The sequence below is a fragment of the Vicugna pacos genome, chromosome 23 (genome assembly GCF_048564905.1).
Source record: "Vicugna pacos chromosome 23, VicPac4, whole genome shotgun sequence".
In the NCBI taxonomy this organism is placed as follows: Eukaryota; Metazoa; Chordata; class Mammalia; order Artiodactyla; family Camelidae; genus Vicugna; species Vicugna pacos.
Genome location: NC_133009.1, coordinates 9,637,694 through 9,708,782, shown reverse-complemented (window position 1 = coordinate 9,708,782; position 71,089 = coordinate 9,637,694). Strand labels below are relative to the sequence as shown.

At 45.3% G+C, this 71,089-nt stretch overlaps 1 protein-coding gene and 3 long non-coding RNA genes across 6 annotated transcripts; 2 read left to right on the top strand and 2 right to left on the bottom strand.

Annotated features, from left to right (window-relative positions):
• The first annotated feature begins 4,611 nt into the window (after positions 1-4,611).
• On the top strand, positions 4,612-5,779 carry LOC140688606 (uncharacterized). The gene is made up of 2 exons (XR_012063304.1): positions 4,612-4,775; positions 5,601-5,779. It is a non-coding gene; the product is annotated as an uncharacterized lncRNA (long non-coding RNA).
• A 24,604-nt stretch (positions 5,780-30,383) lies between these two features.
• LOC140688726 (uncharacterized) lies at positions 30,384-33,505 on the bottom strand. 2 transcript variants are annotated; one of them, XR_012063479.1, is made up of 5 exons: positions 33,450-33,505; positions 32,353-32,515; positions 31,532-31,548; positions 31,023-31,129; positions 30,384-30,695 (listed from the first exon to the last, which is right to left on the bottom strand). It is a non-coding gene; the product is annotated as an uncharacterized lncRNA (long non-coding RNA). The 2 variants fall into 2 exon arrangements; XR_012063480.1 differs by lacking the exon at positions 31,532-31,548.
• Positions 33,506-39,573: 6,068 nt separating this feature from the next.
• LOC116285225 (uncharacterized) lies at positions 39,574-42,650 on the bottom strand. The gene is made up of 3 exons (XR_004194868.2): positions 42,528-42,650; positions 41,782-41,923; positions 39,574-39,768 (listed from the first exon to the last, which is right to left on the bottom strand). It is a non-coding gene; the product is annotated as an uncharacterized lncRNA (long non-coding RNA).
• Positions 42,651-43,317: 667 nt separating this feature from the next.
• Positions 43,318-64,683, top strand: CD34 (CD34 molecule). Of its 2 annotated transcripts, none has more exons than XM_006198719.4 (8): positions 43,318-43,683; positions 52,200-52,388; positions 52,998-53,251; positions 54,284-54,364; positions 61,653-61,803; positions 62,052-62,104; positions 62,435-62,599; positions 63,169-63,498. In XM_006198719.4, exons 1-8 carry the CDS (start codon positions 43,605-43,607, stop codon positions 63,181-63,183), a joined length of 987 nt encoding a protein of 328 aa, XP_006198781.1. In that variant the 5' UTR covers positions 43,318-43,604; the 3' UTR covers positions 63,184-63,498. The 2 variants fall into 2 exon arrangements, with proteins under 2 accessions (XP_006198781.1, XP_006198780.1); XM_006198718.4 differs by having other exon boundaries at positions 43,320-43,683; positions 63,313-64,683.
• Positions 64,684-71,089: the final 6,406 nt, after the last annotated feature.

The window sequence follows — 71,089 nt, the reverse complement described above, 5'->3', positions numbered from 1 at the left end:
TCATACCCAATAGAACAACTAAAATATTAAAAAGAAGACAATGTCAAGCACCAGTGATGATGTGGAGCTGCCAGAACTCTCACACATGGCTGATGGGGGTGCAAGATAGTACAACCTCCTTGGAAAAGAGTTTTGCAGTTTCTTAAAAAGTTAAACATACAACAGCCATTCAACTGTTAGGCATCTACCCAAGAGAAATGAAAACACGTGTTCACATAAAAGCTTACATACAAATGTTTACAGCAACTTTATTTGTAATAGCCCAAGACTGTAAACAACCTAAATGTCTATCAACAGTTGAATGGATAAGCAAATTGTTGTCCCTCCATACAATAGAATACTACTCAGCAATGAAAAAGAAAAGAATGAACTATTGGCACCTGCATGAATCTCAGACACATTCTGCTGAGTAAAAGGAATCAGAGATACATAAAAAAGCACATAGTCTTTATTTCCATGTCTATGAAGTTGGAGAGCAGGCAAATTAATCTGTGGTGCTAGTGTGTTCAGTGCACACACATGCCAGGCATATCATCACACAGGTCTGTGCAGGGCCATTGTAGCCATGTGTGTGTGCATGCGTGTGCATGCAAACCTACATGCCCTGGCTGAGTGGACCCATGCATTGGGTTCCACGTTCAAGTCTTCGGTTCATATCAAACATGGGAGCCTCTGTCTGTAATAACAGTCTGGCTTTCTCCCCACTCTGTCCTGGGACTCCTCACCTGCCCACAGGCCCCTGCGCTCACAAACAAAAGGAAGGGTTTTTAGTGACTTTCCACTCGTAAAATGAGTTATTTCCTGACTCGCAGATTTCCTCCTCTAATTAGACGCTGATCTCCTCCATCAGCTTATGGAAGAGGGAAGACAAAGGGCCGGGACTCAGGGAGACTCAGGGCATGTGCGCGTGTACGCGTACACACACACACACACACACACACACACACACACACACACAGGGAGCGGATGGGGTGTGGTTCTCACAGTGTGGTGGGGACCCTGGGGTTCTTCCCAACTGAGATAAACATCTGCAGACTCCCTGGAGCACCTCACCCGCCTCACACCATCATGGTCTTCTATTCTAGACCTGCATAAATGTTTTCAGCCACAAACACTAAGATTAATATCTTTAAATATCCTTTAAAGATAAAAATACCAATAATAATTCATCCCCCCCCATCAAATTACTCTAAGGCTTCTGCTGGTTTCTCCACTGGCAAGTGAGAACAGATGGGGTGAGGGAGGAAATTACCCAGTTCTCCTGCCTGCCTCCCCCCGAGAAATGGGGGTTCAGTAGGAAGCTGCGGCAGCCACTCCGCCTGGTCTAGAAGTAACTGGGCAGGGGGCCGAGGCAACAGAGTCCCTCTGCCTCTTTTCAGCGAAATGCAGTTTATGAAAGTGAGAAGAAAGTTCGAGACCACGCTCCAACCTCTTCATTTTAAGGAAGGCTGAGGCCTGGGAAGGAATTTGGCGCTGCCTAAGCTCAGGGATCCACTGTCTTCTGCCTCCTAGAATTCTTCCCGTCACCTCCTGCCTCCCCCACTCCATCTCACTGGGCTTTGGGGATGGGGGTGCTGGAGAGGGAGGGTGGAGGGAAGGATCCCCCATCCAGGGAAGATACAGAAAAGGACCACAGGAGAGCATCTCGTGAAACGGAGAAATCCCCTCTCCAGATGATGAAGTCTCCACAGCCCAGACTTCCCATCCAGAAGCCCACCACCTGCCCCGCCCCCTCTGCTGACCTGCTTAACCCAGGACACTGTCGCTCTTATGCTTTGATTTTGCCAACACCGGCAGCCTTTTGTTCTATTATTCACTGCAGAGTGGATGCTGGGTTGCCTCTCCTCATTACAGGCTGGGCTGGGCTGCCCACTGCCTCCCCAAGGCCACTGGATCATGTCATGTCCATCAATAAATCAGTAACAGAGACTGGCTTTGAGATGGCTTTTGGGGAAGAGGTTTGCACCATTTGAGAACCAGCATTTTCTCTGCTTTTTAAGAAATAAGAAGCATTCACCAACCGCAATGGATCTTGTTTGGATCCAGATGTAGCTGTGAAAATCTGTGAAGGACACTTGGGTTAAGCATGAACACAGACTGGATGGGATATTAAGGGGCCGACCATGAGCTGATATAGTTATTGAGGTTCTTGAACCACCATGATGGGATGTGGGGTGGGGGTGGGGGTCATTATATATTTTCTACTTCTGAAAAAAACTGGATAAGCTTCCTTTTGGGAAGAGAGTGGGAGAGGTTAAAATTAGCAGAAGAATGACAGAAGTGCAGGTAAAGATGCTAAGAGGCATATCTCATCTGCCCAGTTGACTGGGAAGCTTTTCAAGGCAGGCCCTGCTCTTAGGTGTGTGTTCCCTAGAGCAGCCAGCACACAGTGAGGCGTCACTAGTATTTACTCAACAAGTGAATGCATGAGTGAGCTCCTCCCAAATCTCAAACCCATTCCCTCCAAAGACAGAAAAGAGGCACAGAGCACTTCTAACCACACGGCATTAGGGGATAAACTTCTTTGCTTGTCCACAGTCTCTATGCTTACATACCCAAGGCTATAAGATCTATGCAGGCATTTCCTTTTGTTTACAGCTGTATCCCCAACACATAGTAGGTCCTCAACCAGTGTGTGCAATAAATGAATGAACTGGGGGTCAGGAGACCTGGGATCTAATTCCAGCTCCGCCGCCAGCTTGCCAGTCACTTCCCCTCTCTGGGTCTCAATTTGCTCCTCTGCGTGACGAGGGCTTTGTGCTAGATCCCCCGGGAGGTCACCCAGGCTAGACACTCCTTGAAGAACACAGAACATCGGTGTCACCAGAGTCACGCTGTGACCCATATTCTGTCCCTGGCAGCATCCTCCACAGGAAATCTTTACAGGACACCTCATCACCAGGTGCTCTGATAACCTATGGAGAAGCAGGCGTGATGGGGTTATACAGTAAAACACAGGCATGTGCAGCCAGGATGAATGTTCAGAGACCAGAGAAAGAAAATGCTCAAGAATGGGATGCCTGCCTTCTGCAAGAATGGCAAAACCTTCGTGACTTCATATTTTCATTCCGGAAGTTACTCTCCTCCCATCAAAATTCAGGCACTAAAAGCCCCTCCGGTGGCACTGGATGGTGTCCACCAAGGAGATAAAGTTGGGAGCTGGGACAGCGGAAAACACAGGGGAAGCCCTAAAGAAGCCATTTGCCAGCATGTAGCCGTAGAAATACAGGTGTAATTGAGCAGGGGGAGAGGCCAGTGACGCTTTTTATGACTAATCTTTAAATCTCCAAGGAGAGAAAACACATTCCAAAGTGACTGCAGGAAACAAGAACAGGGTGGGACCACAGAAGATCCAGCACAACTCAGAATCAGGGATTAGGGAAGGGCTCTGCATGCCCAGCTAGCAAGGGTGAATTTAAAGAGAGCTGTATGCAGTGTGGTTCCCTAGGTGGACGAGCGCACACAGTTCTCAGTCTCTGTGAGGGTTCGCTCTCTCCAGCTAAACTTTCTGCTGTTGGGTGCCCTTCAGACATTGCTATGACTGAGTGAGTCCCCAGCGACCCCTCCGTCCTCACCCACCCCTTGCAGAAAATCTGCCTCTCTGGAGTTGTTACTGGTCCATATATATTATGTATGTATTATGTCTTTGTGGTGTGGGCGAAGAGGTGGGTGGGATCCTCCAGTTTACAGAACCAGGAGGTGGAATTTGCGGGTTGGCAGGGTTATTCTTACTTCTAAGCCTTGACCTCCCTGCCGCCGCCTCCTCCCCTGAGCAGCAGCGCTGTTTTGCCAGCGGTGCCTTGCTCAAGGTCAGGGCGCAGCCAAGGCCAGGAGGAGGGGGCGGCGGTTCCCGGCACTGCTGTCACCTGACATTTACTTTACAGGCTGTTGACTCCCAAACAATACAATACATGCCGATTTGCAAGGTACCTTCCGTCTAGTTTTCCAGTAATCCATTTCCACCAAACAAACAACGCAGGTTCCCCAGGCCCTGCGCGGACCTGGAAAAACACAGCGCTTGGCTGGGCTCCCGGACTCGGGTTTGCCGGTCCTCTCCCGGCCAGCGCCGGCCTCCGCTGGATGGAAGGGGCCATGCCATGGCGCCCAAGTTCCTCGAGAGGGCAGCCGCGAGCCGCAGAACCTCCGACCGCACCCGTCTTCCCGGGGTGGGCCCGGCGTGCGCCTGCGCAGACCCGAGGCCGCCGCGGGCCCCGCGCCCCGCCCTCGCTTCCGGCGGCCTCGGAGGTGGGGGCTGCCGTGGGCCGCCCGCCCGCCGGGAGCGGGGGTTCTGCTGTCCCGGGAGGAAACAGTGGGCGGATTTCAGCCCTCCGAGCCGGACGGCCTTCCTCCGAGGCCCCGGAGACGCGATAAGAGGCAGAGCGCTGCCTTCGCGTCGGGGGTGTGGGGAGAACTCCCGGCCGGCTGGGAGGCAGCGCCACCGCCGCGCCGCGAGTCCCTGGCGGGTACCGCCGGCCGCCGCTGCCGCCTCCCCGGCCGGCCTCTGGCAGCCCCGCCGCCCCGCCGCCGTCCATCGGCCTCCACTCGGAGCAAAGAGCGCTTCCATCTCTTATTTTCAGAAGTCACTCCGTCCTGGAGGCCCGGGGCGTGCGGAAGAGCCCCAGGGCCAGGCCTGTGGGTCGAATGCTCTTACAGCTTAAAGAGTTTCAAGGCCAGAGCTGGAAACGCCTTCAGGGGTCAGCCAGGCGTGAATGAGAAAACGGGAAGTACATTGTCCAAGGCCACGAAGTTTGCTAGTGAGGAACACATCAAACCATGTCAGTCCCCTACTTGGGACCCTGTAATCACTCCCCTAGACCTTGGGAGAAAGTTGGTGCTCCTTAAAAAGGCCATAAGGCCCTACAGCATCATCTGCCCCTGCTTAGTCCCCCCACATACCCCTCCCTTCTCCATCTCTTGTCTTTGCCTGATCACCTCCGTGAGCTCAGCCTCCGGCTGCCCGTCTCTGCAGTCTAACTCATTTTATAGTTCTTAGTCCACACATAATTTTCTCTAGAAACCTTTCCAGTTTTACCTGCACTCCTCACCCAGAACCCCTATGCAACAGAGTGTTCCAGGCACCGCATGCAGAATCTCCCTGCTTGTTCACCCCGGAGTCCCCTTTCCCCCCTACTCCATGAAAGTTCCCACCAGCATCTAAGCCAGTCCTGGACCCAGGACAGGGACTCCATATACATGTGACGTATTAATGAGTGGGTCAGAGCCAGCCATCTAGGCCCCAGTACCTTTCACCATATTGCCCACTGGCCCTTTTACTCTTGTAACTAAAATCAGACTTATGACATGAAAGGGCCTGTGCCATACGGCAAAGGTAGGCGAACCAAGCCTCAGAATGAGAGCCAGTTCTTCAAAGAACGTTACGTTCCTTACTTCTGCAGCCATGGGAGTAATTTCCAACTGGCGTTTTCCCTGTCCCTGTACTCTAAGGGGTCACTTCTGACTTGTTATCCTTGTGATTTCACTCAGAAAAGTGACCTCACAAAACAGACTTCAAACCATGTTTTGAGAAATCTGAGTGCCCAAGGGGCCCCATGAGCTCTCTTCAATTGGAGCAGCACCACTTTTTTTTCCCCCCTTTTCAGGTATTTCTTGTGGAAAAGAAAAGGAGCCAAGGCTTCTATTAATGCTTTAAGAATGTTTAGAAGTCTTCAGCGCCAGAGGATTGCAGAGTAGAGCAGCTGAGGAGCTGTGAACAATTGTTAACAGCTGATCATTTCAAAGGACTGGAGCCTACTTCCCAGTGAAGCGCATGTGACAAGTTGCCAACCTCCTGAGCCTGTCTTCTTTCCTTTTATGTGGTGTCTGCTTGTTATTCGTCATTATTTCTTCTTCCCTAATAGCAGGGAACCTGATGTTTAATGGATACAGTAAGGAAATGAGAGGTATTTTTCTCAAAATTTGTTACATTTATTGAAAAAGGTTATGTTGCTTCTTCATTGCAGAAGAGAGTTGAATATTTTACATTTCCCTTTTTTAAAAAATTGTTGTTTGAGGCCCTATATACTTTTTTCTTTTTCTTCTGCAAGTAGCCGGGCTCCAAAGATGTTCAGGTCCTTGTCCCTGGAACCTGTGAATAAGCTACCTTGTAGGGCTAGAGGAACTTTACTGGTGTGATTATGTTAAGAATCTTAACCAGATTATCCTGGATTATCCATATGAGCCCAATGTAATCAGAAGGGTCCTTATGAGACAGGAGGGAAGAGGGCAGAGCAAAACCATTAAAAGAACACAACTTCATTAAACACAGCAGTTAGCACCAAGATGAAGGAAGGTTCAACTCCCATCGACCTTGAGCTTCAATATGCGCTCATTGTAATACAATAGCCGCTAAATGGCACTCCCACAGGCGCCATGACAGTTCTGAGGCTGACCATAAAAGGTCAAAAAGTGGGTGAGGGCCCAGTTCCTGGGAATCCCAGCCCCTTCCCCAAGGCAGTTGGAATAATCTTCCCGCTTGTTAGGTATGAAGTTACCAAGACCTTAAAAACTAACAACCCCCCAGCCCCATGGCCTCTCTGGCTTTCTGAGACAGTCTGCACCCTGTCTATGGAATACCATCTATGAATAAATCTACCTTCACTCTACTATGGCTCACTCCTGCCCCTCAGCTGGAGGGGCACGTCCCAGGGGCTCGTCGGAGACCTGGGACACAGCCATCCTTGCACGGCCCACTTTTCCTGCATCACTTACAAGTAGGCAGTAAAAGTGTCAGAGTCAGGGAAGGAGATATGTTGGTGGAAGCAGAGGGTGGGTGTGAAGGCAGTGCAGGAAAGACCCAACAGCACACGGATGGCTTTGAAGATGGAGGACCAGAGCATAGGCACGGAATTCAGGTGGCCTCCAAAAGGTAGAAAAAGGTGAGGAAATGGAGTCTCCATTAGAGTCTCCGGAAAGAACATAATGCTTGATTTTAAAACCTTGATTTTAGCCCAATGAGACCAATTTTGGACTTCTGGCCTTCAGAACCATGAGAAAAGTTTGTGTTATTTTAAGCCACTAAATTTGTGGTAATTTATTACAGCAGCAAAAGGAAACTAATGCCACCTCCCCCAGGGGAAAAAATACCCACCGCGGACCCACCTTAATGGAAAGAAGGGGATTAATTAGAAACAGGAGACAACTGGACTCGAGGAGAGAGGTTCCTGCAGTTGAAGGAGGAATGTGAGGGGCCACCCAGATGTACGTGCATTCTGTGTGATTCCAAAAGAGTGTAAGCTGGTACCGCGAAGATATGTCTGTGCAGCACTCGCAGGCACTGACTTATGTTTTAACTGTTTGTACAGCCATTTTTATTTCCCCTGCTAGCCTGGAAGTTTCCCAGATGGTGTTCATCTTTATGATCCCATTGTATCCAGTGCCTTGTATGAATTTGTGAGGCATTTCACACTTGCCAAAAGCCCTGATGTGGCCATTATCCATTATGAGTCTTACCACAACTCTCGCGGTGTCAGGCAAGACCGGTAGTATTTTTTGTTTTCCTAAAGATTCGCACCCAAATTTCTCTGACACCCGGGCTCTGCTCTCCCCAGTATCCCATCCATTTTATCTGCAAAGTGAAGGCTAGGCCACAAATGAGAAGACTGAGACCCACCCGGCCTGCCAGGGGTCCTGAGACTGGGCTCTGGGGGAGGCCAGCTCTACTCTGTGGACCACCTTGGGCTTTTTCTTTCCTTTAAACACAGGAGAAAATCCTTTTGCCCAACTGGTGGTGGAGAAAAAAATTCCACAGCAGATAAAGCCATCCTGCTACTCAGAGACTTGGAGGATGTGGATGGAAAGTCGCCCTCTGGTTCTGGCTGCAGGCACAGGAGGCAGGCAAGGCTGCCTGTCAGAAGTCCCCACGCTGAGCCCCTGACACTTCCCCTGACACTGTCCTAAGGAAGTGTTGCTGTGGAGGTAGCAGGAGGAATGGTCATGCTTCCAGTCTGGACTTGAGGAACTCGCCTGAGGACAGGTCAGAAGAGAATGGTATTTATGACTGTTTTCCATTTAAAAGGTTCCCTGTATCCCATCAACATTCACATTTAGAAGCAGCACAGCCTCTGGCATTAGAGACAGTCTCAAGTCAGAGGTCCCCACTTACCAGTGGTGTGACCTTGGCAAGACATCTTACCTGGATGCCATCCCATGTCATCTGCAGAACATAGATAACACCTACCCTGCATATCGTTGGGAAGATAAAAATAGTATGTGTAAAATACCTGGAAATAAAAAAAGCACTCAAAGATAACTATATTATTTATAGTCAAGAAGACAGAGAGAGGGAGTGGATTTCTCAAGGTTGGACAGCTGGTAAATAAATGGTGGACCCAAGACCCCATCCTCAGCCCAAGTCTTCAGTTTCTTATCCAAAGGCCCTTCACTTCCCAGAACCTTCTGCAGCCAGGCGCCGGCCATCCAAGGCAAAGCTTCCTCACCGGGCTCACCCAGAGAAAACCAGGGGCTGCATCTGAGCGCAGCCCCGTCCCAGAAACCGCAGGAAGCCGCGCGCCACACAGCTGCACACATCTGGACCCCACTCGGCTGGAGCCCCAAAACCTCTGGGCCGCCTGGGAAATGCCAGAGCGGCCTCGAGCATCGCCTCCGTCCTGCCGCTGCCCCCTCTCCCCCGGCTCCCGCCCAGGGCGCACAGGAACACTGAGCCGGCGGTCACAGTGGACCCCTGGCCGGGGCCTGGCACGGTCTCGGTGGGGTAGCTTCTTGCGCGTGTCCCTTTGGGGAGCCGGCCCTTCCAGCCGAGGCTTGCAGGGACCCCCGGGCGCGCACACTTCTGCAAACCGTTGAAGCCGAGCCCTCGCTTCTGCCCGCGTGGACGGTCGGCGCCGGGGCCGGGCTGGGGAGGAGGCCGCGCGAAGCCGCCCGGGGTGGCCGGGAAGCGCCGGGAGAGGGGCCTGGCGCGCGGCCCGCAGGGTTCAGGCGTGGCCGAGGCGGCCAGAGCGCGGCGGCCCGCGCCCCGGGCTGCGGCCAAGGCTGCCGCGGGGAGCTGGGTAACGTGGGGACGAGCCGGCGCAGCCCCCGGGGCTCCGCGGAGCCGCGCTGGACCGGCCCTCCCCGGGCGGCCTGCGCCGCGTCCCCGCGACACCGCAGGGCGGCAGACACGGGCTTCCTCCCCGGCCTCGTCACCTCGGGGCTCCCTGAGTAGACTGTGGAACGAACGAAAACGCGGCCCTGTTCTTCACTCTCTTGAGCAGTCCACCCGCGCACACGCAGGTCAGGCGCCCCTGGAGAACCACCGAGGGCCGAGTGCGCAACGGGGAGGAGGGGATGAAGTTCCAGAAAGTGAGCACCTGCTTTAGAAGGATGACAAGCTCGAGGAACCCAGAAACTCACCTGTGCTGAGCTCTCCCACCCCCGACCCCCGGGTGCTTTCCACAGCCCTGACTTACTTCCCCTTACTGTGATTAGTAAGACTGCAAATCACAAGGAGCTTTTGCATTTCCTCTTTATCCCTCTTTATCCTTGCAGCAACCTTGTGAAGCGGACAGGGCACTGGTACCTATCCGTTTCACAGATAAGAAAGCACCGGCTTGGGAAGGCCGAGGTTCTGTGCCTGTTTGCCCAGCTAGGCTCTAACAGAGGTCGAAAGCCCCTCTCCTTTTTCTCCCTTGGCATAGGGGCCAAGTTTCCAACCTCCAACATTTCTATGCAGGGATGACTCTATTTCTCAGACAATTAAGCCGTAGAGTCACTGCCACCTGGAGAGGTGGTGACAGCAAGTGACAAGGAAGCAGGTTCTCCTTATTGCAGAAGAAGTTCTGCGTGTGGCCTCCAGCTGGAAGGAAGTTCAGTAATCTGTGCCTTAGAGCAGCGATCCTGAAAGTCTTGTCCCCAGACTAGTAGCAGGAACATCGCCTGGGAGCTTGTTAGAAAAGCATATTATCCTGGACCTACTGACTCAGACACTCTGGAGGTGGAGTTCAGCAGTTTTGGCTTTAAGGAGCCCTCCAGTCGATTCTGTGATGCCCACTGTTCTAGAAAAGCCTGTCTATCGGCTAGATGCAGACCCTGCATCCAAAAGGCACGCTGCCTAGAGGCCCAAGAACGCAAGAAGTGAACTGGGAAGTCGAGTGGCAGTGTGATAGCTCCATTCCCCAGAATCTCTGTTAACTCTGTGTTTGTGTGTGTGTGTGTGTGTGTGTGTGTGTGTGTGTGTGTGTGTGTGTGAGTGAGTGTGTGTAAACCTTTGGAGCCCTATAAAATATTGGAAAGAAAGGAGACTTTTAGGTACAAAATTGCACAAAATTGCATTTACAAACCCACTCAACTCCCAATCACTCTCCAAGTGTACCTGCTCTGGACCAGTCCCTGAACTGGTTAAGAATGAGCTGGATGTTAGCTGACTCTTAGAGTTGAAACAGGTGCAACCAGGTCATTTCATGAAATGGAACATCATTGTTAGGTGCATGAGGTAATAAGTGGAGCAGACATTGCTGTGCCCTTCCCCTTGGCTAGCAGAAAGGTGGCACTGGCTGGGTAGGAGTATAGAGCCAGCCAGGGTTTCAGGGGAGGCTGCATTCCTCCCTGCTGGCCCCAGTGATTGACTTAGGAATGGCACCAGGCGTGATTCTGGCCAATGAGATATGGAGAGAGCTTGCTAGGGAGTTGATGAAGAATTTTCCTCCCTTCTTAAAAGGGACACAAGAAAAGTACATTCCCTTTTTTTGTATGTGGATGTCATTACCTGGAACTGCCACAGTCTTCCTAGACAAGGAAAGAAATTAGCCTAGAAGGGCAGCAGCGTATTGAGGTGACGGGGGAGAAAGTCAGGAGGCACCTGGGATCTTCATGTTGAGCCACTAAATTAGTTGGCTTTGGGTGTTGGCAGGGGTGGAGGGGTGGAGTGTGGGGGGAGAAGCCTTGAGATATTCTCATTAAATTAGATGAATTTGTTTTTTATTCAGACCATTTTTAGTTGGGTATTCTGTTACTTGCTGCCCAGATCATCCTGATACTGTTAATGTGATTAGAATCTTATTGGAATATACAAGAATATACAAGAAGAAAAAAAAGTCCAATAGGATGTCAAAGGGCGTTATCAGGAGGACATTCAGGACTTCTGGCAGCTCTAAGCATTGGATTGTCTTGTCTTCCACCTCTGTCTTGGGGTGACCAGTGCCCCTACTCGTGGGGCTCTGTTACTTTTCGGCTGTTGACCCCTTTTAGTGTCTGCTTTCCCTTTCTACGAACTGGCTGGGACTGTCCATAATTTTCAGTTCAAATTTCCAAGAATGAGGCCCCAGTTGGCCTACTTACCTACCATTGCTTCTGATAGGGAAGAGCTTTCCATGCCAGGCCACCCCATGGGCCACTGGTCAGTCTGTGGCTGTCCTTGAATTAGAATCCCACCCCTTATCTCATCAGCCGTGGAAAGGTGGATGGATGCAGAACATGGCCAGCCCCACCCAGCCTGAGGCCAAGGCCGTGGGCTGGGAAGGTTCCCTTAGAAGGAAACAATGCTATTGGCAGGTACTGGGACTGACTTGCCAGCACAGCCTTCATGGGGAACAATGAAATGACAGTGTGAGCCAACCGGGGTCAGAGCAAAGGAATCCACTCCTACCGCAATCGCTCTCCGCCATTGATCTGTTATACACTCAAGAGGAAGAGATGTCCGTCCAGAATGCCTTGCCCAGATGCCTAGATCTGCCCCCAAACACCCAGTCATACTGCTCAAAAAAACATCTCCACCCCAGATGCACCCGCCCATGCATCCACACAGGAAGCAGACACACTGCTGTTTTCCAATACGCACAACCACACATGACTTTTCCATATGGCGCTTAGTGGCAACTGTTGTCAGAGTTGTTTTGTTGCTTCGGTCGTCTGTGAGCCCCTTCGCAGCACAGCAGTGCGTTGGGATGTGGGAGCAGCAGTGGCACTGATGGAATGGGAGCAGAAGTGACTGCAGCAGAGTGTTTCCTGAATCCAAGCTTTAAAAATGCAGATGGGATTTAAGCAACCAGGAGCCCATGTGTGAGAGGGCGACACTGCCTCCACTGTGTGTGTGGCAGTCTGATAGTCTGTGTGTTATTCTTTCCTTAGGAGCAAGGAGTCTCCAGCGTGGAAGAGGTGCAGATGGAGGTGTTCCTGTCACTTGTTAGTTCTGTATCCTTAGGCAATTTGTTTGAACTTTCTGAGCCTCAGTGTTTTCATTGGTAAAGTGTGTCTAATGATACTCTGCTTGTAGGATTGCCAGGATCTTTATATATGGTAAGGCACCTGAGAAAAATGTTAAGCACATAATATTGAAACATTTTAAAGCTGTAATTCTGAAAGACCCCTTCACTGGGGCAAGTGGATTATTTTGAGGAAATCATAGTCTGAAGTTCCAGATCGTGGCATTGACTGGATCCGGTGATGTCTGTCAGCCAGCTCAACAAATGAGCTTGGAATTCAATTTGGTCATCAGATCAGAAATGAGAAATGGCTGGCAGGTGACAAGTGGGTGGTGGAATACTGGGAAGGAGACACTTTCGTTTATGTGAATCTGACCAGGAAATGGATAGGAGCTGAACCCAGGTGTAATTCATCATTTGAGGCCATGAGGGGAGTGCAGTTTGATGCTGCATGGGAAGCGGGAAGCAGAACCCAGGCTTGATCCTGGCCAGGACCTTGGGGAAGAGGCTCAGGTTCAGCAGGGAGCAGAGGCCACTGTTGTCAGTCAGTGAATGGTGCTGAGGCAAGCCACCCAGTGCTGAGACGTGGGTCGGCAGGGGCAGTGGGATTCTCAGGATTTGGGAGCTAAAGGACCTTTAGGGGAGTGATGAAAGATATTTAAGAATTTTTGGGACTAGAATCAGCAAAGGTCTATTAGACCCTTTAATACCAGAGAGTATAGGTTCTTGTCACTGGAGAATACAGGTTCTCATCTCTTGCAGGAAAGAATTCAAGGGCGAGGCTTAGTAAAGTGAAAGCAAGTTAATTTAGAAAGATATATGCTCCATAGACAGAATGTGGGCCATCTCAAGAGGCAAGAGGAGAGAGGCCATGAGACGACGTGTAGGGGTGTTGAGTTTAAAGTAAAAGTAGCCACACACTCCCTAGACAGAGTGCGGGCTGCCTCAGAAGGCAAGAGCTAGAGTGACCACGAGGTGACCGTTTCTGTGGGCTCAGTAATTTCATAAGTTAACAGGTAGGAGGATTAGTCCTACTATTTTGGGGAAAGGGTGAGGATTTCCAGGAATTGCCCCTGCTCGCCTACTTTTTGACCTTTCATGATCAGCCTAGGAACTGTCATGGCACCTGTGGGTGTGCCTGAGGCTCAAGGTCTACTGGAAGTCGAACCTTCTGCCATCTTGGTTCTAACCAGTTTGTCCTGTCCTCAATGACTGCGTCATGCCTTCTCTGGTTGTCCTCTGCCCGCTTCCCTCCTGTCTCACTGTGAGAACACTCACAAGTCCAGTATACCCACCTGCGTCTCCAGATGGGAGCCCAGGCTCTCATCAGCACCTTGACTTGAGGTTTGTAATGTCCTGAATGGGAACCCAGCCGCTCCATACTTCTTTCAAAGCCTGAACTGTGAGATAATGTGGGTGTTGTGTTAAGCCACTAAGTCTGTGATGAGTTCTGTGCAGCAATAGAAAACTGATACAGATCAATGAAGAAATACGTGGTTCAGACTTAGGACTCAGAAACATGCCAATCTTCATCTTATTTCCTTTTGTTCTTCCCACCTTTATTTCCTCTTTGTTTTCCATTAGCTTATTTATAGTTTTTTTAAAGTCACAATCTGATCACTGAGAACCAGAAAGACTCTGATTATTCCTAAGTGCTGATAAAATATAAGAAAAATATAAAGTCTGCATTCTGCTTCTGCCACTCAGTTGGTGTGGCTTTGGGAAAACTTCTTAACCTTCCTACGTCCTAGTTTCTCATCTATAAAACAAGGATTATAATATTTACTTACTGCATTTAAGTCAGACTCAAGTCACATAAGGTATTCCAGTGTGCTTTATAAAATATCCTGCATACAAATGTAAGCTACTATTTTTATGAAGCCAGAACAACCAGCAGGGTGCAGCCAGGTGAGCCAGTGGTGAAAGTCTCAGCCTGAAAATCTAAAATCCTAAAAGAGAAGAGAAAATTAACAGCAAGAGCCCTTTGGAGAAGGCTCTGGCAAGGAGCTGAGAGAGTTATTTCTCTTCTTGAGTGTGCTTTTATTCACAAGTCAGAAGAGCAGACCGAGAAACATGCCAGACTAATTCTCAGAATCACCAATAACCAGATTTTAAATCCTAGGTGGGAAAAAAAAGTAATAGGACCCCCACAAGGGCCAACTAAATTGCTTAGGGAGCCAAAGAAGAAAAGGAAGCCTCAGGATATTTATGTAACCAGGACATTAAGCAGAACAAATGAGTGCAACCGAACACCTATAAAGCAGAGGGGAAGCGGGAGGAAATTCCTCGGAGGAGATGTTATCATGGGTTAAAGACAGAACATGCCTGTGCTTAACAATGGTGAGTGAAGTGCACACGGGAAAGAGATTGTTGGAGAGCAAGGCTATGCAAGCCCTGGGTAGCAGCATATGGAAATTCAGTCCGTGGCAAAGAAAATCGGAGGAGATGGGTGCTAAGCACACTCAAGAAGAACAAAAAGACAGATGTGAAAAACGGATGAGTTCTCCAACCACTCACTGTCTCCAAATCAGCAGAATGATTGTTAAGGGTCGGATGGCCCTGGCTGTAAAATACTTTGGAGAAACTTTAGAAAGGAAAACCAACACCAATGCTATATTTACCCAACAATTACAGCAACGTGTTCTGTTTCCTGCCTGTGTCCATTGTTCACTGGCAATGAAGCCGCGTTTTTAAAATGCGAACCCAGGTAATATGAAAAACGTAAATGCCAGATGCATTTACAAAAGTCATAAAAGCTTTCACAAGCCTACAGAATTTTGTACTCATTCTAGAGAGAGGATAAATGGAGAACCAATTCCAGGAAGTAAGGTCAGGTAACCCTGTGCCACAGAGAAGATCCATGTTTAGGATCTTGAGTTAATTTCAGATTAGGTACAGGCTTGAGCTCAAAGCTCAGTTCTCCCGTGTATTATTTGTGGGATGCTGAGAATATTAACTAGCCTCTATACAACTGAAATAATAAACACTTTATAGGGTTTTGGAGAGGACCAAGTGGAATAATGTACATACAATGGCTAGCATGTAGTCAATGATCAACTATGCTTATTAATCTTTATGATGTCTCCTGTAGGGTCCTTTCTGCCCTTCAGGTCTTGTGGTTCTACCCTTGTGCGTTATTGGTGTTACTGTAAAATGGTGAAGTTGCTGTGGAAAATAGTTTGGCAGTTCCTCAAAAAGCTAACTGTAGAATCATCATACAACTCAGCAATTCCACTGCTAGGTATACATTACTCAAGAGAATTGAAAGTGGGGATTTAAGCAAATGCTAGTACACCAGTGTTCATGATGGTGTTACTTACAGTAGCCAAAAGGTGGAAAGAACCTGGTGTCCATCAGCAAATGAGTGGACTGACAACACATGGTACGTATATACCACGGACTGTCCTTCAGCCATGGAAAGGAATAAAGTTTGCTACACACTACAAAATAGGTGGAGCTTGATGACTTTATGCAGGTGAAATAAGCTAGAGACAAAAGGACAAACATTCTAAGATTCCATTTATATGAAATATATGGAATAGGAAATTTCATAGAGACAGAAAGTGGAGATTACCATGGGCTGGGGAAGGGAGAAGGGGAAGTTAGTGCTAATGGGTACCGAGTTTCTATTTGGAATGATAGAAATGTTTTTGGAAACAGAATGTGGTGATGGTCGCACAACAGTATGAATGTAATTGATTTGAATTGTACGTTTGAAACTGGTTACGATGTCATATTTTATGCTATATTAATAATTTTCCCACAAAACAGTGCAGTTCAATCTCTCAGACTCTCCAAATTAGAGAAGTGAATGTTGCTAGCATTTTTATATCCTCTGCAGTCATGAGTGTGGGATTTAGAGTCAGTGTGCTTGCGTTCAAATCCCCCCTCTGTCACTACCTTTGCCATCTGGGGCAAGGTACTCAGATTTTTGAGCTTCAGTTTCCTCTTCAGGAAAATGGAGATAAAAATGATCCCTACCTGATTGGGTTGTTAGGAGGAAGCTGTGAAGATCTCGCATCATGACTGGTTCAAAGAGAGTGCATATAAAATATAGACCTTATTATTCCTTGCTAAGCACCACTCAAGTGGTAGCAGGAAGTAGAGAACATCAGACAGTGGAGTGTGGAACGGTGCCGGGGCAGAAGCTCTTGCCGCCCTCAATCCTGATTTCCCAGGATGTTCCCACCAAGGCAGGAACTGAAGGGCTCCCTGCTCTCGGCTCTCACCCCACCGGTGACTGGAAGACAACAAAGTACTCTTGGAAGCTCTACTTCAAGCCCACTCTATCCTTCCCACTTTAGGCCAAGAGCTCTCTCTAACCCTTTGTAATAGCATCTCACTACTCTTAGAATCCAGCCCAAACTCTTGAATAAGATTCACAAGGAGCCTCATGATCTAGCCATGCACTTCTCCCTTCTCAACTCCCACAACCCCTCATCTTACCCTTTATACTCTAACCATGTTGACCTGCTCACAGCTCTGCCTGGAAGCTCCCTACCTCACCTCCTCACCTGGCTCTCTCCTCCCTGTTTTTTTTTTTTTTTTCTAGTCTATACTTGGATGTCATCTCTTCCAGGCAGGTTTCTCTGACTCACTAAGGCTGAGTTAGATGCTTCTCCTGTGAGCTGGCTTAACGCTGTTCCTCCCATCCCTGCCATTGCACACTCACTCTGATGTTACTGTCTGTTTTCTTATCTTTCCGATAAGGTCATGAGGCCCTTGTACTAGTAACCATTTTATCCCTAGTACCCAGCAAAGTACCTGCAGAAACACATGTTGATTGAATGGATGAAGGAACTTGAATACATGGAAGGGTAACTGGAAGGATGACCCGGCATTGGTTCTACAAATTGCACCAGGTTGTGAGATAAGTTCAGCATATCTCACAGCATGTCTGTGCAGCATAAGGTCCTATAAGTCTTTGGCATCTTTCAGACCTTGACCAGACTGCTATGGACCCTTCACATTGTGTTAGTATTAATGGGGAATAATGACAGCCCAGGTCGCAAACAAGGGAGGTGGCATGACTGTTAGTTTTTTAGAACCTTCACTGCCTCCAACCATCTACCTTCAGATAGATTCCTACACATGATCCTTAACACTCTACCATCCAAACCTACCTGGTTCTTAACTCTCCTATCTCTGCCGATGGTAGCGCCATCACCTGAACTACTAGAAGTTAAAATCCTTGTCACAAGAGGATTTTACAAGAGAGCGTGACTCTCTCACTCCCCTCAAATTTCTGTAGTCCCTCAGTCCACTCATTTGACCTCCCATCTACACCCACTTTCCTTTTCCTACTATTATTATTAAAAAGTTCTTTGTATAGGAACAAAACTCTATTAAAGAATAAGTTTTCCTCCACATTGTGAAATTGTTGACGGTGGATGCAACCGGTGTCCAGCTTCTTGTCCCATCCCAGAAAGAATTCAGAGACAAGATGCAGAGGTTAAGAAAGTAAAGAGAGGATTTATTAAAAGATGGACAGTACATTCTCAAGGGGAGAGTGGGCGGGCTCAGGTGAGCAGCTGCCCTGAGGTTCTCTGGCAAATTGATTACATAGAGTGTAAAAATTAATGGGTGGAATATTCATTGGATAGGGAAGGGTTTGGGGTCATATTCCCTGATTTTTCATTCTATCACCTCCTTCCCAAAGGGAGGAGGGATTTTTGTCATTATTTAACCTGGATTGAAAGTGTCATGGCATCAGTGCATAATGGGTATTTCTAATCTGCAAGGCTAATTTTGTTGAAATGAGAGCATAATGAGCAAAAGGTTACATTTGGACGCTGAGATTCCTGCCTTTTCCCACCTTTCTTTGTCAGCCTCCAGGCCCCTCGTCACCTCAAAATGTATGACCACGTACCAGCCCAGAGGTTCCTGCTTTTCTCTCTCTGCCTAGGGACCCCAGTACTTATATGATATGTAGTTCCCTCTATTTGGCCTGTGCCCCTCCTTTCTGCCCAATTCCTGCCATTTGGCCTGTGTCCCCCTTTCTCTGCTCATATCTAGCTATCTGCCTGCTCTAACAAAATCATCAGGGACACCCAGGCAACTCAACATCATTTAATACATAATGCAGGTGTCAGGCCAGCCCCTGCTTCTCTAGTGCCTCTAGAAAAGCAGCACTATTAAAATAATTAGACCTCACAGCAGATACAGGACCAGTTTTAAATGGCATCAAATGGGGCAGTGATCTAGCCCTGCTCTTTTTTCATTCTTTATAAAACTAAGAAAATTAAGGACATGTCCCTCTGCCATAGGCAACAGGAAAGCCAGCATTTCTTCTCAGAACCAATGGCATTATTTTATTGTCTTTGACACTAAAGAAGTCTTCAGCAGTGGTTGAATTTGCACATTCATCATTGCCAGAAAAAAAACATTCATTAATATTAATTACATCACCGTTAGATCATAGAAATAAATGTAAGCATTCATCAAAATTTAGAAGAACAATTTTATACAATCTTCTCTACCTGGTTAAGTTGAATCATCCTGCCATTTAAGTTGCTTGTTTACACTATTTATTATCTGTGGCAGTCAATGGACAACTTCTTCAGGAAAAAAGGACATAATAATAGAGAAGTTTGCTTTGAGAAGGTGTAGACAGATGGTAACATCCAGCCTGGTCACTTGTCAAGCTAAGGTCTTGTATTCCTAGGTAATATGCACCAGACTTCCTGCGTCTTGGGTCAGAGAGGCTTATATATGACCTTTGATTTCTCTGAAGTTTAGTTTCCTCATCTGAAGGACATAGATAATAATAATATCACCCTCCTAGTGTTATCTAGAACAGTGCCTGGCACATCATTCAACTGCCTACTGTGCCTCGCCCTCCCCCTGCCCCACCTTGGACGGTCACGCCTCTCCTGAAGTGGGCAGCCTGTCTGAGAGGCCTGCCCAGCTCTCAACGTCCCAACAGAGAATCACACGCTTCTTTCTTTCCCATCTTGTATCGAATGTTTATAGCTTTCATTTTAATGAACAGTTCAGAAAAATCTATATTGTTTAGAGGACTTGGTCATTATTTGTAGCTATTTAGCACACGCCCAGAAATTGTTCAGGCGTCTGGTACTGGAGTCAAAGCATCTAAATCACCCATCCAAGAGCCTCCGAGTTCCAGTCATGTCATTCCAGCCCTGAGGGAAGTGCAGCATCACTTTTTTCTCAGCCTGTGGAGATGCTTTAACAAGCAGCAGGTTAGTATGGGAGGACATCTGCTCTGACTTAAGAACAATATGACATCCAACTCTCTGAATGAATCTTCTGTGTCTCATAAAACCAGGGTTAGCTATTTTCCATGTTATCATTTAAACCCTTTTATTTAAAGGCTCACACATTAATTCCTACTTGAGTTGTCTGCAGTGGAATTTTATTCTTCTTACTGTCAGGAGATGGGAACTCTGCAAGCTAATGTGTTTAGCTTTTGCTTTCACTGCCAGAAAGCTTCGTGCCAGATTATTGCCCACGTGTGCCAGGCAGTTCAAGGTAAGTGGCTAGCTGTCCTGCACCCTTCACCTGGACTCTGCAGGCCGTTACTGTTAATGATCTTTTCTGGGGCTATGTGTTCATCTTGAGGTTGTTCTGAAATAGAAGGCAGTGCAATATCCAACCTTAAATGAAAAAAAAATCAATAGTTCATTCAATTCAACAATAGCAACAACAGCAAGAATACTGGGTTAAGTAGTGTAAGCAAATGTGAGTAAATCACTGTATAGATGTTTAAGATTTTCTGTTCAGAAAGGATCAAATAGAAGTGATAAGTAAAAGCAACTAGGGATGCCTCACATATAAATACGTATAAAGATATCAGATTCTAGAATTAGACTGCCTAGATTTGAATCCTAGGTTCACCCTTTACCAGTTTTATGTTCTTGGGCAAGTAATTTAGCCTCTCATTGCTGCAGGTTCATCCTCTCAAAATTCCCGATACACACAGTCCCAGCTAATGTTGCCCTGAGGATTAATGAGATACTTAGGATATGGCAAGCTCTCAGTAAATACTGGCTTTTACTCTTACAGCTCCCCTTTTCTCATTTATGAAAACAATGTTCCTCACAATGGATCCTGACAGTGTTTGAAGGTCCAATATTCAGAAGTTGAACAACAGTCTTACATGTTGGCGAGATGGGGCATCTTCTCAAAATACTGAAGATTAGAAAGTCCTTAAATCTACTTCCTGTAGACATTGCCTCACTTAAGCTCCAGGAATCTGGAACATGAAGCTCATCAGGCCCACTTGGCCAGGGCAGAAGCAGCTGTGATCACAGAAAGGGGCTGAAGATTCGGTAAGCCACAGTGTCAGGGAAACACGCAGCCCCCTTCCTTGACCCTCCTGCCAGATGTTCAGGATATAAAGGATAAGGTGGGGGGTGGGGGAGATCTCGTTCCTTGCTTCTAAAACAAAAGCTGAATGAAGGTTTGATCTTCTGTTTCCTCCAAGCTCACCCATGAGTAAGGTTCTTCACCCAGTGGCCACCCTTCCTGGTACATGTGCTCAGAGAGGAGGGGGCCTCGCAAGACACCAGCTTGACATCATGGCCTCATGTGGTCATGATGGTCATGAGCAAGCTCCAGACTCTGACAGTCAAGGGATGGGCCACCGGGTTGGGGAGGAAATTGGTGATGAGGACAACTGCTCTTTAGAAGCCCAGCCTCAGCTCTCAACCATCACCCTCGGCCCCCTCTCCACCCTCAGTGGCAGCAACAGCAAATGGACAAGAGCACCAACTCTTTGGGTTCAAAATCATCAGCAATCAGACGACAGAGGGAAACAAATACAAAATTGTGTTGCTTATTATGCTCCAGACATTGTGTTAAATGGTTTACGTGGAATAGATTTTTGATATAACATGTAATAAACAAAAATGTGGAGCGTGTGAAAGCTAGATTTCTGAAAGCTGAGTTTTTTTTCACTCTTAATTTATATTGTTATTTCATTACATCCTTATTTAGAGGAATCACAATGAATTACAGCCTAAGCGTTTTTTTTTTAAAAACAACTGTCCACGTGTATTTCTAAACATTCACACAGGGAAATGGAATCAAAATCCCTTTATGGAGGGTTTTTACATTCAGCTAGCAGTGGACCAGGTCTAGTCAGTGGCAATCTGAGGCTGCATTATCCAGTATGGTCACCAGTAGCCACGTGTGGCCACTAGCACTGGAAACGCAGCTAGTGTATTGTGGTCCTGCACTTTTTATTTTACTTCCATGTAAAAGTTTACATTTAGAAACCAAGCAGTGCGAAATATTTTTCCAACAACACAACTTGATTATTTTGTTAGAACTGCATTTCACATTTACCGTTTATCACACGGTCGTATTACATGCATTGTTTCTAGTATTATATGTAAACACATCACTGACCAAGTTGATGTCCATGCATCGATTCACTTCTAATGATTTTTTTCTGTGTATCAATGTAATATTATCATGTGTACATTTGAATGTTTTATGGAGACACCACAAGTTCCAGTGACACCTATATAAATCATAATTGATAATTAAATCAAAAATATTATTACCTTAATTGTAACACAATTAAATTATTTTTCTAGTTTAAAAAAGTAAAAATGGACAAGTTTTTAAATTCAAAATGAAGGCATACTGCTGATGTAGAATTGTATTCAGGTGTAAAGGCTGGCACTTTGTCAGGAACATTAAAAAAAAGATTGGAAAAGGTATACTGTAAATTTCCCAATAAATGTCAATTGTAATTTGCTGACATGGAGCAAAATGAGAAAGATTGTTGTGTAAACGTTTCTTAGAGATAATAAAGCGTACCATTTTAAGAGACTTTTTCAGAAAATATGTAATGAATTTGATATATTTCTTCTACAAAGAATTGATGAAATTAGCTCCCTGAAATCTCAAAGAATTTTTTTCTTTTTGTCCCTTCTGTAGACAATTTCCTTTCTTTTTCTTTTTCACAGCTTTGTTGAGGTGTAATTGAAACACAAAAAAAACTTACGTATTTGATGTACATAATTTGTTGAGTTTGGACAATGCATGTACCTGTGAAACTATCCCTACAATCAAGGAAGTAAGCATCTCTGTCACCTCCAAAAGTTGCCTTGGGTTCCTTTACTTTTGTGTGTGTGCGTGTGTGTGCACAAGAACCCCTAACATGAGATTTATCCTCTTGACAACATTTTAAGTGCACAATACCATGTTGTTAATTATAGCCAGCTCTCTACAACTTACCCATCTTGTGTAACTGTAACTTTTAACTAGTTGAACAGCATCCCCCCACTCTCCCCTCCCCCAATGCTCTGGCAACCAACATTCTATTTTCTACTTCTCATATAAGTAAACTCATGCAGTGTTTGCCCTTCTGTGACTGACTGATTTCACTTGGTGTAATGTCTTCCAGATCTATCCATGTTGTCTCAAATTTTTAAGACTTTTAATAGGATCTGGGCTTGTTACTTTTGCCAGATATAAAATTGTTTTGATTTTTCACACACACACAGTTTTAGAAGGAGAGGTGATAAAACAAACTTATTTCAGTTACAGAAATTTTTTTTAGAAAATTATGAGGAAAATACTAAAAAAGATATTTTACAAAAAGTGAGAACTTCAATTAAGCCACCAAACTATTGTTTATAAAATAAAAGCTCTTTTTAACTATCAAAGATCAATTGATTCAAAATCTGAAATATGGCAAGCTTTTTTTGGTAGGGAGTAACTTTAAATGAGTCACAAGATATAAGACAATGCCCAGTTAGTACTTTGGGTATGTTTTGTCATCAGGGATTTATTAATTTACAAAGAAATATTGTCCTTTCATGGCCTAAAATATCAAACTCATAGCATAAGTATTTTTCAATATTTTACATCTGTCAAAGAAGAATTTTGGCTAGATATTAAAAAATTAGTTTCTAACACAACTAACACTTTTCCAGCTGTGTTAGGTCAAAAACGCAGATTTATTGGAATTTTTTTTAAAAGGAACTGATGTTTCCTTTAAGTCTTTGTTTCACTGTATGATACATCTTACAAATATTTATGCTTAGCTTTCTGAAGTAGACCTCATGAAATCTGTCATGGATAAAGTTGTTAAAATAATTCAGTTGTTAAAATCAGATGTATATGTATATGTGTGTGTATATATATGTTATAATTATAATGAATCATTATAAATGAATAACTGTTGAAAGAAATAAAAAGACAGTGATTTTAATGGCCTTATGACTGCTTTGCCAATGCTCTTTGGTTGAGTTGAGAGTTTTACAAAGATTTGCTGTACTGTTAACTCCAATTCAAGATTTTTTTGAAAATAAAGGAATATTTGCCAAATATCCAATAATCAAAGACCAAAAAAAGTCAGTGTGGTATACATTTTTACACTAATATCACACTGCATGTGAATGAACTAAATTTAAAACTCCAAGGAAAGGAAAAGCTTATCTGTGACCTAGCTAGAGAGATACCAGATTTTAAGTTGAAATTGAAACTTGTCATAATATGATCGATTAGTAACAATTTTATGCTTTTCTTATATGAGTACATATCAAGAAGATTTTAATTATAATTGATCACATCATGTAAACTGCCTACAAAAACAAGAAAAATGTGAAGAAGTCAATATGATGAAGAGTTGCTTTTCATTCTGTCAATATCATTTTGCTTTCAAAACTAACAGACTGAGTTAACACAAGAGTTAACAAATTAACTTGGATGTATATTTGAAACTGACATCTTTTGCTTTGAAGTTAAAGTAATTATTTTTTAAAAGATAAACCAGTTTTGTTAATGTGGATGCCCTATTAAAGGAGAATAATGTATTAGTTACGGGAAAAATTTAAGTATGTTTGGAACCCCTTAAATATGTGAATATATTTTTCCAATTGTGAATTATATAAAATAATGCACTTCACCTATTCCTCATACAAACTGAGCATCCAAATTTGGTGTGCTGTAAGTGTGAAGCACACCTAGTAAGAAGAAAACAACCTAAAATATCTCATTAATGTGTTTTATATTAATTATATGATCGAGTGTATTGTGTTATTTAAAGCACATTATGAAAATTAATTTACACGTTTATTTTTGCTTTTTAATGTGGCTATGAAAAGTTCTAAATTACATATATGGCCTTACAATATATTTTTAGCAGACAAAGCTAGCCTGGGGGAGCCTGCAAATTGTCTCCTCGATAAATCCTGCACTTAGGTGACTCAAAGGGCAAAGAGGGGAGGAAATCAGCCTGAGTGAATGGCAGATGCCCTGACTACTAGGAGAATTTTTTTTCCCTTTTTTTTAAAAATTGAAGTATAGTCAGTTTACAATGTTGTGTCAATTTCTGGTGTACAGCATAATGTTTCAGTCACACATATACATATGTATTTCTTTTCATATTCTTTTTCATTATATGTTACTACAAGACATTGAATGCAGTTGCCTGTGCTATACAATATACACTTGTTATTTATTGGTTTTGTGGGGATTTCCTCGTATTTTTGATGTAAGAGATACTCTGCCGAAGTTCAGTAGGCATTTTGTGTGATGTGTTCCTTATGCAGGTGTAGAGTTTGCTGTCTTCGTAGAAGAGGGTGAGCTGGGCATCCTCCTACTTTGCCATCTTGGTCCTGCCCTGAGAACATTTTGCCCTGTCAGGTATATAAGTGTTTGTCAGTGCTTATCATTGTCTTTCCGCTCTTTCCTCTCTTAACCACAAAAAGAAAAGAAAGAGGAAGGTCACTTCTAGAAGCTTAAAGCCAGATTTCCTCTGGAAGTCTAGCGGGCCAGTCAAAATACGTCAGAGTCTATTCAGAGAATCTAACAGTGAAATAGAATGCCCTTTCCCTAGTTAAGCGTAAGCAAATAGCTACAGGCTTTTGACTCCAGGTCTATCAGAAGCCCTGAACCAGAGAAAGGGAGAAGCTCTGAGCTTCTCAGACCCTTTGAAGAGCTCAGACTTTTTGACACTGGAAACGCCATCTAAGAAAGTAAAAGGTTGTTTTTGCAAAATAAGAAAAGTGGGGTTAGCTGAAGAAGTGATTAGGGCTAAAACTGAAGTTTAATGGGAGAAGGCTATTTAATTTGCCCTTATGTATTTTTATTTCTATTTTTCTCTGAAATATACAAGAATCATATACAAGGATTAGTGATTTGTCATGACCTAATAATTCATGCTTTTATTTTAATAATCACATTTTGGAGGAACATCAGTATAAATGATCAGGCTGTTAGCTATCTTAGCACAGTTAAGGGAAAGTTTTGTTTGTCTGGAGGTGTTATGGGGAAATAACTCATTTACCTGGTGGCAGATATACAGAATCCAGACATGGAAACTGGGAGGAAGCAACCACTTTCTGAACAAGCTTATACACTCAGCCACACTGCTCCGTGTGATACTCAGCTCTCTGCCTGGCACAGCGCCTGCCACCACGTAGGTGGCCAGAATCACTTGTTGGATTGAATTATAAAATGAGGTCATTTCCACAAAGAGGCTTGTTGCCTAATGGGAAGACAGAATGAAAATTAAACAAATATAATTGGTTTTAATTTTTTTTTGTATTTGTGTATTGTGTTTGTTTTGTTAATTATAAAAACCTATTTACAGTTTTGAGGGGGTTTTCTGTTTGTTTGTGTTTGTTTGTTTAGAAAAGACAGTGGGCACACAGGTCACAATACAGATAATGCATTTACTACCTGAATTCTCACTCTCCAAATATTCCCTGTAATGACTTGGAATCATTTTATCCCACATTCGTTACCCTAATTGGAAACCTGTTATACAGTATCTGCATGCTGGGGCCGGTAAAAACTCACCATTTGAACACAAGTCTGGGCAAGAGGACGCAGGATGCCTTGTGGTCTGTCTTAGCCATTTCCCCTGCACGATGGCTTCTCTCCTGCCTGCGCTGCTGATGGTATTGTTTAAACTTGTGTGTTATCGCTGTCATCTTCCCCACATTGTGAAGTGAAAATGCCTTCTAAGAAAGTGGCAAAGCTTGTGAACAAAGTACATCAACCAAAGAGGCCTAGAAAAACCCAATCACTAAAAAGAGTTGAGAGTGAAAAAGTGCTTTGAGAGAGGAGAATGAATAGAAAACACAAGCAGGTAAAAAAGACAATATAACGTCCATTGGCTGTTGAACTCCATGGCTGCACAGAGCATCTGTCTATACTCACTAATGAGTTCATGAAATGCAATTGGTGTTTTAAATCCTTTATATTTCAGAAATCCTCCATGAACTATTGTACAGATTTCTAAGAGTGTTTTCATAATGTGGGGAAATTGGTTACGGTTTTAAGAAATGCTTTTTTAATTTTTCTCACTTAAAATAATGAAATATGGGCTCAAGCTATTTGAAATTTCAATATCCAAAATATTTGCAGAAATAAACTGGATTTATATAACACAAGATGCCTGAGGTCACAGAGTGAAAATAGAATTAGATGGTGTTATAAACTGACTGGTGCTATGAAACAATCTGTTTTAGAGTTTTCACATCTAGAAAGGCCTTTTAAACTACAAAGAACTTAATATTTTTATGTTACTTAGAGATATTTGGCAAATATATGACGGTAGATAATTTCCAAACAGAACTTCAAAGCAGTCCTGTGATGTTGAAATTAAGTTGGAATCCTAAATAAAATTTCAGAAAACACATTTGAATTTTTTGATATCTTTATAAACTCTTCTTAAAAAAGAAAAAAAATGAGCATGTAAGTCATAAGCCGATCCTTGGGCTGTGTGGCTGTTCCTAGCTGGTTTCTTTATCTCCAGTCATCCCACCCTTCCCTGTCCCAGGGGTCAGCACAAAGCTCTCAGAATTTTCAGTGAAAATTAATCTGACATATCATTGACTATGTCCTCTGACCAAATGGAATTAAGTGTATTTTTAAAATAACATAACAAAACCAGTATGTTTGAAAATTCTAAAATACACTTCTAAAAAAAAAAATCCGTGGATCAACAGACAAACCAAGGTAGAAATTGGAACATGCATAAATTCAGAAGATAATAAAATAGCACATATAAAATATATGTAAACAGCAAAATTGATATTAGTGGGGGTTTTACAGACTTTAATGTTTATTTTGAAAATAAGAAAAGATGGAAATTAATGAGCTAAGTGTCTTAAGAAATCACAAAAACAACAATGCACACAAAGAGCAAAGCCAAAAGCTTATATTTTTGAAAATCTTAAAAATTGTATCTTTTTTTTTTTAAACTCTTGTCTTTTTTTTATTGAAGTATAGTCAGTTTACAACGCTGTGTCAATTTATGGTGCACAGCACAATACTTAAGTCACATAGGAACATATGTATATTGGTTTTCATATTTTTCATCATGGGTTACTACAAGAAACTGAATATAGTTCCCGGTGCTATACAGTAGAACCTTATTGTTTATCTATTTTATGTATATTAGTTAGTATCTGCAAATCTAGAACTCCCAATTTATCCATTCCCACCCCCTTCCCACCCTGGTAACCATAAGTTTGTTTTCTATGTCTTTAGTCTGTTCCTGTTTTGTAAATAAATTCGTTTGTATTTTTTTTTTAAGATTCCACATACAAGTGATATCATATGGTATTTTTTTGCTTTTTTTTTAACTCTTGCAGATAAATAATGAAAATGGGCAAAATGTAAACAGACACGTTAAAGAAAAACAAGTAGCCAGTGAGCACGTGAAAAGACACTCAATTTCATAAGTCATTTGGAAAATGAAAATCAAAACATAACGAGATACCACTTCACACCCATCAGAATGACTAAAATTCAAAAGACTGGCAGTACCATGTTTGCTGGGGAGCAGGGAGCGCCACTGGAGCTTTCATATATGGCTGGTGGGAATGGGAACTGGCACCACCACTTTAGAAGAGAGTTTAGCAATTTCTCGTAGAGTCAAGTGTACATCTCCCTAAGACCTAGCAATTTCAATTCAGGTTTTTTTTTTAACATTTTTTATTGATTTATAATCATTTTACAATGTTGTGTCAAATTCCAGTGTTCAGCACAATTTTTCAGTCATTCATGGACACATACACACTCATTGTCACATTTTTTTCTCTGTGATTTATCATAACATTTTGTGTATATTTCCCTGTGCTATACAGTGTAATCTTGTTTATAAAAATTGTATCTTTGACTAGATTGATTTTTAAAAAGGAAAATAATTAACATTAGGTTTAAAAAATTATTTGTAACTATAGATATGAAATAATTTAAAATATTAAGTGAATGGTATGAACAATTATATCCCTTTAAGTTTAAAAACAGATGAAAGGGAAAATATTACATACCAAAATTGACTCAAGAAGAAACAGAAGATCTGCATATTACTGTAACTATTAAGTAAATTAAATAAATGGTTTAAAAATAACCCTCACACATACACAAGACTCAGAAATTTTAGTGGTGAGGTCTACAGAACAATCAAGAAGCAAATGATCCTAGTTTTATACAAATACTTTCATATAGTAAAGAAGGAAATACTCAATAAAAAATGTTAAAAAAAGAAGGAAATACTAACCAATTTATTGTACATTTTTAATACAATTTTAAAGCAAAAGTATACCAGAACAGTAAGAGAAAGAATGACAACGTATTAACCTATTAATAATAGATGTGCAAATTCAAGGCAAAATACTAGCAAACAAAAGCTAGCAATGTATTAAAATTCAGTTACATTCACACATATACACACACAAATGGTACAAGGTGGGGGTCTTCAACTGTATTAATAATGTTCTATTTCTTAAGGTGAGGGCTCAAAAGTTCTTTCCATTACTTCCTATAGCCTTTTTTAATGCCTAAATTACTTCAAAAAATATTCTTAAGCAGCTAAAAGACCTTTGAGATATAACTGAGGTTGTCCAAGAATTGGGCAATTTTAAACTGAAATGTTAATATAGTCGTTTCTGGAGATGTTTAAAGACTCATAAAATATAGTTCATCCATGTTTTATTCTTGACTCAATCTTCTTTACTCCCCGGAAATACACTAAATTTCCTCTATCAACAGACTGTATCTTCAACAACATATATGTTCTACTTTTCCCTCTCAACTTTCACCATCTCCTTAGCTTATGAATATACTCAAGCCTCTTTCATCCCTCGTAAATTTAAAACAAGAATTCCTGTCACAGAAACCTGCTGTGAATGCCTTGTTCCCCTCTTACCCAGAGTTCTTAGAAGAGTGGGCTGTCCTTCCTTTTTTCGACCCATCACTTCCACTCCCTCCGCAAACCAATGCAATCTGGTTCCTGTCCACTTCGGTGGAAGAGCTCACGCTTTGGCCTCAACTACAGCGGGAAAATCAGATTCAGAATAACTGTTCCGTTTAAGGGACATCTGCGGCAGTCGACGCCGCTGATCCCTTCCTCCTATCTGAAGTCCTTTCGGCCCTTGGTTGTGTGATGCTCTGCCTGCCTTGTTTCCTCACATCTCTTTATTCTGCTTCTGCATTCTTCATAACCGCTGAGTTGTCACCTTTGTTTAAGGGTGACAACCCAATGCCTTTGTTTAAGGGTGACAACCCAATGCCAATGCCTGTGGGTGGGTTTCTGAATTCTCTATCTGTTCCGTTCATCAGTTTGTCTATCCTTGTTCCAAAACCACACTATCTTATTTACTATCTCTTTATAATTCTAGGCTAATAGAAGCGCTCCAGCTTTGTTTCTCTTCAAGATTGTCTCGGCTGTTACTGGCTCTTCAAATTTCCATATACATTTTAGAAAATTGCTCTTTTGAAGTCTTTTTTACCCTCTAAATCTGGCCCCGAAATGTTTTGGAAATTTTTGAAATTCTAAAGTCTGAGACTATCCAACTTATTTATTCCTACTCGTTTTAAGGATTAATTTAGAGGGTGGTTTCATCAGAAAGTTTCCTGTCCACCCCAACATAGATTCCTTAGCCTCCCATTTTATTATTGTCCCATTTAATATATTACTAAATGATATAAATATTTACTATGTTATTCACATGAGACAGAAAAGTAAATCTACTTGTCTTTCACACAACTGGCAAGTTTTAAATTTGGAATTCAAATCCAGGTCTGATTCCAAAGCTTAATTTTTCTTTTCTCAGCATTTACTCCTCCTCTAATAATATAAAACTTAATCATGGAATTTAAATGTGTTAAATATTTGATGTTTACTTTTTAAAACCCAATGAATTATTAACTTTATAGCAAATAATATTCAATATCTGTAAATACAGGTTCAAGTTAAACTTTCATTTTTTTAAATATCATATCTATTTTTTCCTATTCTACATAAAAACAGTGTTTACTTTTAAATTATTTATTTCCCTGGAATGTGTTGGCATAAAACAATAAGTATGTTACCCTATTTGTGAATTCTGTGGGTCAGGGCACAGCCTGAAGGTCTTCTCTGTGCTTTACCAGGTCTGGCGCCTCAGCTGGGAGGACTGGAGTGGCTGGCGGCTCCTTTATTTATAGATCTGGTGCCTGATCCAGGATGACTGAAAGGCAGGGCTCCACTGAGTCTGTCAACCAGGGAGCCTAGACGGGGCCTCTCCTTGTGGCATGTGGCAGCTGTGTTCCAAGAAACGGATCATGTCAGGAGAGTGAGCATCCCTGAGAAACAGAAGGAAGATGCAGTCTCAGACGTCACACACCATCAGACTCTACTGGTGGAAGGAGTCACAAGCTAGCCCAGCTTTAGAGGAAGGGGACTTAGAGCCTACCTCTCAATGGTAGGAGTGACAACAAATTTGGGGGCAACATATCTTAAAACCACCAAAGTTTATATAAATTTCTACACTTGAATCATGTTTTTGATATCTGCATGCTGGTTTCTCTCTTTGCTGTCAGTATTGAGCCTGAGAGTGATGCCTTCATAGGATCCAGAGTTAGATACATTCTGCAGGAGAGAGGTGACAGTTCAACACAAGGTCCCATCACCTTTCACATTAGCAGGATTTGGGGCTGGTGCTAGAAACAAATTCTAAATCTTCCATGCCTCTCTTCTGGGATTTTCCCATCATCATGGACTGTGAAAGGACTGGTACCTAAGGGATAGAGCAAAGAAGTGTTTGCCTGACTTCAGAAACGTTCTTTTAGATTATGATAATAAGTAATATATGGGGAGATATCTAAATGAAGATAAATGAACATTTTAATATTTCATTTGAGCAGTAATAGGGTACATGTCTTGAGCACTTAACTTACCACCTGTCAGCACTGTACTCAGCATTTGTTTGCTCTTTTAACATTCCGTGCCCTTGCCACTAAGAGGGTGGTCCTCACACGACAGCATCACATCCCCTGGGAGCTTTTTAACAACGCAGAATCTCGGGCCCCAGTCCAGACCTCTTGAATGCAAATGTGCCTTTTAGCAAAGTCCTCGAGAAATTCATGATCATGTTAACATTTTAGACATACTGCTCGATGAAGGAGGCACTGCTGCTTACCTGCCTTGGGAAACATGCTGAAGAGTGTGCACAACTTGTGAGTTAACAGAGCCAGAATCCAAATCCAGGTTTGACTGGCTCCAAACCTATGCTCCTAACAAATGCTCCAAAATGCCCCTCAGTAAATTTCATCCTCAGACCAGCAAGGGTTTTGCTATCTTGTTTAAAGGGACGTTGTGAAAATCTTCAGTGATTCAGAAAAAGAGGCTCTGGAACAGGTTTCTCCACCAAAGCAGTATTTATTGCTCCATCACTCCGCAAATTCTTCAGCCCTTCTCTTTCCCCTGGGAGATGGAGACGTCCTTAAGAGGTGGCACTATTGCCTGGTTTGTTTTTACATCTCCAGAAATTAACACCCAAGCTGCAGGTAACGTGCGATCTGCTGATCTGCTCCTTACACGCTCATTAATGAAACAATGGACCTGTTTGTTCAAGTGAGCGGTATGGATTGTGGACAGCTAGCTGGGAGCTGATGTTATTTGGCAAGAAAAGAAGATGTAGGGGTCTTCTCTGGGGTTTGCCACAAGCCCAAGATTTCAGCTGCAGAAAAACCAACGTGCAAAGCTGCTGCTCCTGGCTTGTCAGTAGGGCTTATCTCTCCATCCAGGCCGCCCCCTCCACCCCGGCCAAGCAATGGACTTCCTGAGAAAGTTCCCCTTTCTTTCCCAGCTTTGGGGCATAACTCCTCTGCAGCCATAATTAACTTCCACTTGATTTATGAAGGACCGGACCTGTAAAATGCAGGGAAGCTTAATCATAACCCCCCAGGTTTCTGTGGTCCCTCAATTTCTAAAGCTCTTTTTTAATGTGGTCCATCTCACCTCTTCTGATTGAGAAGTCTAGGGGGAGGGGAGCTCGTACAGCCAGCCGGCAGTGTTTGGTGGTTGGAGAAACCAGATGTCTGGCTTTCAAGGGACAGTTTTCATTACGCTTGCTCTCCTGCCGTAGTTATTAACGACATCCTCTTTGCTGTCAGAAACACCCCTGTTTGGATGATTAATTATATGGTCTGCCTAGTCATGGGGGCCTAGCGATGGTCCTGAAGTTCCCTCCTGCAGGGAACTGCTCTCTGGACTGCTCAGCCATCACTGCTTGGCTGTTCCTGCAAGTGTGGTCTTCAGACCAGCTGCTTCAGCCAGCTGCAGATCTGGGTATCCATGCGGGTGCTCAGGGCTCAGCTTGGTCCTCCTCACTCGGAACCAGGAGCTCCTTTTCCCTCGGGGCCATAGTTTGACATTCTCTGCTGTAACTTTAGCTTCCCTTGAAGACCCCTGATAACCTTCTGTCTGCCCCAAGCACACATCCTCCCAACTCTTGGCACCCAGAATTGCTAGTTTTGTTTTCTTTTTTTCTGGTGGGGGAGGTAATTAAGTTTGTTTGTTGATTTATTTATCTATCTAGCTATCTATGTATTTATCTTTCTATTTATTTATTTGATGGAGGTACTGGGGATTGAACCCAGGACCTCGTGCATGCTAAGCAGACACTCCACCACTGAGCTACGCCCTACCCCCCAGAACTGTTCGTTTTCAGCACCCCACCAGCCTTCAGCGGCAGTGACCCGCCTACACCACCCGCCCATGCCCCGCGCACCAGAGCACTATTATTAGGTGGTAGTGTCAGAAACGAGCACTCCCTGGCGGCCCTTTGATCCCCAGAGCGGGGGAGAGAATGGCCGGAAGGGACAGCCCAGCCTGAGGTTACATGGTCCGGCTCCCCTTCCTCTGGGCTCCGGAGGCCTGCGGGCCAGCAGGAAGGAGCAGAGCTATTCTTAGCCAAGGTGTGGGAGCCTGGCAGGAGCTGCAGGCACTGCCCCCAGGGTCAGAGACAGGAACTGGCCACCCACTCTGGCTGCTTCCCCTCTCTCCCTTGGCCGCCCCTCACCCAAGGAAATGATCACCACACTCCCCCCACCCACCCGCCAGCAGTTAATGGCTCGGACGCGGGCCACCCTCTCTGTCCCCTCAGCTGGCTGGGCCGACCTCTTATAGGGCAGCCTGTGGGTCCAGTTAGAACCAGGAAGTGCCTTGGTGACCACCTCTGTGTTCCTTCACTGAACCCTCTCATTCTACAGGTGCCAGGACGGGGCCCCACAGAGGAGCAGTTCTGTGCTCAGGTCCACCAGGCTGTTCAGGGCCTGAACATCTAGGCAGTGCTGGGCGGGGTCATAGGCGTTAGGGGCCCTACGATTGGGCTGAGGTTTCCAGATGCCAGTCAGAGGACATGAGCTCTCCGTGACAACATTTCCACAAGTCCTCAGTAGAATAAAGAAAATTAAGAAAAGTTCACCAGCTGTGCTCTTGTGGAAAGGGCTTTCTTTTGAGGTGATGCTCTTCTTACCTCGAGGTTGTAAAAATGACCTTGTTTTTAAGAAACGACTATAATCATATATAATAATCCTGTGTTAGTCCCTAACATTAAAACATTTTCTCTTATTGATGTGTAGGGGGCAAAAAAGAACCAATAGAATGGAGAAAACTCAAAAGAAAATAAAGGCACAGTTCATTCATTTGTTTGGGAAATATTCAGAGGGGCCTTTTGTTCATCTGCACTGGACCAGAGGACAAAATACACATGGTTTCTGCCTACATGTTGCTTATAGTCAAATGGGGATGACAAGTAACAAACAAATAAATGTGTGGCTGTAAAATGTGACACGTGCCATGGATGAATTTTTAAAGGGCAGGGGGCACAGGGGGTGAAAGAGAACAGAAGGGACCGGGGGTGGGGAGGAACGTATTTTCTACCGGCTGGTGAGGGAAGACCAGAAGATGAGGAGCCAGTTTACAGAACATGGGCAGGGAAGAGGAGGAGTCAGGCGAAGGGACAGCTTGGGACAAGACTTGAGGTGGGAAAAGACGTGGCAAAGTTTGAGGAACCCAACATTGCCAGAATGGTGGAGAGATCGGGCAGAGAGGTGAGGCTTAGGGAGGACGCTGAGAGGTGAGTTGGTGTCCAGCCCGGCCAGCTCCCTCGGTCACGGTGAGGAGTTTGGATTTTATTTAGAGCAAAGGGAAGTCATAGAAGGGTTTTCAGCAAGAGAATGAAATGGCCCAGTTTTAATTCTAAATACATGATCTCTGCCTCTGGCTGCCGTATGAAGAAAGAAAAGAAGAAATTCAAGAATGGTCATAAGGAGACCGGATTAGAAGCCACTGATGTTCCAGGTGAGCCATGCAGGAGCAATGGAGATACTGAGAAATGGCAGACTCAAGACTTCCCCAGAGAAGATTATGTTCTACTTGTCAAGCAAATACACACACACACACACACACACACACACACACACGAGTCAGGTTATCTGGCAAGTGCAGTAAAGTCACATGTTTGGACACAGATTTTTGGAGAGAAGAGTCAAAAACAGTCCAGGACTTTCCCACTCTTTCTCCAGTTCAATCCTCTGGCTTTGCTCTGGGGTCTTCAGATGGTTGCTATGCTCGTGCCCCTAGATCAAAACATCCTCAGAGGAACCTCCCGGGCCCCGTCCCTACTGTCCCCAACCAATTGTCTCAAAGCTCCCCAGTTTGGATTTGGCCATCTCTGGAGAAAACACACATCTGGGAAGCAGCTGCCTGGCCACTCAGAAAATCATCTTTGTCTAATCCAGTTGAAGCCGGAGTGGAGAAGAGGCGTGGAGAACTGAGAAAAAATATAAAGTCTGTCCAAGATGGGATCTGGGTAGACTGTCAGGGGCACCGCCCCAGATCTTCGGAGACAAGCCTCCAGGGTAGCCACTGGGATTCCAACTGGCCTTTGTGCCTTTCTCTGATCCCTGCGAGACCACATGTATCCCACAGCTGTGTACCATCTGCTACCCTGCACCCAAATGAAGCTACAGTTTGGGTTAAAGACGTGAGGGGGAAGAGGCTGACTCTTCCCTGGCTCTGCAGAGTGAGTTATGGGAATAGGCATCCAGACTCCCCACGAAGTAGGCAAGTGGCCTGACAGCCATCTGCACAGTGGCTCCCCCAAAACTCAAAGAAAACTCGATGTTCTGGGGTTTCCCAACTCCTTCCCTACTAAACGTTTCAGACTCTAGCTTAGAAACCTCATCTTTCCTATTTACTCTCTGCCCTTCTCCTTTTCTCCACACCCCAAACATTTGCACCCCGAGTTCCCAACCTGGGTCGTCACGAGTCCTACAGCCTCTAGCCAGGCTGACGTGCAATCGTCCCCAGAGGGGAGAGAGCTGTACTCCCACCCAGCACATGATGTTATCGGCCCCTCCCTGAGCTCAGAAGCTTGGTGCAGCCCAGACATATGGATCTTTTTAGACTCTTGCAATTTGGCAATCCTGTTTCACACCCTCCAAGTCCTGCGGCTCCGACACTGCTCTGCCGGGACTGCAGCACGAGCGGGAAGGAGGGGACCTGGGAGCTCTTTTATTCTCCTTCTTCGTGTGTCATTGCTCCTGGCAACTGCCTACTGAATCTGGAAAACAATTGTTTCTCTCCTGGCCTCGTCTTTGGCTGAAAACAGGAAGGAAGAGAGAGAGAGAAAAGAAAGAACACAGAACTACTCTGGTTAGTCTTCCAAGACAGAGCCTGGGAGCCCCTCAACCAACCACACGCTTGGTCTTGCTCCTCCTCCTCCTCTCCATTGCTGGCCACTCCAGGAGGAGCCATTTACGTCCCCCAAGGTCTGTGTGAACAGCGCCGCTGGGTCTGTGCAGTGTGGGGCCAGAGCACCATGTGATGCATCTCCGCCTCTATCACGTAATCCAGCCTGAAGCTCTGTGAGTAAATTCAGAAATGATGGAAAATGCATCTCTGGAGACCAGAAGATGTCCCTGCAACTTTGCAGGCACGCTTGTCCCTTTTTCTGCCCCAGCCAGACGCACAGGAGGCTGCCATGTCTTGAAGGAAAGGGAGCCTTCTTGCTGTCTCTGGAAGAAAGAATGACTTCTCTGCTCAGGGACCAGAAGCCAGAACTGCCAAGGAGAAGGTTCTGACACTTACAGGTTTTATTCTCCTGATGCGAGACCTCTTGGATAAAGATGTTAAATTAAGAAGGGTCCAAAAATTTATAGGAATTGGGCTGGTGTTGACCCATTCTCCCACCCTCTGCCTCCGAGGTGGTCTCTTCCAAGCGCAGGCTTAACTCAGAAGATGTGCAGTGGGAGAAAGGAGAAGGGAGAAATGCTCCTAGAACCAGGCCTGGACCAACCGCCTTACTTTATGTGTTGATTTCAAGACAGAAAAGATCTCCACATAAAGTGCAACAGTCAATAGTTTGGGACAGATGTTTCCTTTCCAGTTGCATTTTCCTGTCCCAAGTTAAAAATAGCGACCCTCTCTTACTTTGTTTTCCATCAAATGTATATCATTAAAGCTGTCCATTGGGTTTCCAGGACAAAGACTGATAGGTTCCTGGATTTTATAGCTTGTTGGCCCAAGAAATGGATGCAGTGCTGGGTGCAAGATGATTCAGCCCTTTGAGGGGATTCTTGGACCATCTGGTGAAGGAAATTGTTTCTCTGCTCCTACCTTTAAGTAGCACCAAAGAGAGAATTTCCCAGTGAGGAAGGACAGTTTGCCAAAGAGCTCCACTTTTGTTGCTCCAAATAAATCCTTCATCTTGGAATTTCCTTGAAACCATCACACCGCCCCTCCTGGATAGCGTGGACCCTCTTTGGTACTCTGGCTTTAATGGAAATATAAATGTTGTCTGGTAGCACTCCTGAGTGATGCTGAAATAGGCCTGCACTGGCAAGAAAATTTATGGGAAAGCTAGTAAAGACACAAGGGAAATAAACAGAGACAATACCAGAAGTACAGACACACTCACATTCACAAACAATGGATTTCTACTTCCCAGGGTTTCGAAAATCTTTACCCAAGTTGCCCTCATCACTGACAGAATTGATTCACTCTTTAGCCAAGATGTTTGTAGCTATTAGCTGGCTGCTCCCTCAAACAACCCAGGTCCTAACAAATCTAAAGAAAAGAACTACAATCATGAATAATCACCACACTTTTTCCCTTTTCAAATGAAAATAGCTTTTCTGGTTATTTCTGTTTGTAAAAGTAATGCAGTTATTGTAAAATGAATAAATAAAAAGTCTGTGCTCCATACAGAAGCGAAAGTGACATCTGGCCCTAACGCCGCTGCCCCGAGATGACCAGTGATTATGTAAGTCATACATATGATCCCTTCACACACTGCCCTTTCCTCCCTCCCCACAGCAAAGGAGCATCGCACTGTGACATGCTTTTTTCCACCCACATGTCCTGTCACTAGCTCTTCATCACTATAGCAATGCACAGAAAAGCTGTGCATATAATATGCAAGTCCTGCTGAAACGTCACATCTATCTCTCTTATCCAGAAGCCTGTGCCTTAGGAAGCAAAACTGGGATGGCAGCCTTGGGCCAATGTCAGAGGAGGCAGGAATGAGGCATTGTGTTTTGCACCTCCTTTCTGAACATTATTACATTTTTGCCTTTTATGCTATCCCAAAGGGCCTATGAAAGATGCCAACAGATTATCTCGAGTGCCTGCCCTGATTTATCAGCTCAAGCTCACTCCCTTCTAAGGAACAGCCCCACCTGCTCAAGTCCAAGAGAAGGATGTTTTCCCAGCATAAGAATGATCTCCAACCCACTTGAAGTATATAAATATATATATATGTGCAATTTGAAAACTTTTATAACTTAAATATTTGTAACAAATTCAGGCACAAATTATTCACAAACGAGTAATGCTATAATGAAAAAGAAGACATATTCCAGTTAAAGTACAGATTAACAAGATAAAAGGAATTTTATCCACAACAATTTGAAAACGTTCATAAACACATAATTCCCTAGGAAAACAGCAAAATTTACTCAAGAGGAAATGTTTTAAACCTGAGAACTCTTAAAACAGTTACAGAAATGGAAATAGGGTTTTAAAATAATTCTATACTAAATAAAAAGACCAAATGATTTCACAGGAAACTTCTAACAAATCTTTAAAGAAGTGATCATTCCAACCTTACAAAAATTCTTCCTGAGAATATAAAAAAAGGAAATGCTCACCAGCTCACTTTATAAGCACTTCATAACCCCAGTACCCAAATCAGACAATAACAAAATGATGAAGAAATACAGACCCATTTCATCTATGAATATAGAAACAAGAGTCGTAAATAGAAGATTGCATTAGCAAATTAAATTCTACAGTATATAAAAAAGATAATAAACCATGACAAAGGTGGATTTAATGCAAAGTTGGTTTAATGTTAGAGAGTCTATAAATGTAATTCACTACACGACCATATAAAAGAGGAAAAATCATATATCATTTCAATAGTTATAGATATTTTTAAAATCATCATAAATTCACTAGTAAAGAAAGAAATCTTTTAATAAATTAGGAATAGGAGGTAATTTCTTTAGCATGATTTAAAAAGTACATTTAAAAAATTAAGCAAATGTAGTCCTAAGTAGGGCAACATTAGAACATTACCCTTTAAAATCTGCAGTGAGGCAAAGGTAAGATCAACACATTTGTCATTCCTGTAGTAGATGTTCTTGCCAGTACATTCACTTAAAAAAAATAATTCAGAGGGAGAAGGATTGGAAAAAAAAATCACTATTTGTAATTGATATGATCATTTACATAGGAAACCCAAAAGAGTTCTACAAATACTGAGAAATAATAGGAGAATTTAACAAGTAACTCAATAGAAGATTAATATAAAACAATGAACTGTCACTTCATACACTAGTAACAAAAATAATTGAATACAAGATATTATTTACAACAGTATTAGAGGACTTCAGCTACGTGGGAATAAATCTAACAAAAACTGAATTAAAGCCACTACAGGGAAAATCATAAATTTAAAGAAGACCCAAACAATGGAGAACTATTCCAACTTCACTGAATTAAAGATTCCGTTCTCTCCAAATTCACCTACAGGGAAATTTTGATCAAAATCCAAAAGATCATTTTGGGGAGGAACCCATAAACAGATTCTAATAGATATGGAAGCGTAAAGAGCCCAGAATAGCCAGGCCACTTTTCCAAGGAAAATTTGAGTCTTCACTTAACGTACCTATATCAGGACTTATTTGAAGCTGCAGTAGATGAAGCAGTGGTACAGGCACTGGGATGCATATGATGACCAATGGGTAGGGAGCCCGGAAACAGGCCCACATATCTACGAAATGTTGGCACATTAACAGTCACAGCATTTCAGATCAGTAGGGAATGGAGGGATCACACCGTGAACAGAGCTGGGAAAGTGTTTCTCTGTAGGAAAAAATACATGAAACTGAATTAGTGCTGATTATGCACCCTGCATCTCAGTCTCAACCCCACGCTTCTCTACTCTTCTCTGTAATACTAGATAAAACGTGTGTTGGCTCTATTATGCGAGAATATTCAATTCTGCTCCAGAGGACCAAGAAAGCAAACAGGATGGGTGAAATTCATCAGACGTATTGACTATAGATGGTAAGCAAGCAAGCAGTTTGTGAGATCCAGGCAGAATTCAGATGTGCTAAAAATCAGAACGAGTTTGTAATCTGTAAGACATGCAAAAACAGAAAAAAATGGAGCACATTACAAAAAGAAGAGGACAAACAAGAGTGTTACTTACAGATAGAAATGAATAGAAAGATCAAGCCACAGGTCACCAAGTATAGAGCCTGCTTCCTCGGGGCTGACAGCCAGGCCACCCCACATTGTCTCCCCACTGGTGACACCATTCTGGCCCCTGTAGGCTCTGCCCTAGAAATGCTGACAAAAGGAATGCCATCCAGAAGAACACTGAGGAGCTGCATGAATAAACCTGCCACCAGGCCTGCTTGTCCTGTGTCCCCCAGTAGAGCAAGGATACGTTAGTTCCAAGCATCTTTCACCTGCTGATACCTTAACCTCAATGCTGGTCCTCGTAGCCACAGTATTGGAGTGAAACACACGACTGAGATACTGTGATCCTTTTGCACCCTATCCCAAGTGGGTTAACCCCAATTCTTTCCTCTTGGTTCTGGCTGCATGCTTTCAATAGATTCAGTAACCTCTGTGGTTTGATCATCATTATTCAGTCTGAGCCTTCTTGGTCCGTGGCCTCTACAGCCTGCACATTGGGAGGCTTCCACTGAATGGAGCCAGTTCCCCCAAGACACTGGGGCTGGGAATCTATATGCCACGTTTCCCAGACTCCCTGGTCAGCTGGTTTCTGGTTAGGTCCTGCCAAGAGGAAGCACTGGAGAAAAATTGGCAGGTGGGAAGAGGAAAGGGGGGCTCACTTCTGACCTCTGGTTCTCATCACCCGACCCCTCCACTATCTGAACACCTCCACTACCAAAGATCCCTCTGCCAAACTGGGAGCCCTGAAAGCTTTTAAAGACCCGAAACAAATTAGCCATGTGGGGAAAAAAAGCCTTGATTCCAAAATATGAAGATGGAAAATCGAAATGAACAAACGTTTCATTAAATGCCTCCAAAAGGTAAGCGTAGCCAACTTGTAAACTGCAATCCAATTCTTCAGCAGCTATCCAGAAATGCAATGAAGTTCGAATTACAAGGACAAAATGAAGACTATGTCTTAAAACTCGAACATTTTAAAAACAATTTTCCTTTTTTTTTTTTACGTCAAAGAATTTATATTTAACATGGGATGAGGGTCTATTTTACATGGATTGATATGATGTGGGTGTGTTTTGGGGCTGGGAGGTGGGATGTTCAATGGTAAGGGTGGTCATGACCTAGAGGTCTATAAAGGGCCGGACAGAACCTCTTACTCTTGAGATTTCTGTTGTACCCTCCACTATATCCAGTGTAGTTAACATCCCCTTCGCAACAGCTTCTGTAATGAAGTAGGGGAGCAGAGACAGCGAGGAGCAGTTAAGAAAGCTAGCGTTTTGAAGAGATGTGCTAGCTCAACTCTGTCTGGCCTGTGAAGAAACATAAGGTCCCAGGGCAGACTTGTGTCCAGTGGCTGGAACCTGAGTCTGTGGGTGGTTGGGGCGAGGTTGTGTGTGCTTGGAGTAATGAGTTTCAGGGAACCTGGAGAATAGAAAGAGTCGCCAGTTATCACCTAGTGTCATGGTTCTGGTGTCATCCGTAGCCTTGCAGAGAACAGTTCTGGTTTCTCAGAGGAAAGGAGTTGTCAGCCTCCAGTCCCCCTACTCCTACATCCTTCCCTGATGTCTGATATCCACTCTGCCCCTAGCATGTCTTCCTTCTACACCAGGGCTTCTTAAATTGAGCGTATATAAGAGAGAGTGCCCGTTAAAAGCGCAGATTCCCAAACCTTACCCTTGATCCTGTGTAGGCCACGTCTAAGACGCTCTGCTCCGTAGGATCCTCTCTCTCCTCTGCCCCCAAAGCTAGTTGAAAAATTCAGGTGCCAGAGACAAGTTCTTTCCTGTTCCCCGAAGCTTGCGCAGACAAATGGCATCTGAAGCAACCAGAAGAATTTACTGAGAACGAAGGAAGAGCCGAGGGGGCCAAATTGGTTTTCATACATAGCAAGGATTGCTGACCCACATTTTGTTCACAGCCTCTCAGTGGGTGTAAAGCAGATCCAGGTCCTGGAACTGAGAGAGTTGGGTTGGGGGAGGGCAACACTCTTTCTGTTAATTGGGATTTCCAAGGACAAAGGCCCGGTTTTAAAAATTTTGCAGCCCTTTCTGTCCCCAGCTGCAGGCCCTTGAGATCAAAATGTGGTCAGATCCGAATCACCACTTGCATTTTGAAACAGATTCATACTCTACCATCAAGTGCTACCAAATTTGCATCATAAGCCTTTGGTTTCATTATGTGATGAAAGGCTTTGTTTCCTTTGTAAAGGAAAGTCAGGCAACACGATCAGAATGGGGGTTTGGGGGTTTTCTTTTAGACCTGGACACCCTTCCACTTTCATAATGCTAAGGGATCTGCAGAGAAATAAATCAGAAAGAGCAAAGAATGCTGGGCTTTCCTCTCTCTCCCGTTGGGCTTTGTGGCACAGACATCATGGAAGGGACTGGACTGGGTATCTGTGGTCCTGTGATCATGTTTACCCGCTTCCGGTGCCATTATCTGCTCCTCCTGGCTTTTCTCTTCTCCAGTCTCCATCTCCCCCATCCAATCCATGACTGGGCTGACTGCTCAGCTCGAAGTTCCTGTAATTCAGATTACCAACATCCAGAGCAGTTCACGAGAAATAGGGAGCTCCAGGGTCAGTTCGGTAGAAGAGGCTGGAGTCAGGGGAAGTCTTTTTTTTTTTTTTTTCTTATAGGAAAGCAAGATGAAGCCCCTAGAGTCTCAGACGCGGGCTTAGAGAGGATGTAACTGGAGAGGAGGCATCCCAGGTGCTTGTGGGAGTCCTTTGTCTTTATGATGATGGTGACAGGATCAAAATTACGTGGGAAAATCAGGACGGTCCGGGGAAAAAAAAAAACCCTGCAAATTAAAATAGACTTTGTAGGAAAAAAAGTGAAAGGAAAACTTGACAAGGACAGTTTGGGAGGGTAAAATGGATGATTACAGTCACATATGTGTCCTGCTCAAGCTTTATGCATCATTAATATACAGCACAGCCTCAGGTATGACTTTTCCTAAATGCATCAGATTGGATGTGGGGTAAGTTTTACCTGATTAGCAAAAGGCTCACACATATCAACTCAGGTCCTCACCAGTAGATTCCTTCTGCAAGATTGTTCTCGGCTTAAAACTTTAAAATAAAGAAAAACAAAGGAAAGGAAATGGGAAAAAAAAAATCAGAGGAAACTTGCCCCTTGCCCTGGCCCCTGGCAAGGCTGACGTTAAAGTTAAGTGGAAGTCGAGCTGGAATAAGATGGGGCCGCTATATAAAGTTGAACTAGGCATCTGGGGCCCTCGCTAAATCTTTTTGGCCTCAACGGCGGCAACCCCAGCCTCCCTCCTGTCGTCCCCCGCCTCTGGGACTGAGCAGGGAAGCTCACGTTAGTGGCAGCCAAGGAGAGAGGCCGGCCGTGCCAGGACTAAAGAGGGAGGGGAGGGGAAAAAGCAAGTTTCGCCCACCCCACGTTCGGGCGGAGGGGCGGGAGCAGCGCGTCTGGGCCGGGCGGAGCAGTGTCTTGGGCTCTGTGCATCTCTTCGGGAGCGGCGCGGGAAGGATGCTGGTCCGCAGGGGCGCGCGCGCGGGGCGCGGGATGTCGCGGGGCTGGACCGCGCTCTGCTTCCTGAGTCTGCTGCGTGAGTATGGGCCGCGCGCCCGGCCCTCCCGACTTGGCGGCGGGGAGGGTGGATGCTGTCCCGGAGGCTCAGCGCGCAGAGCCGAGTAACTCGGAGGGAAGGGACCCCTGCCCCAATCCACACCCCCACGCCCACGGCAGCGCCTGGCTTTGGTGGGGCGGGGACCGCTCGATCTCAGCCCAATGGGGACCGGCGGCTCACCTGGGAATCGGTGGGGGTGGGACGCGACGGGAAGGCGACCACACCGTGAGAGCGAACGAGCCCAGGTGTAAACCGGGCAGCGCGCCCGAGGCTTCCCAGAGTCAGACAATGCGACACGCTCGAATTGTCTCTAAAATAAAGCGCTTTGAAGATGCCAGTGTCTCTTCACGTTGCCAAAGGTGCGGAGGGCAGAGTTAGAGCCAGAACCAGGAGAGGGGAGGAAGGGAAGCAAGAAAGTTTTGAGGCTGATGGTTGATGCAGAAAGCCGCGACCTGAGCGGGTTTAAGGAAGAGAGCCCTTGCGCCCGCCAACCGCTAGGACAGGGGGAGTCAGAGTTGGACGTTCAAGGAACCAGAGCAAAGACAATCTGGTACCGGGCCCCAGGTCCGAGGCCCAGGAGGCCCAGGAGGCAGGCTGAGTTAGGTGACCAGGGGAGTTTGGAATGAAGAACAGTCCGTAAAAATGTTCTTGCTTTTAAGATCCTAAAGCTAAGTTACAACTCCCTCTTCCGACACCTACACCCGTTGCACTGGAGAGAAAGCGCTGGTGGATGGAGTCTGTTCCGGGCCTGCCCCCCTTTCCCTACCACAACCCCTTGCCCTGGCACAAACTCAGATTTGTTACAATTGGGAATTTTCTTCCCTGCCCCTCTCCAAGTTCTAAAACTAGTGGACAGGTCTGCAGACTGGTGGCCACCACCCCTCTGCTCAGCCACCCATATCCTTACTTCTTAAGCTCTTGCTGTTACTTTGGTTTAAAAAAAAAAATAGTAGGCATCCAATAAATATTCTTAATTGCTTTCATTTGAGGAGAACATTCTCCATTTCATCTCCTTGCTCTTAGAAGATTTTAAACATTCTAAGTTGTTCTCCTTTGTGCTCAAGATTTTGCTTCCAGGCCTCCAGGGCTCCCAATTCCCTATTCTTGCTACATCCTAGAGGCCACCCACCATGGCCCCAGAGAGTGACCTGGGCCAGCCAGCTAGGCCTCTTTGCTCTCAGTCTCCTCCGCTGGCCCCCTTTGGGTCCACCCAGTCAAAGAAAGACTCTGGGCCAGAGGAAGCTCTAAGTTAAGCCCTGGGTTGACCTGTTAGGCAGCCCCAGACATGCCCTTTGGGACAGGGAAAAAGCTGTCACTAAGGTGTTGAAGCCCTAGAATGGGGAACTGCCCAGGCGTCTAGCCTGCAACCTCACAACCCAGTGAGTTGACCAGCAGCTCAGATTCCTATCCAATGCTCCAGTCTCCTTTGGCTACACAGCTCATGATGACCTGGTCCTGGGCCGAGTGAGGCCCACCCTTTTCTTATTTCCTCAGCTGGCTGGTCTCAGTCTCGCCTTGGCCTGCAGCAGTGAGGATGGGGAGAGCAATTTAACCTCTGCAGAAACTTGGGCAGATACGTAAGAATTTCAGTATCTCTGCTTTGAGGATGAAGGGTGGGGCCTGGGTCTCTATTCTCCATCGTGCCAGACTGCTCTGTCCAATTCGTAGCTTTGTGCCTTCCCTGAGAGCTTTCTAGGGCTTGTTTTTATTTAACACTAGGAGTTGTTTTCTGTTACATAGTGGAGTAAATGAAACAACTGCCTTGAAATACTCACAAAGGGACACTGCAGAAATTCCTCTCTGACCCTGGCAAAGAGCTTTGTTCTGGGAAGGACTCTTTTCTGTAAGAAGCTGGCCTGGGGATGGTACAGCAGCCAACCCAAAGTAGACCTTCTTTGTTGGAGGTGAGGTGGCTCTGCGTGGTGACCAGAGGCAGGGTGGGGGCTGAGAGGCCACCAGACAGCATTGCCACTCACCAGCTGCGAAGAGAAATCTTTCAGGTAATTAGGGAACCCCATTTGTCAGGCCCAGGGTGTCTGTTTCCAAGCCCTCCTCGGCCTGTCCTTCCTCTTGCCCTGATAAGTCCCACCCCCCAGTCCCACCCCTTCACATTCCTCTTCTTCCTTTGGGTCCTTCGTGCCTGCTGACCCCACACCCATATCCTGTCTGGGGCTACGTGTAAGAGGGGAAAAAGAAAAAGGAAAAGAATTTTATCAGATATTTTCCAGAGGGGAGAGGACTCCACCCTTTGAATCCCTGCCACATAGTGACCAAGAGAGAGCAGCCTTGGGGCCTCTGACTAATTCAGTGGTCCCCAGTGCTCCCCCTTGTAGGGCCAAACCAATTGGCACAACCTTTGCAAATGCAAGTCTTCAGCAGCATTCCTGTTTAACTGATAAAACGCGCCTGGGCATCTTTTTCTTATCCTTTTGGCTCCACCTCCTGGGCCTCTTCCTTCACTTGTCTTCATTGCCTTCCTTCTCTGAGTCTTTGTCTCCAAAATCTTAGGGACAAGGAGCACCAATCTGCCACAGATAAACTCAGGCGCACAGCCTTGCAAAAACAAACCAGAGGGAGGAACAAATTCCACTTCTTACCATCTCACTGCCCGGTTTCCTTTAGGGCCTGGGCAGGAGGGCCTGGGCTTGCTTTCAGGGCTGGATGGTTACCCAGCTCCACCCTCAGGGTGCCTAGGCCTCCTTCTCCCATTGACTTTGCTGGATGTCACTAAATGGCCCTGAGTGTGGAGCACTGAAAATGTGAAGGTGTGGAAAAAGAACAAAACACAGCCCTCCAAAAGAAAAATGCTCAGTTGCCAGGGTAGAATTTCCATATTTTTCTGGGCTTTGACTTCTCTAATGAGAACATTCTCTTCCTTCCTCAGCTAAGAAATAAAAACACAGGAGCTACAATTTTTAGTCCCAAGGGCTCTTGACTTTGCTAAGGAGAAAGACACATGCATCTTGGGAGAATGTGATACACACGAATAGGGATGTAGACCAAGGTGTACTTCCTAGGACCTACACTCCGGAGCCCACCAGAATGAATCACGCCCCTTTGGACATAAAGGAAAAGATGTCTGGCTTAACTAGGAAGTCTTCTTCTGATTTAAGGGGGGAAAAAACCCCAAAGAACCCACAATTGATACCTTCTAGGGGAGCAACCTCTGCAGATAGCCAGCTTCATTGTTTAAGAAAATGCCTTAACAAGTCTTTGGGTAAGAAAACCTAGACCTCTGGACAAACCTTTGAGGTCCAAGGCAGACAGGAGGTTGAATTGCTGAGCATGAGAAAATAAAGTGGCACTTTGTATTTGATGGGCCCAAGAGACAAAAGACTATAGGACTCCAGAGCCCAGGAGAGCATAGAGAGAAGAGGGGAGGCACCCAGAGCAACAGGGAACAGTAGTGAGTGGAAGGTGGAAAAGACCTGGCTGGGAAAATTCCTTCCGGCGTGGCATGGCTGTTGAGCACAGGAATGTCTAGTAGTCCAAGAAGATGCTGTTGTCTCTTCTGAGCTGGGCTGTAATCTCACCCTGTGATCTCCAGCTCACCAATATCCACAGCAAGGATGCTTCCTGAATGCTTCCAGGAAGGATGGGTGGCTCCCTATCTCCCAGAATTATTCATTCTAGTTTTTAAAAAATATAATCCCATGATGATAAGTTTTTCTTTGTATTGCAGTGAAATTAGCCTCTGTAAAACTTCTAGTCATTAATTCTAATTCTCTTCTTTGAACTCACAGAATTAATCTGATTTTTCTTCATTGTCAGCCTTAACAATCTTTCCAGTCTACCTCACTAGATTATAAGCTCCTTGAGGACAGGGTTTATTTAAACTCTAGTGACACACGTAACAGCAGAAAAGAATCTTCTCTTAGTTTGTGCTCTGCTCCACACAGTGCCAAGCTTGGTCCTTTGCACACCATGGGTGCTTCGGAAAAATAAGAATGAATGAATAAGTGAAATCAATCTTGAAGAAAGGTATCTGTTTTCTCTCCCCAAATTCTTTTCTGGATCAAAGTTCAGCAATTATTTTTTTCCAGTGAAAGGCCAGATAGAAAATCTTTCAGGCACTGAAATCCATTGTGGTCTCTGACATATGTTCTATTTTGTTTAATTTTACAACACTTTAACATATAGAAGCCAGCCTGGGCTCACTGGTCAAACAACACACAGCTCCTGGGTGGGATTCGATCCACCAGAGGAAGTTGCCAACCCCTGATCTAGATGGAAAAACACTCAGCCCTCAACCATATGACTTGGTTTGTAGAACTTTAGTAATTCTGGTTATCTCCTCGGGGGCACTCCCTTAATTGAATAAATTCCCTCTTACAAGATAGCATTGAATGAGATGGCCCTCCCCGGAAGTGGTCAGTGTGAAAAGGCCTGATGCAGCTGCCATTCACACCAAGCGCTTATTGTGACGATTGTGCTAAGGACCCTGAGTAATACAAACAATTGTGAGAGATGGTTCCGGCACTCAGGATATCTGTAATGGAACAGAGGTGACAAGATCTATACTCAGGAAGCAGCATATATGATCTTGCGCCAGATAAGCCAGGCCACAGTCCGATTACAGAGCCCAGGCTCTGTGTTTTGAGGGCCTCCTGTCTTCTCATCAACACAGACTGTGGGCTCCCAGCAGAGGCCGGCTTGTTCCTTCCTCCAAGTACTGCATCCCTTGGGATTAAGATACCCAGAATCTCCTCCAACAGACTCCTCTTGCTTGCACCGGGTGCTAGAACTTGAAAGGATGGGCAGAATGGGGCTGCCTGGCTAGGAGATCAGAAGACAGCCCCAACAAAGAGGAACATAAGAGGGTCTGTGAAAAACAAGACCGAGTATAGGAAAAACCAGTCTCCTAACGGACAGGGATTTAGGAGTTTCGGTAGCAGAACTTCCTGGATCTCTGAGGGTTTGCAGAACTTCTTTAAAGACTAAAAGAATCTTCAATTGACTAATTGTAAGTAGAAATCTTTTAAAAATGTATATCTTATGTCTCTGCTTCCTTAGAGTACTGGAAAAAAAGAAAAAGGACTTTACCTTCATGACTCAACATAATTCTGTTACGGTGCAACTCAGCAGCATCAGTAATGCTGCTGAAGGTGTACATGTTTATTTACTCCTACCGTAAGTGCTTCCAGACCAGTGTGCGTTTTCATACTCGTGTCTGTCTTTCACTTACTGCTGTTTATTCATTTTCAGCTGTTGCTTCTTCCTATTGTTTGTTTTGTCTCTTTCTAAGTTTCAGCTTCAGTTAGGTTATCAGATAACCACGCTTGTCAGAATTGTGTGTAAAAGAAGAAAAACTGTCTCTGAAATGCACCACTTTTGCAACGTGAGTTTTGGGACATCTATTTGGCTTCTTAGAATCTTCATTGCACTAACTTCCTGATATCCTGTCTCCTCCTTTTGTTCTAAATTCATGAGTTGAGATCAAATAAGGTACCTAGGGTCAAATAGGGTACTTAGGGAGACACCGTTAATAAAGATGGAGTGAGAAGTAAATAACAGAAGATAGCCTTTTGTTCAATTTTAAGTCGTACTACAATGCTCTGTTGGGTTGGAGGTGAGGGCTGTTCCTCCAGTCTGGAGTGGAATGGAGCGGAGGTTTCACTGACTGTGTCTTAGAATCTGGTTGGTCGGTTGCCATGACTCCCATTCAGAATTGGTGATCAGAAGCTCAGATAAGAGATCAACATTGGATGGTTTAAGGCCATCAGGGTTGGAGGGATAGGATTAAAAACAGATCTGTGGTCTTGATTCTTCTAAATGTCACACCTCCAAGACCTATCTCTTCATGGGAGCACTAGAAAGAGTGCACTAGGGACGCTGAAAATAAGGAAGTTCCTTATGGAACAGTCTCTACGCTGCAGGGCCTAGGTCAGGATTGGTCCCCAGGGCTCTGCCAAAGTGGCCCCTTGCCCTACACCAGCTCATATGTACCCCGTTGCTTAAGCTGTTGCTCAGCCTTGGCTTCCTGCCCTCTCTCTTTATCCTGTTTCCCCAGGGTCTCCAAGGCTCACCGTAGGCTCAGGGACGTGAATCTGAGGTTGGGGTTCCCTTCTCACTGGCAGACAGATCCAGCAACCTGTCCCTCAGTTCTTGGCCAAGCGGTGGGTGGGAGGAGGTGGCTGCAGCCGGGAGCCCGACCCTAGTGGCTGGGTAGCTGGCCTGGGTCCGGGATTGCTTCACTCTTCTGGAACAGGCACCTCTGTCCTTCAGACTTGCAGCGGGTCTCTGTTCACATCTGGAAAAGTTCAAAACTGTTTGTCTGGGTGAGGGAGGCCCTGGGGGGAGGGGGATCAAAAGCGTGACATCACCTCAGCCAGGCCCAGCTTTCTTTGGGGAGAAAAGAGGGCTGGGCCAGGCTGGGCCAGATGGGATTCCCAAGAACTGATGTATTGGAGGGTGGAAGAAAAAGGCTGGGCAGGAAGAGTGATGTCAAGGAGAAGTTCCAGTGGTACCTTAAGAGGATAATCCTTCAAGTCCATGTCCAAATGTTCCCACCACCTGCCCCCTACACTGAGGTCATACCTTAGGGTCAGATTGCCCAGAGAGGCCTTAAATAGGCAAAAGAAGACTGGGTCTGCTTCTCCATCTATTTTATTTTGACAACCTTCCCCCTACCCCTACACCTGAGCCAGACAGGAAGCCATCCTTTTCTCTCCAGAGTGTGGAAGATGTATCTGATTCTTAGCAGTTTGTACCCCCTGACCCTTTTGCTACTTCTACTCAAGAGTGAGCTAAACCTCAGTGCCCATTGCTCCTTGCCCCGTGTGAGCCCGGGCCTTCCCTTTTGGCCAAAACCTTGGTGACCCAGGTTCCTATCTCCAAAATAGGGATCGTAACAGCCCTTGTTTCTCCAGCTCACCTGCCACACGATTTTAAGGTATGATTGTTGACTCACCATGAATGTCAGTCTACCTGCAGCAGGCTGGGGAGAGAGGCAGATGCGGGAGGCTGAGATTTGTCACCACCTTTAGGAGAAGCATTCTTGGCTTCAGGTTAATTGCCTTGAAACCAATGCCTAACTTCCGCCTGGATGCTGAGGGAAAGAAGAGGTGTCATTCTGTATTGCTCTGTACCTGGAAACCTCTGAAAAAAGATACACCTACATCTTAATCAGGAAAAGTCAGAGGCAAGCTTGAGGGTGGCTTAGGACCCTCAGGGGCCTTTCTCTGAGGACGGTACTGCTACGTGTGAACTCCGGATACCAGGCTACCCCTAACATTTATAGGGCTCAAGCCAAGAGTACACTGGAAGCCCACAGACTCTATGTCTAAATACGTCAAAGTTCTAAATCAGGCCACCTAACTGGTAAATAAAATATCTTCTGTCCTCTCACCTTGAAAAACATACCTTCATGGTCACCTGGAAGGCCAGATTTGAATTTGGGCTCTGGCTCACACCGCAGGGGATCCTGCATGCATGCAAGGTTCACCTCACCCACATGCTTAAGCCCTAACCCTTCTCCCTGCAAACAGCCACCCCTTGGGCCTGGGAGGCATACACCCTGGTTCTTCACATCACCCTCAGAAGGATAGGCTGGGAGAAGAGGCCCATGTAAGTCCTCAAATGAGCAAAGAGCTACGTGGGCAAGAAATCTAGGACTTCTGGCCCCCAATGTATGATCTACAAGAGATAGTACATCTCTGTTGGCCCCATGGGCTCCTCATGGTTTGGGGAAGGGCAGGGCAAGACGAGGAACAGAATGTGGCCTTTAACGTGCAGGGTCCAGACAGGTAGCTTCTCCTTCCTGGGCCTAAGGATGGCACTGCTGGGGACCCTTGGAAACGTGGAAGGGTAAGGACGTACAGGAAGATCTTCGAGAATAACTAGATCCAGGAACATTACACTCTAGCAATTTAACATTTGTTATCTCATTGATTTTTCCCAACAATCCACACAAGGAATGACTCTCACTTTAAAGATGAGTAAACTGAGACACACACACACACACACACACACACACACATATACACACATTAAATTACATAGTTAAAAAAAGTCTCAAAAAATTTAAAAATTAAAAACAATAAATTGCAGTTATTGACAGAGTTTGGACTGAGCTCTCGCACTTCCCACCACATTTGATGAGAAACCAGGCCTTACTGTCTCTAGTCCCTCAGCTGGATTCCTAGGTCAGAAATTCCCAAAAGAAATCTTGGGATTGCTTGCTGCGGTTCCTCAGTGAAAGAGAAGGAGAACAGATTTGAAGGTCATGAAAGAATGAAGGGCTTTGGGAATGGGGAAGGTTAGCGAGGGTGGAAGGTATTTCAGAGGGCTGCACAGAGATGCTGTGAACTTTGTGATTATTCCAAGAGTTAAGGTATTGAATGGAGAGTGACAAAAAGAAAGAAGGATACATTAAAAAGGAAATGAAGGTGCATCCTTTCCCACGTGTTAGATCTTTGCCAAGAAATTGAGTCAGGTGATGCCACGAGGCTCCAGAGTGATTTAGGTTCTGATTTTTCTCCTTTGTTTCTCTATAGGCTCTGAGTTCACAAATGCAAGCTTGACATCTGCTACCACAAAGCCATCTACCGCAGGAACATCAAGAATGTCTTTACCTGTTCCTACAAATACAACCAACCAGGAAACCACAGCACAAAGTACTCTGAGAAGCACCAGCCTCCACACTGTCACTCAGGGCAGCAATGGGACCACAGCAGCCATCTCAGGTAAGAAGTGTTTGTCTCCTGAGGCCCCAGAAGGAGGCTGCTGGCACTTGGGTAAAGCATCAGAAGGTTTGCAAGCAACCCCCACCCTCTATTTCCCCGACCGATGGAAACATACAAGCCCCTTGTAATAACCGCTTGGGTGTCATGCCTAGGGTGCCCTGAAGTAGTTCCAGACAATCCTTCCTATTGTGACAGCTTTCTCAAGTCAGCACCCGGGCAGCTGATCCTCATCAGTAATCTTCCTTGTACTTCTCAAGTTTAGCTTAGAGATAAAATCGGCATCCTTCTCTGATCTCTTCTAAGTGAAGCAAAGTGTGTCCAGGTTCAGACTGGGTGTCTGAATTCTGTAGGGTGAGCCAGTCTCCAGTTCAGTTTCAGAATCCTGAGGGTACCACTAATACATTCTGGATGATAGCTCTGGTTCCAAACAGCTGGCTGGAAATGAGTTCTGGTTTAAGGTAAGAGACAGGACGTGAAATAACTTAACTTTCCAAATTCCCTTTTCTGGATTGACGTCCATACCTATGTCAGTGAACTGAGATGTGTGTGTATGTGTGTGTGTTTATGCAAACATGCACATATTCATACTTATGTTTTGGTCTCTTCCAGAGACTCCAGTCAGTTTCACATCTACCTCTGGGATCACCTCAGTCACTGAAACCATGAACTCTTCTGTCCAGTCACAGACCTCTTTAGCTACCACAGTGTCTTCTACCTTCATCAATTTTACAACTTCAGAGATGACCCTGAAGCCCAGCACATTATCTGGAAATATTTCTGATTCCCCGTACAATAGTACCAGCCCTGTGACATCTTACACTCGCCCTTATACACCATCTACTCCTACCCCAAGTATCATCAAGGTGAGTGAATTGGGCCAAAAATGACAGATTACCCCCTCACTGCATATGTATGTGTGCAAGCTCTCTCGTCCCCTTAACCTCTCCTTATCCCAACCAATGAGATTGGGGTCATGTAGGTTAGCATGAAAAATGTGCAGCTTAAATACTGCTGGAAAGGATAGAAAGGGGAGGTGAGGAGTGGAGTTGGGTGGCAAGGCTGATCTGTGCCATGAGTACTGTATTTCTAGGGAGTGGAGAGTAAAAAGGATTCTCAGAGATCCATCCAGTATTCTTTGGTCCTTCCCAGTACCAATTGCTCTAGTCTTTGACCAGGGTATCACCTGACTTCAAGCATATTTGGAAACCATCCTCCACTTAATGGTATTGCTTTTCCCAAAATGTCTAAAGCAAGTACCATTTCCTCTGTGTGAGAGGGTTTGGTGGTGTGCCAGGGGTAGAGAGGCAGTGAGGAGCGAGGCAGACCAGGGATGCTGAGCTCAATTGCTTTTCTCAACCTTGGGACCTGCGGCTGTCAACAGTTTTCAACAGGAAGGGTAGAAACTATGAAGGCATGGAGCCTGGGGACAGGCGTGGAGAGCCTGCCTGGTTTCTATCTTTAAAGGAGGTAGAATAGAAATCTGGAGAGTCCCAGGGACCAGGAGGAAAATGAGTGTCACCAAAATCTGCCTGGACACCTCATTATCTGTTTAGAAGCGTGTAATTCACTGTAGAGAAAACAGCCCAAATGGGAAAAGATCCTCCTCTCTTCCATTTTGGCACGATCCAAGCCAATGTTTACCAAGATTGCAAATAGCTACTTGTCTGCAAGTTCTGGCTGGTAAGGAAGGTCTTGATTATCTGATGGGGAAAGGACGTGAATTGAAGGAAGAATATGACTGTTGAAAGTCTCTAGTCTCCTAACAAATTTTTCAATTTCCTTTTTCTAAAACCTCTTAAGAAAATATCTCACAGAAATCAAACCAAAAGAAGAAATGGGGAAGGATCAAGGGGCAAAGATCCTGGCTTCTTTACTTTGCTTTTGTTTTAATACAGGGAGAAGTCAAATGTTCCCAAATCAAAGAAGTGAGATTGACCCAAGTTATCTGCCTGGAGCTAAATAAGACCTCCAGCTGTGTAAGTCAAACTCTCCCGCCTCTATTCCTCTCCCTCCCTCTTCCCCCACAATTCCTTCTGAACATCCTTAAGCTGTGTCTTGGACTGGACAGACTTGAGTGGGGGCAGGAGGCTTAGCATGGAAAGGTGATTTCCAATACTGAACTTTGGGTTTAGGGAGTAAGAGGCCCCATCTGGTGGACAAAGAAGGCAAAGACAATTTTATTTAAATTTAATTACTTTTCCCCTCCTCTATTGTACATTTAATATATACATATTGTCAGATTTAAGTTTGCTTTTTATGTTAAGAAAGTCCTTCGTGAAATGTAATGTAGTCACCTAAAATAGCAATTCATTTGTTATTATTTGCATATAACTCTTTAATATACACATAGAATTTCTTTTGTTGTAATGCTGCCTTTTCCATATACTGTTTTCCCCAACATTATTTATCGAATGATCCTCTCCTTTATTTATTGGAGTGATCACTGTAGTTTATATTAAGTTTTTATATGTCATAGGGCATATTCTTCAGAGATATTTTATTTGTTCAGTTTGTCTTTTTTTTTTTCGCCTGTTTTAATCTTTTAAAATTATTATGCTTTTGTATTACAGCACTTTTAGTATCCAGCCAGCAGGTCTTTGCTCATTACACTGTAAAAGTGTAAGGTATTTTTCATCTAATCTTTTAGAAAAACTTTAGAAACATCTTTTCAAGATGCAAAAAAGCGCAAAACCATTAAAATTTTAATTGGAATTGCTCTAAAATCCTTTTATTTCTTTCTGGTTTTCTCTGGCATTGTTCAGTATCTTCTTTTCTTAGTTTTTAAAGTATTTTTTCCTGCAGATTTTATGGATTTCTTTTAGGTTATTTATAATATAGATTTCCATGATACATTCCAACTGATGTTGCTGTATTAGAAAGTTCATTGAGTTTTTAATATTTATCTTGACTTTAGTCATTTTCTTTAACTTGCTCACTAATTACAAGAACTTTTTAGTTATTTGGTTATTTTCTGGTTTTAAGGTAAGCTATCATGTTATCTCTCATAATATGCTGTTTTTCTCTTTGCTTTTAGTAGTGATGCCTCTTCTTTCAGTTTCATGTCTTATTGCATTGGTAAACTGTACAGCACAATGTAAATTTTTTGATGATGAGAGCAGACCTCCTTGCTTTGTTTCAGTAAATCCAATTTCCTGACAGTAAAAATTTCCTGAATGAAGGATAGGATCACAGGAAGAGTGGTATTTACTTATATAAAAAAAAAACATTTTCTTACAAGTTGGGAATTCATTTAAGGGAATCATGTATATGATGTGTGACATGCATAGATTGGAAAGAGCCTGAGTAAATCCTAAAAGTAGCGTGTAGAGGGTGTTAATATCTTATTTTGTCCATTCTGACTGTTGGTGTCTATGATTATCAGTTGGGTCTTTCTGAATCACAGTCCTTTTAAAATAATACCTAAGAAAATTGTTTCACTGAAGACTTTAAAAACAACAGAAATTTTGAAGACATAGGTGCACACAATGGAATCAACTACATGTAATTTACAAAACAGTTAACTTAAGCATGAATATGCAATGAGCAATTAAGAATCTGTATGTTTCTGATACTGATTTTCTACTCTATGCATTAAAAAAAATTTTTTTGCCAAACACTTTGCTAATTATAACTAAGAAAAATGACCATCTTTTCTTTCTCTCTCTCTCTTTTTGTGTCATCTTGGTCGAGCCCTTATCTTCCTGAGTTTCACACTGCTCTGTGCCAGAATGCTAATTCTTTGTACAAACGATTTGGAGCTAATTGCAGAGGATTCATTCTAAGTGTCTGTCCATTGCTCTTCAAAGTTCACGTTTAACGAGGGTCATCATACAAAATAAGTGCTGGAAACTTAATGCTGCTCCAGAAATAACTCCTCTTACTGTGCTGCGCTCTCTTTCTCTGTGATGTCTTTACTGTCTAATCTATTTTGTACCACAGCTGAGAAGGTCTGTACTCTACTCTGAGATGTGGGGAGGATCTATGAGTAGGGATGTGGAAAGACAGCAGCTCCTCCAATCCCCTAAAGAAGGCTTCCGCCCTGTGCATAATGAATCAACTCTGTGGTAGCACCCGGTGTCGGGCTACTGTGTCCCCAGTTCTACCACTGCTGTGGCTCCCCCTTTCTTCCAGAGGGCTCCTCTTCCCCAGCACCCAAGTAGCAGCACCTCCTAAGGTGATTTTTTCCCACTCAGTAATCCTTGTTCCAGAATTTTGGGCCACAGCTCCGGACTGTGTCCCAGATTCCTCTTCCTTGAGTCCTACCACATGCTCGTCTGACAATCGGTCTGTTCCAAAGGCTGTGAGTGATGTTGTGCCTCCCAACTTCCCTTAGGTTGCATTTGTATTTTTGGTGTCAGAGGGCCCCACGGCACTGGTTCTAGGATATGGTTTCCCCTAATATCCCATCCTTGTCATGCCCTCCCGTCTACTATGTTCCCATAACAGAAAGATGCATGCATTGTTCTCAGCTATCCAGACATGCGTTTTGCACTGGTACGTAGTGAGTACCCTAGCTGTTAGCTCTCACTTTGTGGATTACTTGGGTCTGTCTTCTGTACATGCATCCTATAGACACTGATATCCCAACTTCTCTCCTTCTGCTCCCCATCCTTCCTCTCCAGGCAGCAATTACCTATATCTAGGGTGCAGGGAGGTAATCCCACACTCTTGCTAAGCACCTGTTACCACATCTCAGAATCCTCATTAGCAGAATGTGTCATCTGATGTGTGACATTCATTCTCTCTGCTGGACCATCGGGTCAATTTAGTTTTTGTGGTTGTGGTTTCCCAAATAGTTTCCAAATGAGATGACTCTATTCTCCTATGCTATACCGATTTGTCCGGGGAAAGCGACCAAGAAGTTGTTTTAATGGTGGTAAAATTTACACATAAGATAAAATTCACTGCCTTCACCATTTTTAAGCGTACAGTTCTGTAGTGTTAAGTATATTCACACTGTTGTACAATCGACCTTCAGAACTTTTTGCATCTCCTAGAACTGAAACTCTATACCCATTAAAAAACTCCCCGTCCCCTCTCCTCCCAGCCCCTGGCAACTACCCTTCTACTTTCTGCTTCTATGAATTTGATCATTCCAGGTACCTCATGTGAGTAGAATCATATAGTGCTTGTCTTTTTGTGACTGGCTTATATCGCTTAGCATAATGTCCTCAAGGTTCATCCATGCGGTAGCAGGTGTCAGAATTTCCTTCCTTTTTAAGGCTGAACAATTGTGTGTTCGTACCCCATTTTGTTTATCCATTCATCCACCAATGGACACTTAGGGTGCTTCCACCTTTTGGCGATTGTTAATAATACTGTTATGAATGTGATTGTACAAATCTCTCTTCAACACTCTGATTTTATTTCTTTTGAGTATATACCCAGAAGTGGAATTACTAGATCATATGATAGTGCTATTTTTAAAAATTTGAGGAATTGCTGTACTGTCTTCCACGGCAATTGGCTGCACCATTTTCTATTCCTTCTCACAAAGTATAAGGGTTCCACTTTCTCCACGTCCTCACCAACACTTGTTATTTTCTTTTTTTTTTTTTGATAGTAGCCGTCTTAATTGGTGTGTGGTGGTACCTCATTGTGCTTTTGACTGGCATTTCCTAATGTTTAACGACATTGAGCATCTTTTCATGTGCTGATGGACCATTTGCACGTCTTCTTTGGAGAAATCTCTATTCAAGTCGTTTGCCCACCAGTTCGTTTTTCAGAGCTGCCTTTCTTTAGAACCACGTGTGTTTATGTGCAGAGGCTGTATTTACTCAGCTAACTCACATCCCCCATTGACTTCATCTGAGTCAGGCTGCCTCCAGCCTCCGGACCATACCCCCAAGCCCACGCCTTCCCTGCTCTCTGCCCAAACACTAAAGATCAGCTTCCATGCAGAAAAAATAACTTACAAGTGGAGGACTGATGAAGACAGTGTGTTTTCTGGAAAGAGCCTGAGATCTGGGGGACAACCTCGCTTCTTATCTCTGGTCAGATGCCCACTTGTGTGACTTGTAGCAGGTCCTTTAATGACTCCAGTCTCTATCTGAAAATAGAGTTTACCTGCATTGTCATACTCACACTGAAGTTGATAAAATTATTGAAAGGGAGGGAGGAAAAGAGAGAGAGAGAGGCGACTGGTCCTAGAAACTCAACAGTGGGAAATATCTTAAAGGTTGTTTAGAAAAATACTTGTCCCTCTCTCCCCCCACTCCAGTGCTTAATGTGTTTCTTTAGCATGTTGAATCTTTGCAAAGTCTGAGAATGTTACTCTAGCAAGTTTAGGTTGTTTTATTACTATGGTTATTATTTTTACAAAATAACATGTACCAGCAGATGTAGTTAGGGGTCCACAAATCTGATTCTCATGGGCAAAATGCTGAAGCTGTGGCTTCCTCCTGCCCACTCTCCCATGATGTCTGCCCACTGGCTCTCAGGGGGCAGGATGTTTATTTCAAGCATCCGGAGAAGCATTGTGCTTTGTTCAGGATCCACCTGCTCCTCTCTGGGCCCAAACACAATTCACTGATGCTGCTGGGTTCCAGAGTGGGAGGCTGGCCACTGTTATTCCCTTGAATTGAGTCCAGGAAACAACACAAGGGGCGGAGGGACCTTGTGTGGAAGCCAAGCCATTTGGGACATTAGGATGAACAACAATTCTCTGAGTTCTTGTTTGGTGCTCTGTTTAGTGCAGACTGGGTTCAAAATTATGTCATGTACCCCCTACTCCCGCCACTGGGAGGTCTTACAGTCTGGTCAGAGAGAAATGACAATTAGCAGTCAGGCAGAATATGATTAAACATCAAAAAAGTGGATTCTAGAGGATATGGTAGATAAGGTGTTGCTATTATTAAGAATAATAGTAACACCTGCCATTTCTCCAGCCCATTTGGTTCTAAACACTTTGCTGGGCACTCTTCCTACAACCGCTCTTCAGCCACCACCACGACCAAGGAACCTGCCCTCACACTAGTTGCCTGACGTGCCAAGAATCTAGCAAATAGCAGAGCAAGGGCTGCTTCCCAGTCTGATGGAAGCAGGACTGGCTTCCTGGAGGAGGTGAGACGTGAGTTGATTCTTGAAGGATGGAAATCCAAGGGAGAAGGAAGTGCTCTTCGTGCTCCTGGCATCCAGGGCTGTGAAGGTGTCAGGCTGTCACTTGGCTGGGCTTCCTGGTGATGGTGCCCCTACTCCAAAGGCCTCTCCCCACCAGCTTCTCCTGCAAATAGTCTACTCATAACTCAAGGGCTATTTCACAATGTTTCTGATAACCCCAAACCCGATGTGGGCTCACTCTCCTTTGAATGTCCAAAGCACTTGGCTGTACTTTTCTTGTGACACATACCAGGTAACTAGGTCTGTCACCTCGTGGTCTCTTGGTGCCTCAGTTTCTCCATCTATAAAATGGGGAGGATGAGACTACCCATCTCCTAGGGTTGTGTGAGGCCAACCTGAATCCCCATGCCTAAAGCACATAGAACAGTGCCTGAGACAGGCAGCGTCCATTGTCTTTGCTATGCACACTGACAGCTCGGACCATGTAGAGTTCATAGCTTCATCCCACCCCCACCCCCAGACACAACCCACGTGACACATGCAAGAGGACTTCACAGCGTCTCATAGTCAGGTCCTGACAGACGTCTCAACAGCTGGATCCGGCTGGGGTAGAGATTCTCTGGACTCAGCAGACCGAGGAGGTGCTGCTTTGTTTGGCTCGTTTCGACTGTGCCGGAGCCCAGTCCCACTGCCTCTCTCAGGAAGGAGACACATTTCAACCACTCAACCTTCAGAAGCTCAGAGTCCTCCAGGCAGAGGTTTCACTCCTCCTCATGCAGAAGGCGAGGTGCTCGGGAGGGTGTGATGTTCACGAGAAGGCAATGGAGGTCTCTCCAAGGGGAGCCGGGCCCAGGGAGGAGGGGACCACTGAGCACATGCAATGTGGTTCCATCCGCATGTGAAGAACCTCCATCCAAGGACTTCCTTGGAAACCTGCATAATCTAGCCCTTTCCTGAGGGGTGGAGCCGCAGAGGCCTGAGAATTCACTTTTCTGTCCCCCTGGCTCTCAGGGACCTTCTGAGGTTACCCTTGGATTCATCTCTCTGTGATCAGGAGGTTTGCTAGCCCTGCTCTCTGGCCTGACCCAAGCCTCGAATTCCAGCTGGCAGAAGGAAGCTGGGACGTGAAGCCAATCCTGACCTTGCCTGTGCTGGAGCAAAGGAGCCTGGGGTTTCCTCCCTGGGGCCACAGCACTAGGAAAACACCCAGGCTGCGCTCCAAGCCGGGAGGGGCCCTCTGGCCTCGCCCCGAGGAGCAGTCCTGCTTCACAAACAGGAAGCTTTCTCCTCCACGGAGGCTCTGTCCTGAGGCCCCTCGCACACCCCACGGATCTCCCCCCACCGGAAAGCTGTCAAAGCCGGCCAGGCATTTCCTCCTCCGCCATCTGCCATCCGGACAGAGGAGGGAGTCTTGGTTTCGGTTCCTTTCCTGTGCAGGGTGAGGGGCCGCTCCGACTGGAGGCTGCTGGGATGAATCCTGGGAGGCCTGAGAACAGGGTGCTGGATGGGTCCAGCCAGTGCTTCCAATTTATCCTTTTCTGGGACTCTCTGATCATTGTGGACCAGTCAGCAACCTGGAGCAATCTGTGTCCTTCATATAAAACTGGGTTCCATGTTATTAATGGGAAAAGGGAATGGAAGACTAGACAAAAACACCACTTCAGGGTGAGCCGTGCTTTTTGTGAGACCCTCTGGAGAGTAAGAGGGAAGGGATGGAGGACCCCGTGGAATCTGTAGTCATAGATTTGTCCTCTGCTCCTCACCTCCCTTGGCTTTTCCTCCAATATTTGGGGCTATTGGAACCTGTAAACAAAGGATTTTCTCTTCATTAGTATTGCACTATTAATACTTTCTGTTATTGGCAATTTCTTTTGAATTTACTCTGAATAGTGTATGTGTACATAGGCCATCCTTAAGTAAGACAGTATTTCCCAAATTTGTTCTCTGGCGTCTCATAGTGCCACTAATAGAGAAATGCTTTGGTCCTGGAAGATTTTGGACTTTTTTTCTTATTGTGTTTTTGCACATCTATAGTCTGCAGGATTTTTTTTTTTCAGTTGGAATTTTAGGGAGAAAAAAAAGATTCTTCTTGTTTAGAGGATAATAGAATAACTTTAAGCAGAATTATTGCCTGACACTCTGGAGGCAACTCAGGGTGTACCAGTGCCCTCATGTCCTGCTCCCCATCTTCCTCTGTCATCCCAGGAGGAGTTTAAGAAGGACAAGGGAGAAAAGCTTATGCAAGTCCTGTGTGGGAAGGAGCAGGCCGGGGCTGGGGCCGGGGTATGCTCCATGCTCCTTGCCCAGTCTGAGGTGAAACCTCGCTGCCTGCTGCTGGTCTTCGCCAACAGAACAGGTAAGGGGCACACCTGTCTTTGGGTCCAGGGAGGGGGAGGGGCTGAAGAGAGAGGAGGCTGGGTAGAAGCCAGGCATCATAGCTCAGAGAGCACAGGTGCTGGGGAGCGGGGCTGTGCCGACTTTGGGAGAGACCCTCTGAGGTGGACTCTGCTGACCATCGGAGCACCTTCTAGGACAGCATTGGAGGGTGGAGCAGGATGAGCTGCTCCAGCCGCTAGATTCAGCAACCCTTGTTTCTAATTCTAGAACTTCTCAGCAAGCTCCAACTTCTGGAAAAGCACCAGTCTGACCTGAGCGAGGTAAGTTTTCTGAGATGATGGTTCTCGGAGGATTGCTGGGTCAGGGGAGTTCACTGCAGCAGGGCAGAGAGGAATTAATTATCTTCTCCAGACCGGCCCTTCCGGCCTCTCTGTCCATCTCCAACAGTTTTCAGACATCCATGTTTAAACAAAATTACACAGTTCAGCTTAGGAGATGTCAGCCTTCATTCTTATGTAGAAAATCCCTGAGGTCCATGTCTGCTTGGGTTTATTTGCTGTGGGTCACACACAGGGGTTGAGCATGGTTTCCTCTTCTAGAACCTACATTCCACAAATGACAGGCACTCTTTTCTGTGTCTTCTCTTCAAGCTGGGCATCCAAGACTTCAGAGAGCAAGATGTCAGGAGCCACCAGAGCTATTCCCAAAGTACCTTGATTGCATTGATCACCTCGGGAATTCTGCTGGCTGTCTTGGGCATCACCGGCTATTTCCTGATGAACCGTCGAAGCTGGAGCCCTACAGGAGAAAGGCTGGTCAGTTCTGGGGTCCAGGGCAAAGGGAATGAGAGATAGGTCTCCTGGGGAGGTCCATGAAAGTCATGGAGTAGGGAGGAGAGACATCGGAAAAGGTGCTTCTGTGCCCATGCATAGGAATACACGTGGTGTCTTTCTGGGTGAGCACCTTACTGCACCCACGCGTGGGTCAGAACAGCTCGCAGCCAGCTGGGGAGGAGGCACTAACCGGGGCCCTGCTCCCCGCGATAGCAGGTGGCTCATGTCATCCATTTGTTATTTCCCCTGGGCTAGTTTAGCTGGGTACAAACCAGAACAGATTTGTTCTAAATTTGCCACTGAGTTGCAAGCATATTAAACGCCCACGGGCACCAACTGGCTCCCAAGAAGGGGACACATGGAAGGAAAATCTACACTTGAAGTGTTCTGGATGAGGGAAGACAAGGCCAGGGTCTGACTCTCAGCCTGTGGCCCATGGCCTCCTCTAGGGGGATTATTCCACCCTGGGGGCTGCCCGGTGTCTGGCGGGAGCTGGCTCGGGAGGTGCCTCGGCCCGGTCAGGTGCCTTTCCTCTGTCCTTTCCCCTCTAGGAGCTGGAACCCTGACTGCTCTCCGGGAAGAAAGGAGTCTGCACAGGCAGCTGCAACCCACCCACCTCCTCCTGCTCCCTTCCCCCGCCCCCATCTTGCTTCCCTGCTTACCAGATAATGCTCCTTTATTTATACACCATCTAGGGTGAAGACCCTTATTACACGGAGAACGGTGGAGGCCAGAGCTATAGCTCGGGTCCTGAGGCCTCCCCTGAGGCTCAGGGAAAGGCCAGTGTGAATCCAGGGGCTCAGGAGAACGGGACCGGCCAGGCCACCTCCAGAAACGGTCATTCAGCGAGACAACACGTGGTGGCTGATACTGAACTGTGACTCGGCCGGGCGGGGCGAAGCTGGGCAAGGCCTGTGGGAGGAGCCCCTCCCTGAGTCTGAGCACGGGCCGCCGCGGTGCTGGAGGAGCCACCCCTTACCTGAGACCCGTTTCCCTCCACACACACCTTCAGGAAGCCAACCCCGGGCCCCTGCACTGTGCCAGGCTGAGGGGTTCCCTCCACCTAGGGGAGAGGCAGGTCACACCTGCCCTTTACACACTCAGCTCCCTGAATCAGACTCTGGGCTACTTTGAAGAAAGATGTGATGGGGAAAGTCAAGGTGCAGAGAGACTCCTCGGGTCCCTTGCCTCACCCTCCTCTCTGCCTCCTTACAGGAACTCCCAGGGGAAGCGTGGGCTTTTCTGGGCTACCATTTCCTCCCAGGAGAGTTTGCCTTTTGCTGTTTCTGCCTTATATTTTCTTTCTCTACTGTAGGAAAACTAAAGCAGCCCGTTGCCCTTGCCCCTCTCTCAGGCACTGTGGATTCGATCACCAGATTCCCTCTTGTTCTCCAAATTCCCCAGACTTCCCCTGCCCCCCTGCCTCTGTGGACAGAGATGTGCATAGCTTTCTGGCTGAGCTTGGAACTGGGCTCCAAGTTTTAGAACAAAGTCCTGTGTCTGTGTGTTTGGGGGACAGGGTGAGGGTGGTTGGACACACGTGTTCCCCCCAGAGCGGCAGATGGGACAGGACCCACAGCTCCGTCCTGTGCAGCGGGGCTGCACAGACCCCTGTGGGTCACAGCAGACAGGACCGTGGGGCCAGATCTCTGAGCCACGCCTGTTGACCTATGCTCTTCAGAGGGAGCCTTTTGCTCCGAGGCTAGGTCCTGGCCTTAACCTCTGTCTCCATGGCTTCCTCCCTCCTCTCCCTGACTCCTGGGTTGAGCTGTGGCCTCAGTCCCCCAGCAGACTCCTTTCTGTCTCTGCCTCCCCCACCCTGACCCCTCTTACTGCTGTGCACCTCTGGGCCCCTGGACATCTCCAGAGGACCCTCACCACAAGCTATTTTCTCTGTGAGCAACCCAGGTTCTCATTTTTGTTTTTTTCTGGAGGGGTGAACAGGGATCCTGGTTTCAATGACGGCTGGAAATAGAACTTTCCAGAGATAGGAAGATGGGTTGGGTTTTTTTTTCTGAATAAAAAGTAGCGTGTGTAAATACTGTAATTAAAGTGACATATTGGAACACATCTGTTCTGTGGCTCTGTCCAGGAGACCTGGCCGGATTGTGCAGCTATGTGATTGGAGGGGCTAGCCGGGGAGAAGTGGGGCCATCTCAGGGGACACAGGTACCAGCCAAGACGCCGCCCTTTGCCTAAGTCTGCTGAGTACCTCCCTCTCTGGGGGCCACAGGGGTGCTCACAGGGAAGCTCACGTTTCCAGTGGCAGAAGGAAAGTAGACAGAATGCAGCACGGCCTTCAGGAGGGAGGCGGATGGTACCAAGGACTAGGAGCTACACCCTTCGGGAACACCTTTCTGAGAAGAGGCACGTTTTGGTCACAGCAAGCAACAGATGCCAAACAAAGGGAAGGAGCCAGGGCCCGTTCGCCCTCTGTTATTGCACCATCCCCACCCCCAGCTAGGGGGCAGAACATTGTGGGAACTTCTTTCTAGAGACCTGGCCACCGACTCCTGGAGGCCATGCTTTCCACCTCGGCATTAAGATAGCAGCCTAACTGCAAAAGCATCTGTAACCATCCCCCTGCCCCACCTCATCCAAGAGCCCAGACACCCCACCTCCATCCCAGACCAGAGGAAGTGGGGGAGGGAGCCCTGCCGGACACTCTGAGGAGCTTCAGGAAACACTCCCAAGTATGTCAACAGTGGCAGCAGCAGTTAGAGCCAAACAAAGGACCCTTCCATTCTTATCTGGCCAGAGCCAGACCTTTCCCCTTGGCACCCCCCCCCGCTCCCCACTTCCCCCTCATTTCTCTTCAACTGCTCTAACCGGAGCTTCCTCCCCAGGACTCAGGGGAGATAGAAGGAGGAGATCTCGAGGTTTCTCTCCAAGGTGATGGCTGGGGGGTTGGAGAAAGGCAAGATGGTTATGGGGAAGAGAAGTCAGGTTGCCCTCCATCTGGTCCCACACCCGACCACAAGAGTGATCGGAAGAGGGTCTCGCCAGGTAGGGCTGGCAGGGAGATGGGTGGTACAGGGTGCAGAATCCCCCAGGGGAACAAGGGAGGAGGAGAAAGGGCAGCTGGGCCTTTGAACCGCCTCCAGCCTTGGGTCCAGCAGCTTCTAATAGTACATTACCCTGAGTTTGTCAGAGTGTGTAGACTTTGGGAGAAAGAGGTGCGTGTGTGCGTGCTTGCGTGTGTGTGTGTGTTTAGGGGGTAGGGCGGGGTGGTGACTGGTTCTTTTTGAGGCTGGACAGCTTGCCTAGAAGGACTCACTGCTTTCCTGAAAATCAAACTTTCCCACCTCTGGCCTGAACATCCTGGTGCGGCAATGGCTCCACCTGCTGGCCACACTGGGCTCCTACCGCCCAGCTTCAGTTGCATTGCCTCCATGTCGGTTTCTTTCCCTGGCAGCCCCGCCCTTCAACAGTGTGGTCCATTGGATCCCACACATGAGGCCCATTTAAACATAGAAAGTCACTTCTGGAGGAGCTTTGAAGGATGCACTCAACTCGATTCCCTATGGTATAGTTGAAAATAAACTAAGGTCCTGGGAAGGGATGTGGCTTGCCCAAATCACCTGGAATTCAGATGCCCTGAATCCAAAGCTTTCCCCACTCCTCGGCCAGCTCCTCAGGGTTCCTCCAGTTGGCTGACCTGAAGCTGGCGAAGGCAGTGGCAGGGTAGGTGCAGAGCTTTGCCTCTGGAGCATTTCATCCATGCGTGCTCTTCCAGGCCTGGGTAGCCAAGCAGGTCCTGGAATCTTAGATTCCTCTGTGGTGCCTGCAGTCAGCCCTGAAGAGTTAACCCTGGAATATTACATAGTTCATTATGGAAGGCATATCTTCTGCCAGACTTTCATCTATCCTTTCATGGATAAATAAGAGTGTCCACTAAGTCTGGATAAATCAGGCACCCCCATCCCAGCCCCTCCAATTGGGACAATCCCACATTTCCTCCTCACCCAAACCACGTAGCAGGTGAGCAATTTAGTGCGACAGGATGCTGCTTCTATTCCTACAGCCCCCTTCCAAGGAGTCCACAGCTAGCCGTCAGTCATCCAGCAAGTCTTATGAACACCTGCCACGTGCCAGACCCTGTTCTAGAGGCTGGGGCAGAGCAGCGAACAAATCCTCAGGGAGCTGATGATTCTAGGGCAGGAGGAAGACAATAAACAAACACATTTATCTACTTAAATATATCCACACATTTTCAGGTAGTATTAAGAGCTATGAAAAGTAGAAAATATATTGAGAGTAGTGGTTGGAATTTACACGTGGTGGTTACTCTCCAAGAGGTAAGAACTGAGAACATAGTTCACTTGAATGAAGTGGAGGAGAGGTCATGCCACGCAGAGGGAGCGGCAAGTGCAGAGGCCTGTGACACAAACCCTGGCAAGTGCAAGATGCTGTCGGTGAAGGAGGGCAAGGAGGCCTTTGAGGCTGCATCAGAGTGAGTCAGGGGAAGGGTGGTAGCTGGCCACGTTGCACCAGGCCTTTTCAGCCCGAGTAAGTTGCTTGGATTTTATTAGTGGATCAGGAAACCATTGGAGGGTTTTGAGTAGAGGAGAAATAGTACCTGATTTGTGTTTTCAAGGGATCATGCTGGCTGCTAAGTAGAGAAGGGAGGTGGCAGGAAAACAGAAGCAAAGAGACTGGGTAGACTACAGTGATCGTCTCAAGAGGAATGGTGGTAGCTGGGAGCAGAGTGACTACAGTGGAAGCGGTGAGATGAAGTGAAATTGAAAAGACGTTGTGAAGGTAGAGCTCATAGGATTTGCTCCATCCGTTTATTCCTTCAAATAATAATCATAACAACAACAATAATGGTTAACATGTATGGAGCACTGACTGTACCAAAATTGGGATGCCGTATCAAAATTTAAATAATGTATTTTATTTACTAGTGACAGAAACCCTATGAAGTAGGTACTATTATCTCCAAAAAAGAAATAGAAACTCAGAAAGTAACAGGGGACCGTGCTAGATGCTTAGTGGTGGAGACAAAGATGAATAAGATATGAGCTCATTTGAACCCACAGATTTTTTTTTTTAAATTCAGATGGGCTGTGAGTGCTTTTACTAAGGTTGGTATTCATGGCCTGAGTATAGAATGATGTATGTTCCAGAAGATTCCAGAGCATCCTCCCCGACCTTGTTGTAGGCAAGGATATCGTCTTTCTTGCCTTCCACATGGCCACCACGACAGCCTCCTACTTAAATGCCTCCAAATTTCGATGATTGCTTGGAGAAAAAGAATTCCACCCTTCTTGATAATTTTAACTCAATTCTTTGGATTTAAAAGATCTAGGTAAATTTGGGCAAAGCTTAGCAATTTCATAGCCTGTGGAAAACTCAGCCCTGAAAGATTTATGGGAATTTCAGGACCTGCCTTGCTTCTGCACTCTGTTTCTTGACCCCACAGATTTTGACATCTTGGAGTGAATCCTACAAGTCCATTCAAACAAACAAACAAACAAACAACAACAAGAAGAAAAAATGCAAGGCAGTAAGTGAGAGAGAACACAGGAAAAAAGTAAATGAAGTGCCTTGTATCCAGAGCTGGGCAGGACCCCTTCCAGAGCGGGAGGTCAGGGGCTGGGTCATGGAGAGGTGGTGTCTGAGCGGGGCTGTAAAGATGGGTAAGAACTTGATGGCAAAAATGGGTGAGGATGTTTGAGGCTGAGAGAAGGGCAACACATGTGTGTATGTGGAGACAAGGATATGGGAACAAATAAGGTACTTTGAAAATGATGTGTTTCCAGTGTGGCAGAGAAGTCGGCCGCATGAAGGGAAGAGATATGTACCACAGTTTGTCTAGGACGTTTAACACTGGACCACAGAGTTTAGATTTATTCAGTGGAAGAGAGAGCATCGCTGCAGAGGTTCCATTTATTCATTGATTTATTCATTTATTCAGCACATTTTTTTTGAGTGCTTGTTATAAGTCAGGTACGAGGCCAAGCGCCTGGGATAAGACAGTCCCTCTGTTTCGTCTTTACACTGCGTGGGAGTGGAGGGACAGATGACAGAAGAATTAGCACTGCGTGTGAGTGCTGCCCTGCAGGGAGCCTTGAAAGGCAGGGGCGTGGAAGCCACGGAAGGCTTCCCAGAAGAGGTGACATCTCAGCTGACCCTGAGGGACAGGCAGGATTTAAAAAGGAGAAGAGAAGACATGGATTTTCCAGGGAGAGGAGAGGGCCTTGGCCCAGGCACAGTGAGGGTGGTCATTCCAGAAATGTGAGTGGTCCTTTTAAGGCCCAAGCAAGGTTATAATCCATCCTTCTTTATAGCTTTTATTTCTGTGCTGGACTTTCTATTGGTTCTTTTTTTAAAATAATTTTTTTATTGAGATACAGTTGATGTGCAATGTTGTGTTAGTTTCTGGTGTACAACAAAGTAATTCAACTATACATATAAACATATTTTTTTAGTCTTTTCCAGATGGTTTATTACATGATGCTGAATATAGTTCCCTGTGCTATACAATAGGACCTTGTTGTTTATCTATTTTATACACAGTAGTTTGTATCTGCTAATCCTAAACTCTCAATTTATCCCTCTCCCACCTCCTTTCCCCACTGCTAATCCTAATTTGTTTTCTATGTCTGTGAGTCTGTTTCTGTTTTGTAAATAAATTCATTTGTATCATATTTTAGGTTCCCAATATAAGTGATATCATATGATATTTGCCTTTCTCTGTCTGACTTACTTCACTTAGAATGATAATCTCTAGTTCATCCACGTTGCTGCCAATGGCATTATTTCATTCTTTTCTATGGCTCAGTAGTATTCCATTGTGTGTATATATATACATACACACATATGTGTATATATCACATCTTCCTTATCCATTCATCTGTTGATGTTCTTTTGTTTTAAGCATGTTATAATTGTTCATTGAAGCATTTACGATAGTTGTTTTTAAATCCTTCTCAGATAATTCCAACATTTCCGTCCACTCTGTTGGCATCTGTTAATTATCTTTTCTCATTCAAGTTGAGATTTTCCTGGTTCTCGGTATTACTAGTGATTTTAAATTCTATCCTGGACAGTTGGGGTATTCTGTTATGAGTCTCTGGATCTTATTTAAATCTTCTGTTTCAGCAGGGCCCCTCTGATACTGCGCTGGTGGAGTACCTCCTGGTTACCGCCAGGTGGGGGCAGAAGTCCAGGATCCCCACTCAGCTGTTGACACCTGTGGAGTGGTGGGGTCTCATTATTGCTGAGCCAGAGTGGGAGTTCAGGGCCCTCACTAGGTCCCTGCTGATACCACCCTGGTGCCCTGTCACTCCTTGAGTCCTAAGGTCCCGAGCCTTCTTCTCTTTACCTTACAGATGTTTGCTTTATCTGATGTTCGGGTTTTTACAAGTACTTAGCCAGAAGAATGGAGAGAAGTGTGTCTGCTTCATCTTGTCTGGAACCAGAAGTTCATGCAAAAACCATGAGGGAGGAGCAGAAATCACTAGCCGTGAGGCTGGAGAGTTAGTCTGGCTCTAGACTGGTTGTTCTCAGTGCCCTCCTACACCTTTAAAAGTTATCGAGAATTTCCAAGACTTTTGATTTTGAGAGTTACATCTATCAATGACTGCTGTATCAGAAACTAAAACTGAACATTTCAGATTACTCATTAATTCATTTCAAAATAATAATTACCTCACCGAGCCTATAAGTAACACGTTTTAGTGAAAAATAATTCTATTTTCCAAAAACAAACAAACGAAAAAACCTAAAACAACAACTGGGGAGAAGAGCAGCACTGTTTTACATTTTGGTAAATCACTTCAATATCCGGCTTCATAGAACACTGCAGATTCTCTTACGTGTTTCCATAGTCAGTCTGTTGTCATATTTAATGTTGTGGCCTCTGGAACATTCCACTGTACACGACTTGTGGGAAAATGAAAGAGAAAGAAGGCAAATAACATTTAATATTATTATGAAAATAATTTTGACCTTAGAGACCCCTTGGCGATGTCCTGGGGACCCCGAGGAGACCCTGGGGCCCTGCTGCGCTAGAATTCACTCTTTCAGGAGCCACTAGAGCATGTGGCTTCTGAGCACTTGAGATGTGGCCCATGTGAATGAGGAGCAGAACTACTAATTTTATTCAATTTGAATTAATTCAAATGTTAAGACCAGAATAATACAAACTTTTTGTTAAATATAATCTTGTTATTTTAGTAGGAATACATTTCACTTTAGCCCTTGAAAATTTAGCATCTGAATTAAGATGTGCTGTACATGTGAAAGAGAAGCCAGATTTTGTGGACTTTGAAAAAAAATAAGACATTAATAATTTTTTATATTGGGCTTATGTTGCTATGATAATGTTTTAAGTATACTGGATTAAATAAAATGCATTTTAAAAATTAATTTCACCTTTTTAAAACTTTTTATAAAAGGGTGTCTTTGAAATCTAGATGGTAATGGAAGGGGAGCACTCTGGTGTCAAGGGTGTGTGTGGAGAGA

Coding starts and splice junctions, on each gene's coding strand:
- CD34 (XM_006198718.4), top strand. CDS start 43,605: ATGCTGGTCCGCAGGGGCGCGCGCGCGGGGCGCGGGATGTCGCGGGGC. Junction 61,804..62,051: donor GGTCTTCGCCAACAGAACAG/GTAAGGGGCACA, acceptor TTCTAATTCTAG/AACTTCTCAGCAAGCTCCAA. Junction 62,600..63,312: donor GCCCTACAGGAGAAAGGCTG/GTCAGTTCTGGG, acceptor TACACCATCTAG/GGTGAAGACCCTTATTACAC.